Raw genomic sequence first — 51,223 nt, 5'->3', positions numbered from 1 at the left:
TCGAGTCCCTCTCCCTGGGTTGGAAATACTCTGCGGGGAAGGGGAGCTGTGGCTGGGATGCTGACCCGGGACACACCGCAGCCGGGACACACAGCAGGATGCTGACTGGGCACAGACAGCAGGGTTCCGTGCTTCCCCCGGTGTCCTGGAGGTGGGAGGTGCAGTGAAGGCGGTACCCAGGTTACTCGGGTCTCTTGCTTCAGTGGGGTTCCACTCGGAGGGGGGAGCTGAAAATCTCCTGTGTAGCACAGGTTAAACCCCAATCGTTAGTCTGTTTTACGCTTAGGTTAAATGTAGACCCATCAATACACAGCTATTTACAAGATAAATCGATGTGTCTGATCTTATGCAGTTGATGTCCCTTTATCCCTTTACTTTTCCTTAGCTGGCGGGAGGGAGAGGAGGGAGTCCTCCTGTGCCCTGTTCAGGACACCGCCGCCCGCCTTGCCGAGTCCACACCGGTGCAGTTTGCCGCGGAGCTGGGCCTCACTCCCCGCAGCTTCTTTTCGTTCTGTCGAACCTTTCCCTAACTCGTTGCTGAGGTATCCTTGTTCCTGGAGCCACGGAGCCACAAAGGGGAACCCTCCCCCCTTCCCCCACCCCGCCGCCGGTGAGCTGCATCCCGGTGCCGGCCCCGCTCCGGTTACGAAGCCTCTAACACGGAGGAGTGGCTGAGGCCCGTCTCTAATCTCAACAGTGCATCCGTTTTAAGGACAGCTAGCAAACTTCGAGGGGCTTTTACCCACCAAGCTTTACTCAAAACTGTTATTCTAATATAAAAAGCGTTTACGAACTGGCAGTCTCACACTCGGCCCTTCACCCTTTTCTTATCATCCCTGCGAGGTGAATTACACGTTTTTCTTTCTTTTTGAGATTTTGATGATTTTCCAGCCCGAACTACTTGCAAAATCCAAATTGTTTGCACAAAAGCTTTTGTATAGATCAGCTCCCCCTTCCACCAGCGCCAGAACGATTATATTCTTACTAAGTAAACGATCAAGTACATTAAGTAGTCATCAACCCGCCCTTGCCACAAGCAAGCAATTCAGGGAGACTTTGATTAGCAACAAGAAGCCTCCACGCCAAAAGCTGAAGCAGAAAGCAGGGGGTCCTTTACAAAAGTGTGACACATTTATCTTCCTAATGACCGCACCAGAGAGGGAAACTTCAATCCGCTGTCTGTGCATAGAAATGTCCTTTCTGTGACATATTAAGGAGGTGGTTTTGCCTTTGGTTCACAACTGAGCACTTCAGTAAATTGTTATCCGAGTCCTTACTCACGTTCTCCTTCACTTTCTTTCCTACTCACATTCTCCTTCACTTTCTTTCCCTCTGTGTTTTGTTATTTCCATTCTCTCACTTCCTCCCCTCCTTTTCTCCTCAGCCCCCCTCCACATGTTCACCTATTCCCTCCTCTTAATGGCCCTTTCTTCTCGTTTGAAGTGGTCTCTGCGTGAAGCCATTCCTCGGTGTTTGGGAGATTTTCACCTTTGTCTCCGGTCTTTTGTTTGTGGGAAGGGGGATAGAGCCGGAGTGGTGAGAAATATCCTTGTCTGCTTTCTTTCGGGAGAAGGTCCTGGGTTCCTGCCGGGAGCGGGCGAAGCCACCTGTGCTGTGGAAGTTGGAACATTTTCTTGGTACTTACCTCTTGGGTCTCTCCTAAGCACTCTTGGAAAGGGTGTTAGATATGGAGGTGGTCAAAAAGAGGTGGAACTCGGAGTGGGAACCCCTCTTATATAATCTCTCTCCCTCTTTCTATTTTTGGTGAGTGATACCCACTCCTCACTGATATCAGATATTCAGGGATTTTGACTGCCGGTGTCACATTTATCTTTCCCTTAACTGATCGAGGAACACCATTAATAATCCTTGGCGCTCACCTTCCCCTGGCTGTGAAAACCCATTACCTCTGCAAACTGGTGCTCCACTCAAAATTTTATTGTTAAGAGGAGAGACAGGTAGTGTGGAGGAGCTATTGGAAGACAAAAAGGTGCTCCATCTTCCGTCTGATAAAGGTGGCATCGTGGAGATCATCTGGAGGTTCAGTTCGAGAGATGGGTCCCTGCTTAGAAGGAGGGAAACAGGAAGACAAATCTCCCTAAACTGATAGAAGGTAGATTTAGATTAGATATTAAGAAAAAATTCTTCCCTGTGAGGATGGTGAGCCACCGGCACAGGCTGCCCAGAGAAGCTGTGGCTGTCCCACCCCTGGCAGTGTTCAAGGCCAGGTTGGATGGGGCTTTGAACAACCTGATCTAGTGGAAGGTGTCCCTGTCTGTGGCAGGGGATTGGAACTGGATGAGCTTTAGGGTCCCTTCCAACACAAACCAGTCTGGGATTCTGTGATTCTAAGAAGTTGCAACCTCCTTGTCAGAGTGAGGGAAAGTGAAGACATGCTCAGGAATTTGTCCTTTTTTCTCTCTAGCCCTGGCAGATACTACTCAAAAGAAGAGAGGACAGTCCTAGGCTGCTTCCTGCACCTAAAGCTGCAATATTCAGCTTTACCTCTTGGCCTTGCAGGAAGGCAGAAATATGTTTTCCTGCAGGCAACAGCAAAACCCAGTTGTGTAATTCTGGTTTTTCATCCTTAAAGGGGCATCCAAAATCTCCATTCTAGGCCCCATCGGGCATGGTGCTGTAGAAGTCTAAAAAATTTACAACCTAAGCTTTCTTAGGAAAGGCAGAGCATTGTAAATGAAGAGATACTGTATATACAGTTGTAATACATTGACTGTAACCTTTTCAGCATATAAATTCTTTTTATGCTGAGTTGCTCATTCCAGGGAAAGACACCTTTGAAGACATCTCTATTTTCACTCTGTCAAGCAATAATAACAACAGTAAAAATGCCATTGAGGCCCATTTACTGTTCTGTAATCCATCTGGGGACACTTTTCCTGTTATTTTGTTGGGGTTTTTTTCTGGCAAGGGGAAACATTTTATAAAGGACTATGAATCACATTTATCTGGAGTATACTTGTGAGTAAAAAAAAAATGTATTTTCTGTTTCAGGACTCAAACTGAACAGTTCTTTAGTCAAAAAGCAACCAAGGCTGTTGTGATACAACTGAAATTATCTTTCAGGAAAGGCAGGTGCTGCAAAAGTGACATTTGATTTTTCTATCTTGATTAATTGATCCTAAAAGGGAGGAAAGGTAATTGCAGTACGTATGGGAGAGGAATATTTTAAACTATTTCTGTACTGCCAGTATCATTTTGATGCTGAGTTCTGTGATAAATTGGAACTTCTCCAGCAGCTTTAGATAGCTTCTAAAGAGGAAGCTTTATTGAATCAAATATGACAAAGGTTAATTCAGTCAGTTTAGTGTTCTCTCATTTATTTTTATTACGCTTCCTGTAGTGGTTTTTGAATTTTCCGTGTACTGCAGTAGTAGGGGAAGTAATATCACTTTTCAGGTACCTTCCTTTATTTCTCACATACACTGTGTCTGTGCCCTACCTCAGAGCAGGCAGGACTTTGTATTTCATTTCCATGTGAGATAGCTGACTCTTGGGGTCCAAATGTTTCAACCAATTGGTGTGTTGCCTTTGGAACAGTATGATTTGTAGTGTGCTGTTCACTAGCTTCGGTGATGTGGGGTTTCTGTTAACCTTTCACATAGTATGTACCTTTGATGTAGTACCAAGACAAGGTTCTGATTTAGAGATACCATTATCTTGTGGTTGTTAACTGAATGCTTAATTTCCATTTGGTAGCTTAGGAGAACAACTTTTCTCTTTTACCTTCTTTTTGCAGCTTAAAGAGGTTAAAGACTGTAGGACTGCTTTTTTTTGGCTACTGGAATGTGACTTCCATTTCTGTCCGCTCCGTTGGAACACATGTATTTGTCCACTGGTGAAAGAAGAGCAAGTATTGGGCTAGTCATTGTAATTCCTCTGTATAATTCAGCCATGTGAAAGCAATCCTGAGTAGTGGAAATCCTTTCTTATCCTTTTAGCTAGTTTCTCCTAATGCTTATTTACAAAGAGAGAAGCAGACTTATTACTTCATTGAGCATATAGCAAGGTCTTTGTTTCATGTCGAGTATTTAATTAATTAAAAGGGGTCTTGTTGTGATTTTGGGGTTTTTTGGTGGTAAGAAGAATAACAATCAAAATCTGACACTTCTCAGTTCTTTGTCCAAATTTGCCTGACAGTGAAAGACATGGAGTGTTGAGACAATACGATCGCTGAGAGTTCACCTATGTGAAACGATATAATTTAGGGAGGAAGTTTGTGTTACTGCACTCATCAGTTTCAGTCATGTGGTTACATGTTTGCTATCAGCTCAATCAGGATAATTCAGCAGAAGATTAGGACTTGTCTTCCCCTTTAGGATACGTATACACTCCAATGTTAATTGGGATGCTTACCCATTGTAATTTCTTTTTCTCTTTTCTACACATAAATAACTGTAATCTGAATAATAAGGTGTTCCAGCTGAATATCATCCAATGCACCTGAAATTTTTGATGTTATCATCATAGTGCTATCATAGCACTTTAAAAAGAAAGCTTGTCCTGCTTCTTTCTCCTGTGCCTAGTACAGGTGTTGTGACAAGCAGCTTCAGTCTTCAAGGATAGCAGTCATCCATCTTTCACTCACCCTGCAATTCTTTTCCTACTTATTTGTGAAAGAAGCCATATGATTTCCTTTATTTAGATTTTACAATCTAAAATGTAAAGGTTTCATTGATAAGAAATGTTTCCTGGTTGCCAGTTAAGATTTCTCTTCTATGTTTTTATCTCTTCAATATCTCATATAAGTTTCTGGATCAGCCTTCTTTTTCACTGCCTTCTTGGGGCTTATGCCTTTCATTTAATTTTACAGCTGTAATATCTTTGGGTCCTTGGGTTAGCCAAGCTATACAGAATTATTTATTTTACACCTTTTCTCATGAATCAGCCTCTCCAGACCTGCAATCATTTTTTCTTACTTGTATTTTGTATTTTTCTGGTTTTGTTGGCAACTTCTTGGTATTGTGGTGGCCAGCATAATACAGAGTTACTTTGCTGTCTGAGCTTGCAGAGAATTCGACAGGATCTGTTATAGTCTCCAAGTGGTGATATAAGACAAGAATAATAAATCAGGTTGAATTTGCTGCAGTCCAAGGCATATATTGTCCTCTTTCATCTTACTTCTAAAGAAAGGAAGAAATACCATACTTCTATCCTTCTTAGGTGAAATGAGATTCTGTAGGTGCTCAGTATAACCCTAAACCATACAATACTGTAATTCAGGATTCTAATTAATATAACACAACTGGGAATTATTAGGAAGATGAAATTTCAATACCCACATTAGAAATTGTCCAGAATTTCAGGGCAAACCTCTCCTGGCACAAGTACCACAAAACCTTTAATGTCAGTGAGCACAACTTGTAGCTTTTCCAAATGACCCATTTACTTAGTAAAGAATGTGGCACTTATTAAATTTAGCCTGCCAAGGGTGTTGTGGTGTTTAGAGCTTTTACATGTTGGAGAGGAGAATGGGCAAATTCATGAAAGAGAAGGTTACCAAACTCATGCAGGCGGCACCCAGCTTGTGAAGTTCCTGAGCTAAAGTGGCTTGTATTTGTGATAGGATTAGGGGAAAGTGTCTTAATGTGATTGCCTTGTGCTTACATTCCTCCAAAGGCTTTAGACTATATCCACTGTTGGGGACAGGATACTAGGTTAGAGGTATCTAGAAGAAACTTATTTTGATCTGGTATAGTGGTTTTTAGCTTATTTTCTCAGTGTAGTTTATTATACCACACACATGTGAAAAGTGGAAAGACAGGTGGACAGAATGTATACAAAAAATAGATCAGTTAAAAGAATGACTCACATTGAAAAAAATATTTTCTTTTGCTAATATAAACCAGTCCATATTTACTGTGACTCTTTGCTTATATGATGCTCTTGAGTTCACATATGCTCTCTTTAGGCTGTGTGTCAGTGTATTTGTTCAGGTATATATATATATATATTACCCTACTACCCTGTGACTGAAAATGTCTGTTGTTTTGTATATACTAATTATAGTTTCCATCTGCCAGAGGAAGTATATCAGACTGATTCAAGCCTTTTAGGTTCCATTACTTCTTAATAGTTTATGCAATGGACTATTCGGTTTGTGCGAGAGAAGTCTGTATTTGTAGGATCAAAGCTTAGTGGTTCCATTTTTACATATGACTCCTCTGATGCTTGGCTCAAAAGCTGGAAATAGCAAATGGCTAAAAGAGATACCCCAGAGGCTAGAAGTAGGTCACTAATAGTCCATGTTACCAGTGGGCTTTGGAGACTCTGCAGCTTGTATTGCAAATGGTTTGGAAAAGAAAGTTAAATGTCTTGAACAGTATCACCCAAAGGAGATAATACAAACAAAAAACAGCGATAGGTGTTTCTCTGTAAACCCCTGGTGAGAATTAGGCTCAGATTACCAAATGAGAAAAAAAACCCTAGTGCTGAAAGAGTAGGTCTGTGTATCATAACACCTCCTAGCAACTCTCAAATGGATACTTACAGCAGGAAAAAAAGCTGTTAGTCCCAGTGGGAAGCTCTGACCCTGAGATTAAGAGGATGGAAACAGTTGGTTTTCTTTACAACAGACACTTGTCGGTATCAGACATTTGTCATAATTGTCACTCTGGTGTTGTTCACACTGGGATGGATAAGCCCATGTAATTATTACCACAGGGGTTATATTCCAGAAAAAACTAGCACAGCAGAGACATGGCTTCATTACTTATTCCCATTTATACTAGGCTGCTAGTAGAAGAGCAGTCAAAGCATTTAGATCAGGGTAAACAGCTTCTGGGGAAATCTGGCTTCAGTTTTAGCAGTCGGAATCCTGTGGTAACCCAAATTTTGATTGTTATTCTTTAATGAATCTATCTGTTTGTTTGTTTTTTTCCTTATGCTGTTACAATTCATTTCAGAGCTGTTAGTGCACAATGAGATGGATTTAAAAGTCAGAGGTTTGTAAAGGAGTCATATCTTTCTGGGTAAACAGCGAGTGGGAAGAATTTCATAGCTCAAATGGCAAGTTGGGGTTTTTCCTGCCAACCTCCCAAGTGGAAATTGCTGGCTAACAGAGGCAGTAACTAGCAGCAGAAAAAGAGTAGGGTTGTGTCAGCTGCTTATTTATTGTCAATATTTCATTAGAAAACAATTCTTCCTTTACATGGTTAGTAAATGAGGTACCTTTTCAGGTTTAGGTCATGATTTAAATCCAGTCAAGGAGAATATCAGTAAATAAAAGTCATTGCTCTGTAGTACCACTTCAACCATGCTGATGAAATAAGTTGAACAGCACCAATTGTTAATAAATGGATACATACAAACAACTTACTGGCACTAAAAGAATATCTCTGTGTAATTCACAGCCCGAATCAGACCCAAACACTGAATTTTCTCTTCTACTTTTGCTTCTTTATCTCTTTAGGTTGCCTAAAGGGAGGACTACAGGAAAGAAATATCTACTCTTGTTACCTATGCTAAACTTCTTGAGAGAATGGACATATGTTAGTGTTAGCTTGTCCAGCAGTACCCACTTCTGCTGCATCTGGGATTCCCTCAGGTAAATGTCAAACTGAAAATTTGATTTTATGTTTTGTAGCATCCTTATCCTCTATCTTCTAGAAAGAATTTTATTACAGAAAGATTCACTGGCATATTCCTAATAGAAAAGTATTTTCCCTGCCATTAACAGTGTACCACAACTTCGCTTTACAATTCCCTTTAAGATATTTCTTCTGATAATCTTCTTATTGCCTTGTTCATAATCTTACATATGGGGGTTTCTTTTCCTAGGCAATGTGAAAAACTTTATTCCTATGACCTTAAAAATTATTTGGAAAAAAAAAAAAGAAAAGAAAAAGGAAATAGTTTTATGAGACTAAACCAATTAATACAAACTTATGTTACATTTTTGTATTCTGTCTATCTGAATTTCTCCTTCCTAAAAAGGTTCACAGTGGCGATCTCATACATAAATCATCTTATTGCCTTATTGCAGGGCCTTTTTGTACTCCTACTTTCAAGACTTTGTGAATATTCCCTGTGTAGGTGAAAGAAATTTTGTAATCTAGAAGAGGTTGTAATCTAGAAGTGCAGCATCAACCTAGTTTGTGATACAGAACTGAATGATCTGCAACAGCACCTTTAGTTCATGCTACGGTATCCTGACAGTTATTTGTAGAAGGTAGCAGCCTCCAGGCCCTTTGAGTTTTCAGCTCAGTGAGACACAGATGCTGATGTCTTGAAATAGAATGAGATATTTCAGTAAATTGCTCATTAATATCTTGCTAATGGATGAAGCAGAGACTCACAAGATACAACTGATATGCTGATTGGCAGCATTTTGCCTCTTTGAAATGTATAATCTCCATTTGTTTTTCTGTACTTCATTGACATTTCTACCTTCTAATTTGAGAAACCAAAATGAAGTAGCAGGGCATTCTGAAAGTCTTGTTTTTCTCTGAGGTAGTGTACCTCCATGTCTTCCATTACTGTCATCTGACTGTATTGAGATTTTTTTTCAACACCACTTTCTCCTGTTAGAGGGCAGACAACTGAAGCATCAATGAATCAACTGTTTGCATGAGACCACAGAATATAGTGGCACAAGAAATTGCATGTTGCATCCTATCCTTGGATAGTGTCTTCCAAAACAGACCATCTTTTTCTTTTTTGTTACTCCAGTTCTTGTGAGAAGTATAGCTTGTGATAGCAGTTTTCTGCTTGGGTGGAGCAAAGGATCATCCCTTTCACAGAGAGGATGTTTGTTACTTGACCTTTTCCTTGCTACCAGCTTCACCCTGTGTATTATACAGAATGTTGTCTCTTTTCAATTGGGATTCTCTTACCCTTTCTTAATAGAGCTAGATTTTTTTTTCTTATTAATATTACTCATAAGCATGTATATTATACTAATACTTAAAGATGTAATCTCAAGAGGCAAGGGAAGGAGAATGGCTCTTCCTTCTTCCAGGAGAGGGAAAGTTTGCTAATGCCCTGTGAAGGAATGACAGATCATTTCTCTTCCAGGTTACATGTGCTCTAAATCCTCTTCAGCGTTTGTCTCCAGCAATGAGGAGACAGTTGCTACTGTAACAGTACAGAACTTGAGCAAATCCCTTACAAGGACCCTTTATTACTGCTATGAGTAAAAAAAATTACTCTCATAGCTCTTCATCTTATTTTTAGAGAGATTTACACTTCTGAAGGACGTACTTGATTCCCTTACATGCCTTTGGCTAGTTTTCTGTTGACTTTTCCTTTTCTTTTAGTGTGATATAGATGAAGGTGGGAGAAAGCAAGCATCTGTTTCTCTCAGCTGTTGTGTTGGGATTTGTTAACCTGACATTTTGTGTGATGTGCCCAATTCCCTTTCTAGCTGTTTCTAGTAGCCATGGGGATACAGACAGCAAAAATCACACTTTTCACACACTTTTTTTATCTCCTGGAAAAAAAAAAAAAAGAAAAGATGGTGAAAATGATAGACAAATGATTTTGGAAACACATCTCTGTTGTGACCTCAGAGTAAATGCTATGAAATCTTTGGAGAGGAAGTCTGTTTACTGTAGCCTGGTTTGCAAGAATTGCTTTCACATCAAGAGAGCTGTAGTGTCAACTCAGTTATCTTTTTAGGACCTGAGCCATCTTCTACAGTTGTCGTTGGGACTCTTTCTGGTGTTTTTAATCAAGATTTCATCAGGCTCCTCTTCTAGAGCTTTATACAGAAATTACAAAAAGATAGGGATCAATTAGTACCACTAAACAATTACTTTGGAGAGAGAAGGCCAATTTGTTAGGAACTTGATTGACACCATCAATCTATGTGGGTATTGATCTCTTGATAGCTGTCAGTGACTTCTGAACGCTACTGATGGTTTAGGTTGCAATTACTGGCCCACAGTTAAAAAATCTGTATCTTACACCATTTCCTCTTAAGCATCCCTATTTTTTCTATGTACTTCTTTATTTTTAAGAAAGAGTACATACTGGACTGTCCCTTTTTCTATTTTGTATTGTGTGAGGTATTTGTTTGTTTAGGTTTGATTGGGTTTTTTTGTGTGTAAGGATATATAATTGTCCCTCTTGTAACATGGAAATACCATAGAAGTTCACAGGTCTGGAATAGTAAGGGATTATCATATGTAGTCATCAAAACTAACTATTGATGTTGACATGCAAGTTATTTAAGACACCGTGTATTTTACTATTCAGTAAGACCAGGAGGGATATGTCTTCTAATAATTACTTGTGAGTGAGTGAGAGAAGCAAACAAGGGAATGATTGGTTATGTGAGGACAAAGACCGGGGGACAGACACATACACACACACACGCACACATATATATATGTGCATATGTGAGATATATATATGTGTAGATAAATAACTTTTCACTGCATGTCTGCCAGTTGGAACAGATGTCTCAAGCATGCTTGCAGCCTTAATCTAAGTGTGTGTGTACACATACTTCCTTCGTATAAAATATACACACTTGTAGAAGAAAGTATGTACTTGTGTGCAAATTTATGCACATGTATGTATGCACCCACCTGATATGGAGTTAAATGACAAATTGTTTCAGTAGTTGAATTCTTGCTCTTTTAAAATCAGGGAAATTGTGGTGATCTTGGAAAATGTATTGAAGCTTTGAGAAACCTTTAGAGAAAAGCATGGTTCTCCTACCTCTTGGTAAGTGGAACATTTGGAGCTTTTTACTCCGCCTCCCCTACCAGGAGTGCATCTGATACACTTTACAGGGATTTCAAAGTTTAATTTAGCTTAACTCTTGGCTGCAATCAACTGCTGATAAATTTAGTTGGGGGATTAGGGAACCCTGAAGACTAATAGCTCCTTAAAAGGAGGCTGGAGATGAGACAGCAAAACAAAAACATCTGCTAAAGTCTCCCTTAAAATGATGAGAAGACACCACAGAGTCATAGTTTAGAGAATAAATAGGCTGGTTTTGGGTGAGTAAGGATTTTTGTAGATATAGACACTTGGAGAAAGAAAACCAAACATTTAAGTATTTAAGGTAGTTGTTCCCTTTAGAAAGTGAAGGAAAAGATATCTTGATTGGAATCAGTAGCACATAGCAAACACTCTTCTCCTGTAGTTCTAGATAGTTTGCTAGCCTGTAAAAAATAGCTATTGTCTGTTTTGTAGACTGTCATGCTTAGTCTTTGCACTTCTGTGGCAGCATTAATTCCAGCGTAAACTCTTAAGCATGGCTACTGTATCTTCTCAACACTGTCTGTGGATAGTAAAGTAAATGTGTTGACCAGTTCTTCACATACGCAGTCAAAAATGGTGACTCAAACAAAAGCAATACAAGAAAACTCAGTCAGATATTTGTTTGGAGAATAGACTTTTTTAGAAATGTCTAGAACCTCCTTTTCCTAGGCACTTCTTTTTGCTTGTATTAATACTGCATCAAATTTTGTAGATCCAACTGTAACTAGGGCCTTTCATAAGTATTGTACTTATATGTCTCATAGTGAGAAATGGTTCTTGTGCCAAAGGCACTGTGATCTTGCACAGCCTTCTGCTTTATGCTTAACTTTCAAACTATGAATAGTCCTTCTGAAGTCAAATTTGGAACTAAATGAGAATCCAGTAACTATTTCATGCCTTTTTTTTTTCTTCCTTGCCTTCTTCATGCGTTCTTCTGCTATCCCAGTTCATTTTTAGTTTTTCTATTGCCTAAGGGCCTAAGAAAAGACTTAGGTGAGAAAAGGTTAAAAAGAAAAAAGTCTTTGGATAATTATTATTCAAATTAAGATGGAACAATCATTTGATAAAATTTAAATCTGCTTAAAAAGAAATGTCCTTTTACACAGTGTTTAATTATCTTGTGGGTTTAGCAGCTGGATGGCTATTATTTCAGCAAAGAGTTCATTGAGATTTGAAGAAGGATTATACATGAAATTAGAGTGTTTGCTCTTGGCCTTGCTAAATCTGATAGACTTTGATAATATAAGACAATCAGCAGTAGGAACAAGAATATGAACGATATTGCCAAGTCAAGCAAGTGTGGTTTGTATTGACTTTTTGTTTTTTCTGCAACATATGGAATAAAGCACTATTGGAAAGAAAGTGTTCAGAGTAGAAATACAGCTCTGCTCTGATGAATTAAAATATGGATTAAAGAGTGAGAGAAACTAACAATTTTTCTAGTATAAATTTCTAGTGTTCACGAAGTCTTTGTATTGGTACATCATGACGTAGGTGGCTAGTAAGCATTATGTCTGGCATTCAAATATATGTGAACAGCGACTTTTCTGTAACTGAGAGAAAAATTACGCTGAATTTCCAAATGATATCTCTGAAATACCAATTGGACTTACGCAGTTCTGTGGTGAAAGTGTTACCTTCTGTGATTCTTGTTCTCTGAACCAGGTATTTGTAAAACTCTGCAGCCTTTCTGATTGCTCACTAGTTAACAGTCTTAAGAGTCCCATTTCAAGTTGCGTGAATTTTCCTTTTCTTCACTGTGTCAGACATACAGCCAAGCTAAGCTAAGATTATAACCATTTTATTTCTTACATTAAGACTTTTGGTGTCTAAAGGCTGCAGCACTAATACAAATACAGAGACTGAGGATTATGGGAACCAAGCTACTAAGGCAAAAGAAAACCTGAAGAACTATATTTATTGCAAATAAAATTAGTGCAGGTATAGTGCTTTGTGCAGTGCGTAAGTTTAGTTTCTCCAGTCATTTTCATGATAGCCATATTCTCCTCTTGCCCCCACTTCAAGCACTGAATACTTGATGTGTCAGGCAACATTTGAGGAAGGCTGCTCTTAAGGTACTTCAGGCATCAAACTCTCCTGTTTATTTTACAGGAGTCATTAATGCAGATGAGGCTTTCCCTGGGATTACCAGGCCAGTTCATGGGTTTGTCATTCCAAAGCTTCCACACATAACAGACAGTTGACAGAGAGAGCTGACAAAGGAGGAGCAGGCCCAAAGCCAAGTTATTTGCTGCTCTGCCTTGAAGAATTCTTTTCCAACTCAGAGTCAGAGATTTAGAACTAGAAGAATAAAGGGTGAGATAGGGATCAAAAAATGCAGGTGGAGAAGAAAGCAGGTTGAAAAGGAAGATGGGCTCGGGGATGGGTGTGTGTGAAAATGGTGAGGGAAAATTTGTTGTTCAAAAGAAAAGAATTTGCAGATGTATGAGGTGGGTAATATAAGCAAGGCACAGAGGTCGGTTGATGGCTTCTTACTTGCAATCCAGTCCAAGAATATCCATCAATATATTTTGAGTTATTAAAGGCATTGTTTTCAGAAGTCTTGTGTCCTGGTTTAGCAGTAGCAGTCATTTTTTCTACTGGTGCAGTGCTGTGTTTTGACTTTCGACCTGGGAATAATACTGATAAAGCTGATGTTTTCAGTTGTGGGTCAGAATGTTTACCCTGAGCAAGGACTTTGTGAGTCTCATGCTCTGCCAGGGAGGAGGAGAAGCCGGGAGGAAGCAGGGACAGGACACCTGACCCAAACTAGCCAAAGAGGTATTCCATACCACAGCACGTCATGCCCAGGAGGTAGAACTGAGAGTTCCCGGAAGGGCTGGATCATGGCAGGGTGGGGGTGAGGTACCGGTTGGTGAGCGGTTGTATTCTCTTGCTTGTTATTTCCTTTATCATTATTATTATTGGTGGTAGCAGTAGTGATTTGTGTTACACCTTAGTTATTAAACTGTTCTTATCTCAACCCGTGGGAGCTGCATTCTTTTGATTCTCCTCCCCGTCCCTCCAGAAGCGGAGGGAAGAAAGGTGGGGGGGGAAGTGGACTTCGTGGTTCTGATTTACGGCCTGGGCTTAAACCACGACATCTTGTTTTTAGGAGAACTTGTGTTTCCTCCCATTCCTTTTTTTTTTTTAAATTTTTATACAGTGTCTTGGGTTCAGCAGCAGCAATCAGTTTTTCTCCTTCCTAATAGCTGGTGCAGCACTGGTTTTTAACTTTCGGCCTGGGGACAGTACTGATAAAAAACAATGTTTTCAGTTGCTGATCAGAATGTTTGCACTGACCAAGGACTTTGTGAGTCTCATGCTCTGCCAGGGAGGAGGGGAAGCCGGGAGGAAGCAGGGACAGGACACCTGACCCAAACTAGCCAAAGAGGTATTCCATACCACAGCATGTCATGCCAGGGGATGTAACTGGGAGTTACCCGGAAGGGCACGTCCTCTGCTCTGTCGGGCTCATTTTCGATGGGTGGTATTGTATTCTCTTCCCTTGTTATTTCTCTTATCATTATTATTATTGGTGGCAGCAGTAGTGATTTGTGTTATACCTTAGTTACTGGACTGTTCTTATCTCAACCCGTGGGAGTTACATTCTTTCGATTCTCCTCTCCATCCTTTTGGGGCGAGGGGGGTGGAAATAGAAACTGTGTAGCTGACTTGCCGACTGGCTTAAACCACAACATACAGGAAATGTAATTTTGTAGCACTGTACTGTAGGCTGTCTGAAATTTTCACAGTTGCCAAATGCACTTGAGATTTTAATTTAGGTCAAGCAGATTGTCTTGGGTAAGGTGACCAGTAACTGATGGAGACTTTGATTGGCTGAAGATAGCATCTGGTATCTGAACATAGAATAAATAAGGTTACAAGTGGTCACTGGATGTCATCTATGCAATGCTTTGCTCAAAGCTGTGCTGATATAAAAGAAAGGTCAAGCTTATATAGTCAAAGTTTGTAACTCTTCCTCGATGGAGGTCCCATAGCCTTTCTGGGCCCTTGTTCCAGTGCCATGTTGAATTATTTTACTTATGTCCAGTGAGATTTTTCCCTTTTTGCAACTTGTGATCGTCGTTTCATTGTCCACCTAGAAGAAGAGTCTAGCTATGTCTCCTCTTTAATTCCACTTTGTTTGTCCCACACCATAGATACTAGGCCATGTAAAAGGAGAAATAAAGGAGATAAACAATGACAGAAGAGGAAAAAGCAAGGCTGGCCAGCAGTATTGCAAGTATCATGGATCTGCAAGTATAGTTCTGCTTGGCAGCCATGCTGTCTGGCAGTGGAAAAAAAGGCTTATATAATAGAGAGGTCTTTATTCTTCCCAGTCTTTTGCTTGTTCTCTCAACATAGGCACATATTTCATGATGAGTGGAGCTGCAAAGAAAGTTCTCTGGATGCCAAAACTCATGATGTTCTGTTGCACCTGAACAGCAGTAGAAGGCCCAGTTCTCCTCAAATTCTCAAGAGAGGTTTTATTTAGTCCCAGTTAGGTCTGTGGGCTATAATAGCACTTGCTGTACAATGAGGCCTGATATATACATATCTGTTGTGGGTTCTTTTTAAGACCAAGTTTGTATTTAATACTGGTGGCCAACATAATTCTAAGAGAAGAAGCACTGGTGAGGATGATGCTGTACCATCCAAAGAAGTCTTTAGGCAGTACAGTTTACTTTGTTCTGGCATAAACTGTTTGCAGTAGGAGGAGTTATTGGTATAATTCTATTATCAAAGCTTCTTTTTTGCTTTTTAACCTGCACTTCCCTCACTGTTGGTTGATACAGTCAAGAGAGAGAAAAATTGGAGCTGAGAGAAGACAGTGGTAAGAGGTTCTCCTTCTGGCATTGTAAACATCAGGGTAGAAGTAAGTAGTATCAAAAATGGGTCTAATTCAGTACTTTCTCTCTTGTGGAAAGTGATGATTCCACTAAGAGGCTGTAGCAAGAATTGGTCCAGTTAACTGGAAACAAAGAGGGATGTCCTGTCACAAAGGACTAGAAAAGTAGTTGTTTAATGGGGATACCTCCAGTTGAATCCCCTTTTGATTAAATCAGATCAGGTCTTGAAGGTTACTTGTCCATCCTCATGTTAGTGGAATATATTATATATAATATAATATATATATGCTGGCAAATCCACTTGATCTCTCTGTTCACAAACAGGACAGGGAAAGCTGGAAATAGATCCCTGGTAGATCTGAGAGCCAAGATTCAGCCAAACATCTTGGACAAGTTCGGAAGCTTGTTTCTTGTTTGGCTCATTTCCTCCTCCCTTCCCCCATTTCTCTGCAGCAGAGGCAGTGTTGAAGGGTGTGTTCTCTGTCTGGCAGGCTGTTGGAGGAGTCTCTGGCCTCAAATTACACAGCATGAGAACTCTGTGCATAAAATTAGCAGCAGAGTTCTGTGTATTAGACGCCAGGGAAAAATGTCACATTCAGCAGAACTCATAGGCGAGAGGTGGAACAGAAAGAACTGGAACGGGACATCCCTCCCCCTCTACCTTTTACTCTTTTGCAGCAGGCATATCATAACCCTCTGGCTTGAAGCAAAGATTTTTTAGGTAGTAAATAGATGTTATTGTATATCTTAATAATGGGGTGTTTGATCTTTCTTCTCTTTCCCCCTCCCTTTGCTTGCTCTTTTTCCTTTATTCTGGAGATTTCTTACATTTTGCCTTTTCACAAGGAAATCAGTTTTCACTCATGAAGAATTGCTATTGACGTGGAGTGTTCTGCCCATTCCACCTCCCGGTGGTCTGATTCCTGGTGAGAAACCCATTGTAATGGCACTACATTCAGATCGTGCAGCAGCTTATACATGTTGTTTATAGTGAAATCTGGAAAACTAAATAAAGTGCTGGCAAGCAGGGCAAAGGCACTAAAGCAGAGAGAAGCATCTATTCAAGGACTGGATTCTTCAGATACTCTCTCACTAGCAGCTAGCTCATTCAGAAAAACTGTTGCAGAAAAGGACATGGTCTCAGGGTGTGTTTTGGCTCCTTACATCATAAAAGCAGTAAAATCCTTGCCACACTGGTGTTAGAATGCCCTGGAGCATATGCGTCAGAGAGGCTGCATTAGCATCTGTATGTGGAGGTGGATTGCCAGGAGACATTAATGTACACTTGCCTGAATTGTTTGGGGATGTACATGTACACACATACATTCACTGTGTCGTCAGAGTGCTTTCATGAGTCAGAGTTATCAGGCAATGCTCTTTTTATGTATTCCTCTCCATTTATTCTCCATATTGATGTCTGTCCTGTGAGCTGGGCTGGGAAATCAATCTGTGGCTTAAAAAAAAAAAGTATTTACAGCTGGATTAGTTAGCTGATGTATTTTGCAGCACAGCCTCAGATGTGGCATCCTGTGGGGTAGGAAAGAGCAAGAGCATGTGAGGACAGGGAATTTCCTAAGCTGATGCCATCACCGTATACTCATGTCTTGAAATCACAACTTCAGTGTGCCCCATTACCTTTGTTTGGCTCAGATTATTGAAGCAATCCTCAAGCAGGATAATGTATTCCCAGGTTAGATAGCGCCCGAGGGCAGAAAGCTATTCTTCATTTTGTTTCCTCCTTTTCTGTAGTCTGGGCAGGCCCATTTGCTACTGCTGTTTAACGTAAATAATGGTTTAGCAACTGCGTTCTTTTCTAAGGGTTTGGGAATAAGTTCTGCTCTGGGCATTAGAGCATTGCTGGCACATTTTTGAACAGCTACGTTTTCGTGGTTTTTTCACCTTGCTCTGTAGGTGATTTTGAGTGCAGATGGGTTGCTAAGATAATGGTTGTTGGAGTTTCTCACTTTTCACCTGACTTTCCTGAAGAATTATATCTCTATTAATCATTTTCCTCCTCACTGCCCCCCCATGAGAAAAGTATTACTGTCAGCCCCATTTTACGGGTGGCAAAACTGAGACATAAGGAATCACATAGGAAGCCAGTGGCTGAACTGAATGCAGTTAATAGTGAGGTCTCTTATTTAGACCCGGCATCACATAACAAGGCAGCCTTCTGCCTGCTGAGGTATGGGAGAAACAGACTCCAGCCTTCCACACTTGGAATGGACAGACTGGCAGCTGGCTTGAGATCAGGTTGCTCTTTGGTATGGTAATTGGTGGGCTCATTCCACGAGTTCATCTTTCAAGGAATAAAGGCTGAAGTAATGAACGGCCTGTATGTGAGGCAGCAGGTGAGACAAGCTGTAAGTATATGCTGTGAGGAATACTTTGAAAATTACAGCATCTTGATAGTTACTGCCTCTGTATTTGCAACTTGCCTGCCTATCCTAATCTCTAGGCCTCTTACCCCCCAGTTTTATTAGGGAATATTGTCCCAATTTATGAACCATGAGCGAATGAGCCATAAGCTCTGTATAATGAGCAGACTGGGTATGTCTGACAAGAAAATTGTGTTGCTTTTACTATATCAGTGTAGCTTAAGTAGTACAACTCCCCTAGGGTAAAGACAATTAGACCAGTGTAAAAGTGCATATCCAAATATAGCTGAGTCCCAAATGGGAAGGTACCTTTGTACCAGTAATAACTAGGTCCACACTAAGGCACAGATTTATTTCCTTAACTTTAGGAACCTTAAGTGACAAAATTGCGAATATAGTTACTTTATAATTTATGTATATTCCATTGAGACAGATAAAACCTTCAGAGCAGGAGTTGGCCCACTTGAGGTGTGTTTTACTGGCCAGTGGTGCCTTTCTTTCTTCATTATCTGTTCAGAGAACTTCCACTTAACTAAAGGCACTTATCTAAAGTTTCTAAATTAAGTAAAAGGAATTTGGTCCCAGGATTTCAGCAAATGGATGGGGAAATTAAACTATTAGGAACAGTGTAGGATGGTCTGAATATACCACTGCAGATTCTAGCAAATTCCAACCCTATTCTGAGATTTGGGAAAGTTCTGCAAATTTTTTTGTGTTTTTTTTTTTTTTTTTTTTTTTTTTTTGAGTAATTTTGACAGGTCTTTCAAACTTGTGAAACAGGTGAAGTGGGATTTTCTTTGTCTTGAATAGCAGTAACTCCAACAGATTTTTGTCTCTCAAGATGGTTAGAAGACTAAACCATAAAGAGTCTCCTGCCGCAAAGGGTCACTGCTGCTATGCACTTAAAACTAGGTTTTAAGCTTCTGGAGGCATGGTTGTAGGCATAGGTCTCCCAGGAGTTCTTAGATGGAACTATTCTATTTCTTTGTCTGCAATGGCCAGTTACCAGATTTTGACATACGAGTCCACCTCCAGCCCACATCTATCATACACAGTAGCAGTGGCAAGTTCTGCCTTATTTCTTCCCTGTTTGCCTCTTTTATTCTGGAAATTATATGCTATCTGGGTGAAGGAATGTTCTGTTGCTGTTTCTCAGCTTCCATTTTTCTCGCTTAGTCTTGGGCATCGATATACATCTGAGCTCTGCAAGAACAAAAAGTCCCATTGCTCATCAAGGAGAAGTTACTGTTCTGGTAAGATTTCCTCTAACTCTTCCAATCTCAAGTGATCTTACTATATCAGAGAGAAATCTTATCTCTTTTTAAAAGATTTCTAAAGGAAGCAGGTCTATTGTGAAGGAAGAATTGTTTTCCACAGAAAAGAAGATCATAATAGTGCTTGTGATACTGCTCTGCAGAAGAAAAGCTAGTGAGATCTGGCTATGGCATCACAAACTATCAAAACACAGAGTGATACTGTTGAATGTCATTAAACAAACAAAGCTGCTGTTCCTTTAACATTTGGTTCTGTAAAGATGTTTCATTTTGAGTAGCAAGTTATTCTGGAAATGACACCGTCGGTTTCACTGTCAGGAACAGAGGTAGATGCTGACCTTTAAATTTGTTTAGTTCACGACGGATTGTTTAGTTGTGTTGACATCAGCAGGGCATGACCATAGTCCTCTTCTGCAAATGCCTACTAGTTAATTTTCACCCTAAACAACCAGTCACAAAAACTGTGTCCAGATTGATATCAAAGGAAAAGTCCCATGTTGTGTTTATATACTCTGTGCTTTTTTTCCTCCCCGCACAACGTGTAACAGGGAGAGTATCCATGCATTCAGCCAATATGGATTGAGCCATTATCTTGAGGCTTTCTTTGGGAGGGGAGGGATAGGTCTGTTTTCAGCTGTACAGAAAGCATATATTGAAGAAAGAGGATCGCTTTGCTTACCACTGGACCAACTGCCTTCTAAGGATTTTGTAGCACTACCTGCAAAAGCGCACCAGGGATTACAAGGCAGACATGAGTAGCTTATTTTAGGTAACTTTTGTCAAAAAATTTCATGGAGCTGTAATTTATTATTCATGTGCTATTATAATAATGATAATGAGTTTAAACATGGCTGTATTTGAACATAAATATTGTAGAAGTGTCTTAAAGCATTTTGGAAAGCTGATGGTAACCATAAAAGCAAAATCTGTACAAGTATATAATATGAATGGAAAATGGAATATAGTCCCATATCACTTTTCCCAAAACAGTATTATCATTTGCAGCTCAGTCTCAAGCAACCACAAAAGACACTCAACTGCTAATGGTGTATATGCTACGGAAACCAGTATTCCATATATCCTTTGAAAAAAAATAGGTTGAATGAAAGTATCTTGCAAGTGAACTCTGCTGTGTTTCTATTTGATGTTCAGTTTCCTTGCAGTCATTGTTAAAATTATTTTCCTTTACACATTAACCTGTGATGAGACCAGAAACCTTTTAAGAATATTGTTCTTGTTCACTTTTACCTGTCACTAAACAAATCTGTTCTATGGCTGGTGATTGAACATAACTATGCAGCACTTTTCTAACATCAGGTGCATTAGAGAGAAGCCATTATTCTAGAGCGTGCACAGCCAAAACAATACAGCAGCTGCTGCCCTAGTAAACATGGTATGTAGTGCTGTCATCAGAATTGATTCAGCTGAGTATTTTTGCTGTGTTCCTTTGATTTAACTTTTATTAGTGGTTCATGTTACTTTTGTGATTTGGGACTACATTCCCATTTTCTCATTAAAATTGCTTGGTTGCTCTGGCTGTTTGGCTATAGCTGATACTTTCAGATTTCCAAGGCGCTATGTATCCTTGTGCAAGGATTTTCTAACAACATGCGCGTTAGACAGAAGGCCACAATTTCACAGCTCACAGGCATGCACGGCCAAAATAATATAGTAGGTGGTGAACTGCGAAAAGGTACGTAATGGTGTCAACATATGGTCATGATTCAATCATCTGAGGATTTTCTGAGTAGTCTCCTTTAATTAATTCGTTAGTATTTCTTGCACCTGGATGCACTGCTTTCTCTTGCTCATTGAAAAGAACCGGTGCATAGTGCCATAATGAGCATGCCACCCATGGTGTACGGATGGGTTTTCTCAAAACTGAGGACTGACCTTGTCAGCTGATGAAATGGGATACTTTCCTAATGCAGTCATATCTCTTGACATGGGTATTATCATTATTGTATCAATTCTGTAATGGACATTAATTTCATTTGTCTATAATAAAGTAGTTATTTGAGCAGAGAGAGAAAGTGGGTTTGACTAGGCTCAGACCATTTCCTCAGCCCAAATAGACGAACATGGCAAAGCAGTGTTTTAAATCTTAGTCTCTTGTAGCTTTGGTGAGCCCTCTCACCCATCAGTTATCCACTATTCTGAGGCAGGAATTTGTCTTTTTGTCTTGGTTTTGGTTTAGTTCAGAGCAAGAAAATATTGCAGAATCAGAAACTCCCTTAGAATCATAGAATACCAGATGGGAAGGGACCTCAAGGGTCATCTGTCCCAACCTTTCAAGGCAAAGCATGACTTAAATGAAATGCCCCAGCACGCTGCCTAGCCAAACTTTAAATTTTCTAGAAGTGTCTAAGCCTTAGCAGGGTTAGCATTATTCTGGCACATTAGTATTATTACTGGCAATAATCTCTAGTACAGAGTAGTGAAATTGAGGAGCTGCTTTCAATTTGTTTTACTTGGTTTACAGCAAAACAGTTGCTTAGACAATTTGTCTGTGAGGTTGTTTGTCAACTTGTTCTTGAAAAGGCGTATTTCCAGGTAAACAATGAGCAGATGTTTTTGCATCGTGGCATATCCTCTGTCTCTTGAAAGATGTACCTGCACGGTATCTAGGTTATCCTCCAGGAAATTTGAAAAGATTACAATATCCTTTTTATGATTTTCTTGTCAAAACTATGATATGAGTCAAATATAAACAGTTACCTTAAAAGCACCCCTCTGGCCTTTCTCTTTCACTTCTATTAAAGTTTGCCCAGTTCTTGTGCTTTCCACAGTCTTATTTGTGTGTGTCAGGAGGTCCCCTCTGAATTTTCATGCGTTCATATATATTGATCTTGTGATTAAGAGTTCTGGTCAAGGTGATCTGCTCCTTTACCTTCTGAATGTTAGGAGAAAGTGAGAGGATTGCAATTGGAAAACTTGTTTATTGTCTCTCTCAATGCAAAGGAAAGAATAATGAGCCTGACTTTAGGTTACATGAGGACTGGACTGCACATTTAGCAGGCCTAATCAAGAATGTGGAATGCACAGCAGTGTGTGAAGGTCTGGGGAAATACATCCAACACCGCCACTTACAACTCCTCTGTCAAGTCTGCGTGGGCAGCATACAGTAGCAAATCACTCAGAAAATAAAGTTCAGAATTTTGTAGCTTCTCCTTTTCCCTTCTGATCAAAAGACACTATATCCCCTCTCAAGTTCTACGATGGTGCCTTCTGTTATCCATGGGAAAGAGATGGGCGAAGAATTTACTTCATTAAAATGCAGTGAAATGCAGCCTACTCCCAAGGCTGGTGATTACAGTGGTAAATAGAGTTTTATTTTGAAGGATGCTGGTTGACTTTTGCTCCATTCAGATGAGAATTTTTGTGCTAAACAGCAGAAGGTGGTGAAAGAACCAAATATGTATTGAACATGAAAATGAAAGAGAATTGAAGACTGAAATGGAGAGGCAGAGGTACTACACATGACAGCTTTTGACTAAGGCAGATAGGCTATGCTGCAACCTATCTGCAGTGTAAGGAAATGATGGTTAATTGTCACTTTTTCCTTTTATTTTCTTCTTGAAAACTGTGAACTGATGTTATACAAATACTGTATCGCTATCCTTTGTGTACAAGGCAGGGCAGTCAGGATTGTCTTTGGGAGAGCCATTATCCTCTCTTTGTAGCTGCTAAATGTGGATTGTTTCGAGCACATGAAGCTGAAAAGGTGACTGCTCTTTCAAGGACTCATGTCTTACTTGCATTGGTCCTTCAAAGCTCATTGCCTAGTCTCCTTTGCCTGATACTCTGGTACCTATGCGTTTGACAAGGCTGCATTTCCTGACCATGCTTTCTGTTCCCACTTTAAAATTTATTCTTTAGCTCCACCTCCTGGCTCTTGGTCCATGGAAAAGAGGGTTTGCAGGAATCACATAGCCTGAAGAAGGGATCATAGAACTGTAGACTCAACTAGGTTGGAAAAGACCTTTAAGATCATCAACTCCAACCTTTATCGCAGGACTGCCAAGTCCATCACTAAACCAGAAGTATTCATCCCAGTTTAGAAACATTAATGTAGAGGTGACTGGGTACATTTTAGCTGGGGCAAAACAGAATTGGTTGAGCCCACTCATTGGCTTTCCACAGAGGAAAACGTGTTGGTGAAGAAGTGGACAATGGAATATGCAGCTCATAGTTTCTGCTTTTTGTTGGGCTTTTGGTTTCTCAACCGTGGCAGTTTCAATGCATGACAGACATCACAGAACAGTCTTTCTTTATAACTGTTTTTTCTCTTGTACTTCCTCAATCTCGTAGGGGTGGGGAAGTACGTAAGAAATCGTCTGACACTGAAACTTTAATAAAAGATCTCTGAGGCCTTGCAGTGGCCTGATTCACACAGGGAGAATTTCTTTGACTCTGTTCATCCTATTCAACCAAGAACTGCCGCGGAAGTGGAGGAACAGGACTTAGCCATCTGGATTTAAGAAGCTGGAAACCATGTCTCTTCCCCGACAGCTGCGAGAAAAGAGGTAATAATATGTCTCTCCCTCCATCCACTTCCCCACAAACCTCCGTGTAACTGCTACGATCTGTTCATTTAATTTGGATGCAAGCTTCTTCGACAATTCTAAAAGACTTCTTATTATCGTAGCTTCCACACTACTACACTGCTCAGTTTATAAAATAGACATTTCCTTAAGGTGGAATCAACTTTCTTTCTGTGGGGAATATTCACCATGTAGGATAGTAGAGTAGTGGGTCATTGTCCTCTTTACAGCTGTAAACAGTTTCCCTTTTACTGGGGTTTGTGATATGAGGGTTTGTGATATGACTAATTATATCTCTTGATCTCCATAACCACATCCCTCTTCACAGTAAGTAGTAGTATTTATGGTGTTGTGGGTGGTGCCAATTCATGTCATTTTCCTTGTACAGCAAACTACTGCAAGTCTTTGCATCATTACTTCAGCCTTCCAGACAGGCTACATAGTGTGGAATCCCCTGCTTGGGATATTCTCCTAGCAGAATAAACTGAGCCAACCACCGTGTTTTTTGTAATATCAGAATATTTAACATTATGTCAGCTTGGCATTTTTGAGATGATCCTTTTTAAAGTTTCTCTTTCTCTCTACCTCATTTATTATCCTTTTTACTTCTGTGTTAATACAAATACCACTCTAACAACATTGAGTTGTAAGATTGAAACAGAAGTGAATTTGTCTTCTGTTTGTCAAAAATATTGTACCATAGGGAAGGTCCCAGAGGCAAAAGCATCTGCCAAGCCATGCTGTTTTACTGTATGGACAGTATGGACAAGAAACATGAAAGTGTGGTCATATGGCTGCTTTTTAGGTATTCTTGCAGGGATCTGCCTCAAATCCTACTTCAAATCCAGTACTTTCTAGAATTTGCAAAGCTTATTCTAACCTATCATGTGTTCTTTCAAGCATTTTTGACATTTTCAAACAAGTATCTTTGTGCTTGATTCCTGTTATCTGCTGTGACTGGGAAGTCTCCCTGTAAATATTTGCTGGGCTACCCATTCTTTTTTCAAAGCCTCTTTAAGAGTCTGCTTTACTGTGATGTTTGCAGAAAAACTTGACATTTTGATAGCTGGTGCAGGCATCACTGGTTATGATATAGAACAATACTATGTCTTTGTTTCTTTACCTTTTTTCTGTTTGTGCTTATCCTTCCCTTGTTTCTTATGTGTATAAGGCACACTGTATGGATCTTACACACAAAGTGTAAGGTTTTTAGGATTTAGCTTTGTACTGCCAGTTTCTACAGCACCCAGCGCAACAAGCTCTTTTCTCAGAACTGTTTTGTATTTGCTGCAGTGATAATAACAGCATAAATCATGGATATAATGATCTCCGTAGAATAAGAGATACTGCTGCAGAGTTATTATTCTAAGTCTACTGGATGCTGAAGGAATGATTAAGAATGCATCTACAGTTGATCACATTTCTCAGGAAAATCTTACCAGCTCTAATGTTTCTTTTGTAGTCCTGCTACTCCAGCAAGCCTAGGAACAATAGGGATGCTTTTCAGGCTTGATGAATCTTCACAGTAGCCACTGGGCAGGTTGGACAGGGCTTGGAGCAACCTGGTCTAGCGGAAGTTGTCCCTGCCCATGACAGGAGACTGGAATTGGATGATGTTTAAGGTCCATTCCAACCCAAACCGTTCTGTGATTCTGTGACTTATGCTGAAAGTACAGAACCTTGATATCTCAAGATCAGACCTCCAGAGGAAGAGAATGACACTACAGGTTTCTGTCTTTCCGGGTTTGACACTAGACAATGTGATGATGATTAGTTATCTTTGCTCTGTATGGCACAGAGACCTCCAGAGGCTAATGTCAGAATGAGTAACCTAAATATTTTCCTCTTGCTTCATAGTGATTTTGACCAGCTTCCAGATGATGTACCTGTTTCAGCTAACATTGCAGATATTGAAGAGAAGAAGGGCTTTTCTAATTATTACGTAAGAAGGAAGATTTATTCTGTCTCTATATGTCCTCATCTGTGTCTGGTTTGGTTGAGGGAAGCAAAAATGCTATTAATCTGGTGTAGTTGCTTTTTGGCATGAATAGTTATGTGTGGAGAACTTCTCAGTGCTTCTTTTTTCTGGCATGGAGGTTAGTCTATTACAGATTTAGTCTAAAAATTTATTGTCTGGGTGAAATGAGACCGGGATATCCTCTAACATTGCTTGTTTTCTACATTCTTACCTAATTTATGATTAATTTCCTGTTAAGAGTGTTGTACCTTTTGTGAAGATAGAGGGAAAGGAATTCAAAGAGGGTAGAAGGGGAAGGTCTTGTTTTCATTGTCCTACGGTACTAGTAAGTTAGGGTGCTTCCATCTCTGCAGAATGTGGCCTATTAGTAAGTCATGAAAAAGCACACAGGGGGAGAATAGTAGGGAAAAGCACTCGGAGATTTTCTGAAGAGGGGTTTTTGATAAGGCCAGCTCAGTCTGACTTCTGCAGGGTATGCTGCTTTTGCTGGACACATTGCTCATAAAACCTTCCCACTGCAGTATGCATGTTTTATTCTGGAATATAGTGATGCTTGGTTGCTCTGTCCTTATGTTTTCTGAAGGATGTGGCTGCAATGTGACTCAGAGGTCAGTGTATGGAAATCACGGGCTTCTTTAGAGCAAAGCAACTTTGGCAAGAGATAAGAAGATAGTGGTTGGAGGAGGTCAGGCTGTATTTTCTGAAATTGTGTGCTTTGAAGTCAAGATGAAGTATGAATGCTTTCTTCTCTGAAAATCAATTCACTTACATGTCTATCTATTGAGTTAGGTGCCCAAAGCATCCTGATGTAAAATATCTGTATTTACCTCCCTAATATGTTTTGCTTGTCACTGTGGGAAGGTGTGTAAGCATAAAGCATCATCTTGTCATTTCAGGTTTCCTTTTAAGATTATGTAACAGAAAGCAGTCGCAGGGACGTGATCCATGGGAATGCTCACATACACCACACTGTTTGGTGCTAACTTGTTATTTTCTAATACTTAAGTCTGCAGATACTCAACTAACAGCTTGCTTTGCGCTCTGCCCCTGAGACAATATTTCCACTACTGGAGCACTGATCTTATGTTCCTATTGTATGCCTCACTTTAATTTGCTAAGTATTTATAAGTATGAACATTAGCCTGAATCCTCCGTCTCTGTTTCAGCTGTTTGTCATTGAAGTAAAGGTTAAAGGTGGTGGCAGATACCTGATTTTCCGGCGTTATCGTCAGTTCTATGCTCTTCACACCAAACTAGAGGAGAAGTATGGAGCAGAAAGCAAAAATAGCCCTTTTACCTGCACACTCCCCATACTGCCAGGTAAGCTGTCAGCACCAAATCTGTGCATGATTAGCAGCTTTATCAGCCTCAGGCTGTACTAAAGAGGAGCACGTTGTAGACAAATAGTTGTGACAAGGAACAAGTTCCCAGCTGTGGATGCTGGAGAAGTCAAGCTCTATTTACAGTCCCTCCACTTGTAGTAAAATTCATTTATAAACCTAAAATCCTCTAGAAAATACGTATTTTCCTGGAGATCCTACTTTCTACTGATTGCTTCATCTCCCTGCCAGCCTCAGACAACAGGTTTTGGTTGGTTTTCTTTTTTTCTTCAATAACTGTCACAGGTTTTATATTTTCCAGGAAAAGTTTATGTTGGGGCCAAAAAGGAAATTGCTGAGAATAGGATTCCTATCCTAAATGCCTACATGAAGGTAAGACTTCATCTTAAGGTAGAGATTGTACTGAGTGCTGCAGACACTTACCCCCTGAAATCAGCTAAGAGACAGTTTTGTATCTTAGGTATCTGCTTCTCTCTGTATTGCTTTTCCTGAAGACACGGCATCCATACAGCAGGAAAGCTTGCAGTCCTATTCCCCAGATTGTTCAGATTGCAGGATCTGCTGCAGTATGCAGTTTAAAGGCTCACTCCTTGCCTTCACATAGGTACACATCCCTATGACACTCCCCTTTGCCCAAACAAACAAGACCCACCGAAAACAAAAAACCAAAGCGAAACCCAAGTACGTATGAGGAAATGGTGAATCTCCACATATTGTGTGAATGCGGAGTTGGTATGCGCACCTAAGGAACTCGGAGAGTGGTTTGGGCTGCTGGGTGTACCTGCTCTACAGTGAAGACACAGCCAGTAACATTGTGGAGAAAAATTCTTTGTGTGCAGGTTAACAGAAGACCTGACTTTAAATCAGTAAATGTCTTCAGCACTGGCCAAGACTTCCAGTACTTGCCTTCTTTCCACAGTCATTCATGTTCTGAAGGAAACATAAGAGCAATTTACTCCTTCTGCAGTAAATCAGGCACAAAAAGAGTGAAGCAATAGATTGGCCAACTCCAGGAGTAAACAGGAGAAACTGTCAGCAGTTCAGCCACATCCTCCTGCATGAGAAGGGAGAGGAGGGAGATTTCTGGCAGTAATTAATATCCTTCATGATCCTGTAGGTCAGAAGCATATTTGTTACGTGTAAGTGAATAGAGGATTGGTCTCCCCCACTGTTACACTCTGCTTCCTACTTGCTCTTGGCACAGAACCTACTCTGCCTACCCGTTTGGGTGTTGATGGATGAAGAGGTACGGCTGTTCTTCTACCACTCAACCTTTGATAGTGAACAGGTGCCTCACAGACTGAGGCGGCTTCGCCCACGGACACGCCGAATGTAAGTGATTGACATGTTTTTTCAGAATTGCTTGATGTAAGAGATGCTGCCCCGTTTTGGGGGGGACGAGAGAGATGAGAGTCACCACTGCGTTTCTCATGAAGTTCTAATACGGGGATCTTTGTGCTGGAGTGAACACAGGGTATTTCTTGTTTTCAGTAACCTCAAATGTGTAAAGTCAATGCAGTACTTTGCAGTAAAGGAAAATTCCAAAATGAGCGTGTAGCTTGCTTGTAAAAAAATGCTGCTCAGCTCTATCTGTTGCTAATTCTTTACTGGTAATATCTATTATAATGTACAGAATATACAGGCCAAGCTTATGGACATGGCTTGCACCACTGTAGTCAATGTGAATTTTGACACTGAGTTCAGTGAGATCTGGTTCAGACACTAAATGAAACTGAATGCTTATTTTTTCCTGTCCTTTGTCTAAACAGGGGCCTGTCCTACATAGCAGCATTGACACCCCTTTGGAGAACTGCTAAGTAGACATCATTACCCTTCAGTCAAATTAGTTTTCCTTTCAACATAGCAAAGTTGACCAGCTTCCTTTACACTTGAACAGTGCAAAAACTGCATGAGTGTATGCATTCCTGGATGTTTGCATGATTGCAGAGATTGAACTAAATGCCATAAATGCTAGAAACAGGGATGCCTATAAGGCAGAGTAGGGGGGCTGAGCAGTGCTGTAGAAGAGAGGTCCAGGATACTGACTGTATTGAAAATTCCATCTGTTCTCAGCAGCAGACATCATCAGATTGCTGCTGCTCTGCACTGAAACTGAGAGAACTAGGGCAATGTTATTGCATCCATATTTATTTACTTCAGCGCCGCACACAGATTCTCATACAGTTTCTTCAGTGATGGAAGGCTTGCCTGCCTCTTAAATAATGAAAATGCAGACACTGCACTACTGACCGTGTAGTATTTTTGATGACTAGAAAGACATATTTACCTCCCTGTTGTCTCCTTTCTTTGCAGTAAAAGCATTTCACCTCAAGTGCCTGTTTTTGATCGCATGGCAGCTCCACGGGCTGAGGTGAGTGCTCTGCACAATCTACCATTGGATGGGAGATTAAACTCTGTTTTACTTTGGTATCTCATCGATCAAGTTCCCTTTTCTAATTAAAGCCTGGGGAAAGAATGGAAAGTGAAAGCGACACAGGAAAGCAATTGATTTTAACAACAGGGGATGAAACAAAGCACGGAAAGAAGTGTTCTGTTCCTCCTTGCCTGAGTAATAAGAAGGTCCATAGTGAAGTTAGAACGACAAGAGGTTCAAAACTGAGAGACATATACAGCTTGCTGCCAAGTGGTTCACATGGAAATACTGATACCTATAAATTGAATTTAAAACAAGCATAAGCTTCAGTCTCATTGACTTCAGATTGTGTTTAAAAGCTTTGCAGGTGAAGAATCTTAGTATTTTCTGTAACAGAAGTGTTCTACTGAAAAGTGCTATACCCTTGTCTTTGGCTGCGTATTATCGTGGTATTAAGCATGTGGAACTGCTTTGTAACCAGTACTTGTCTGAGCATATTTTTTCTTCTTCGAACATGTGCCTTTGTCATGTAAGATTAAAAAAAACCCCATGCAAGTGGTTTGAGAGTTGTTGGGTTTGTTTTTTTTGTCATACACTGAGTATGGCAGGTCTGGGATCAGTCATATCTCTTGGGTTTTATCTGTTAATTTGCTAATATTGAATATGCCTACCAAAACTTTTCAATAGATGGAAAAAGGCTTTTGAAAGCACTGTTAAGTAGACATATGAACTCCTAGCACAACAGTAGCCATTGTCTTTTTTTATTAAAACTCTTGGCATTAACAAGCCCAAAAGAACCATCTCAACACAGACTAAAGAACACCTTGTCATTTTTGCTCCTTTAAGAGCATATAAATGCCTACTGTGTTCTCTAAGGACAGTGGGGGAGATACGCATTTTTCGTGACCTGGCGTTACTCAAGAACAGCTTCTTAGGCTGGTAGCACATGCTTACCTCCTTTTTCTAATTTTTTCCCTAGAGGGGGCATCTAAATGCTATGTTAACTGAAAGCCAGTTTCCCAGCCTCCCCCAAATCTCTCAGTTCAGCATACAGGCCTGAAAGCTGGATGTAAAACCAACATGTAGTTACTCTTAAATGAGGACACAACACCACAACGCTTCTGCAATTTTTTTTTTGGTGATATTTGGCAGCATCTGAAAGCTGTAAAACTGCAACCAGAAATAAGATATATGTTTCTAATTCTCAGGATTTCAAGCTTTCAAGCTCTCAGTTGTCTTCAGCACTGTTGACTTGCTCCTTTGTCAGTTGTCTTCAGTTATGTTGATTTAAGTGCTTTTAAGTGTTTTCAAATTCTTTATATTTATTTCTCTGGTGCTCAGTGTCCTGCCACTTTAAGAATCCGAGCATGTAGCTCTCTCAGAGCCATGTTTATCCTTGTGCTTTCATTACTTCTTCAAAGCATTTTTGTGTGTGCTGAGTAGAAGAAATTGTGAGAACTGCAGGCTACAGTCATATTGCAGTCTTATGTATATATGACCTTACCTCAGAAATTCATCTGTGATGACAAAGTGCATACTATCGTGCTGCTTTATGATCTCACCTCAAGAACACAACAGAAAGAATGATTCATTTTTGTAATTCTGTGAATTAATAATTCCAGTGTTATTACTTTCCATAGGCACTGTTTGATTTTTCTGGAACCAGTAAACTGGAACTCAGCTTCAAGAAGGGAGACTTGATCTATCTACTCAGCAGAGTAAACAAAGACTGGTTGGAGGTGAGACTGCAGTAGCGGCATTGAATTATCAGCATACCTTGAAATAGATGAGTAGAAAGGGCTCGGCTAGTCCTTGGGTCCTGCCTGCTCCTTTCAAGGAGAAACTGTATCGTAATCAGGTCTTACTGTTAAGAACGAATCCTTGACTCCAAATTTGAAATTGTTTCCTTCCTTGGTTGTATTTAGCTTACAAATTTTCTGCCCTCTAGGCTTCAGTTTTTATTTGCGTTTGCTTCTGCTGGAATGTTTTTAAATTCTTTGGAAGTGATTAGAACACAAAAAGGCCACAGAAAGGAGATGGAAACTCCGTTTCAGTGATTAATTGGTTTCTTGCCTGAGGGTGAGTTGCGGTATACTTCATACCACGATGCACATCAGTCTGATTACAGAGAACTTGGGCAATGCAACAGTCTTTCGAAAAAGGATGATGAGAACATACTGTGTGTTTGCCGATATGATATCTCTGCTTGCTTGAATACCACAGCCTTCCTTGGTAACCATCTGATTTCAATTTTTTACAGACTGTTTCACTCCCCTACCTTCTATTTGACTGAACAATTGTAGAATCTTTCTGTAGGGATGCCATCAGGTCATTTCCATAGCCTTTCTCTTTTTTTTTTTTTCCTTGATTATAGTAGGAAAAGGTCTTACTGTTGTTTCCATGGAAATCAATGAGATTCTAGAATTTATTGTATGTGGCCAGAATGTCATGGTTTTCTTTGTTCTAACACTACCTATCATTCCAGGGAACAGCTGGTGATGCCACTGGGATTTTCCCCCGTGCTTTTGTGAAGATCATAAAAGATTTACCACAGCTGGAAGACACAGTCAATAAAGTTCGCTGTTATTACCATGATGAGACTACAAGCACTATTAGGTAATAAAAAGATAGTTTTCCAGTTTACTGCTGAAGAAATTGCATCAATTCTCTTTTCATGGTATGTAATGAGTAGATTTGGTCTTGTTACAGGGATATCTCTGTGGAAGAAGATCTGAGCAGTATTCCATCATTCAGAGATCTCATGGAATTGATAAGGTACAATGCAAGAAGTTAGTTGTATATATAATATCATTTAAACATCTGTCAAGTTTCTTCCAATCCTAGATTTCCCACATGCTGCTTACTCAATGCCATGTTTTGGGTGGGAAATACTTTTCAAGTGTCCTAAAGAAGTTGTACTTCAACCTGGCACAGGGCTGTCTGTGCAGACACTAGTCTGCCTTGGGGTTGTAAGTATTTATGGAATGCCACACGCTTCTAACTCAATTATGCTGGGTAGAAGTTTACATTTCTTGTCCTAATATCAGAGCCATACCCCCATACAAGAAACTTTTGTCTAATATACTTCTTCAGGATGCAGGCAACCACCTCTAACACCTGATGAACTAGGTTAAACTAGGTCAATCTAGTGTTGAACGTCAAAACATTAGAACATCAAATATTAGTAATGGAATACCTGCACTAATATTCCTCCATTCCGTAACTTGTTCTCCCCAACCACAAGCAGGCAAAAGTGGTTAATAACTATAGTCAACTCTTAAGTATAGGGATTTTATTGAACTCACAGATTAATTGCACCATGCACATGGTGTTACTGGAAATGGTTCTTGGTTCTGTCAGATTTCTTAGTTTAAACACCACACAGCATGAATGAGGCTGTATGAATGATTTCTAGTACTAGCTGTACCAAGAATGCCAAGATACCCAAGGCTCTGTGTGGCTTTTAGCAGAATGAATTAGGTTGTCAGTATATTGTTTATTATGTAGATTTCCCAGGCATTCCTTAATTTCTGGGGATCAATCAATTTCTTTTCTACCAGGCAGGAGTTTGACCGAGATGACATTGTTTTGAATTACCGGGACCTTGATGGTGATCTGATTCGGTTGCTCTCCGATCAGGATATTGAACTCATGGTGTCTCAGAGCAGGAACAGGCCATCTGAGAAGCATTTTTTCCCTTGGAAGTTGCACATCACTCACAAAGATGACCTGAGTGTTTACAACACTAGTCCAGAAATGGGTGCTACTCAAATAGTAACAGAAACATAAGTGCTGTATAGAGATGTTCCAGCAGGTAGCTGTACAGTCCTTCTGTAATCCCTCTCTGCAGACAGTTTCCTTTAACAAGCCTTTGAAGTGATCTTGAAAAGAGCTATTTTTAGTAATATATTACCTTTCAATGTAAAATCTGTACTTAGTTAGCTTCTTCAGCTTTTTACGACTCCTCTGTAACAGAGACATCTACATAAAGACCAGAGAAAGTGAGGAACGGAAACATAAAATCACTGGCCATATTCACACAGCACCTGAGCGTTAGGCTGCAATAGAAGTTTAGTGTCCTGAGCCCCAAGATCTGCTCTGATCTCTGTTCTCACTCATAGAGCTGATGATTTGTCCAGAATGTCTTAATAACCTCTTTTTCTAGCCTGCCATAACTTTCTCTTCACTTGCTGGTATGAAGATTTGTGTGTCAGTGCTTAGGAATGGGTAATTATTCCTGTCACGTGGAAGCCTGAATGGGCATTCAGGGTTAGTTCTGGAAGCATCAAGAAAACTTCATATTTCAGTGAAGAAATTGCAGCCCACCTTTGCTTTCTTCTTTCCATTGACCAGTATTCTGAGTTCTGTGAATCAAACCTAGTACACCTGTGGTGTTCCTCTTTTAGACCTTTTGGTAATTGTACAGACTACTTATTTCTGCATTCTGAGGAAATCTGTGGGATGCCTGCTCAAATAACAAGTTATTCTCTCCTGTCTTCTGCTTTCTGACACCTCATTGCCAAATAGAACCAACAAGAAATTACTGTATCAGATTCTTCAACAAATAAAGTTACCTATCAGATTATTCTAGCAGTTGCTATTAAAACCGGTTTATTTTAGGGGGGAGTAATGAAATAATTTACTATTTTTTTTCCTTGAAAATGAGGTAATTCTGAAGAAGAGTTTGAAAGTTGCCAATTCATCTTTCTTTAAGGAGGAGTTCATTATTAAAACTATAGATATATATCTATATATTTCTTTAATGGTCATGTAATTAAAATATTAAAATATTTTCTTCTTGAACAAATTTAGTACTGCTCGTAAGAATTCCAAGTTACGTATGCTTTACATAAATGTTTGATACACAAAACACTGTATTTTAAAACCACCATGCAGTTCTGGTGTTGAAAAGACACCACCAAATATAAATATAATCAGTAAAAGATTAGTTAAAAGAGTTTTCAAACACCATGCTTTGGATTCGACTGTTAGCTTATGTGGCATTAAGCTACAATTCCTCATTAAAAAAATCTTTGGCCTTCACCTGCTGCTCAAATTTGTACAGATGGAAGCAAAGATCAACAAGTATCTGAAGGTACTGAGAAACAGGTAACTAATGATGCATGGATACTGCATGCATCAACCTGCCCCTCCCAGAACTGGCAAAATAGTGTTTTCTCTTCTTAGATGTTACCTGTAATGCTACCAGGTAACATCTTCAACAACAACAAAAGTATTTAAGGTGACTTATCCTTTAAACCTGTCTTTTCTTCCTGATGTATATGCATAAACTTATTTATATATATAAGCTTCAATAGTCTATTATTTGTAGCCCTGCATTTATGCATGTAAGTGTATTGGAAATAAAGGAAAGGGTTTATATTTAAAGATAAGCATATAATTTGTTATACCGGGTACCATAAATCATTTCTTACTTGACACTTCATTAAGTGCATAGTTCTAGCAGTATAACAGTCCTGTACTGGCTTCTATAATAAAATGCACTCTCCAAAGAGCTGTAAGATGCACTATAGGCCACATCTGCTTTCCAGGTAGAAAAGTTCTACCTGAAGAATCCATGCATGTTAAATTTCAGAGTCAGATAACACATGTTCAGAAGAGACACAGGTTAATGTCTTCCTTCTTTCCAATGATGGAAAGTTTTATTTGATGTTATTTTACTAAAATGTCACAAAGTGTAAATTCCCACTTGAAAGGCATTGTAGCAGTGCTGTTTCGAAGGAGATGAAGCCATATGCAATGATGTTAGTCCTGTTACATCTTGTGATACAGAAGAGAATAATGCATTGTAAGTTTGTAACCTAATTGGCATGCATGGGCTGCAAAGCTGCTGGTGTGCAGGATTACTGGGGTTCAACAGAGCCAGTAACATCTGAAGTCTTCCACTGACAGCTAGATCCTGTGATGTAACCTGCAACTCAGCAAGTCTGTTTGAAGATGGAGGAGCTGTTTGAGCAAGGAAGGAAAGAAGGGAAAATGTCCGGTGGGAAGCAAAGAAACCTCTTTTCTAAGGGTGAGGGGAGGTCATACATAGACTTACTGGCCTGTGAAAATCAGAGCAGGAGAATTCCTTTCTGCCTTTATACTGCCATGCAAAGTAAATTCTGCCCATCGTGTGAAGTCGCATTTTCCACTCCTTGTCTGCAGTTTTTATATGCATACCTCCTGATAGTCCCAATGACATATAATTTCCTCAGCTACTCTCATAAAGCTGGATTTAAAACTATGTGGCTGCCTTGGATGTTGGACAACTTCAGATCAACTCTTCTCACCAGTTTTCTTTTTCTTCGTCTATATACTATTATACTTATCATTTGCTATTAATTGTTGTTGAAATAGGTAAAACATACTTAAAATAATATTGCTCAAATTAAAGGTTTACAGAGGTAAAGGTAGGTCTCCCCACACACACTATATATGTACAGGTAAATGTAAAGTTCAGAGTTATCTCTGCCTTGAAGATTGTCTGGCCTAGAGTAAAGCAAGAAACAGCACCAGAGCAAAAAGCAGAGAAATCTTTCTTGGTCTTTCTCACTTCTGCTTCAGCCAGTCCTCTTTTTTATCTGGAACTGCATAGTCCCATGATGTGGTAACTGTTAACACACAGATGGGCAATGACAAGCTTCCTTCCCCTCCCTTCCCAGTTAAGCAGCTCCATCTAAGTAAGTGCTTTGGGGGCTATAAAATAGGAAGTACGGACTTCCTATTTCACAGGCAATTACACAGGCTTTCCTTGAAAGGGTGTGGTCTGCTTCTTTAAAAGTGACGTTTGAGGTGCACAGAAGAGGTAACAGCTATTTTGAAGACCTCCTTCCCAAGAAAAGCCTGTGGTCGGTGTACACCTTCTGCCTCCAGCTGTGGTTTTCCTGGTTTCTGCATCAGAGGATTCTGATGCTGTGGGGGGAGGCTGGACAGGCAGAGTCACCCACCACGTTGAGGAATCACCTCCCTCACAGAGAGCTCTGGATCCAGGTAAGGGAACTGTTTCCTCCCTGGGGAAAGCAAAATGGCACAGCACAGAGTCTGGTGTCATACAAGGGCTTGTGAGTCATTACAGGGTTTCCTAGCTGTAATGAGTGTTTAAGGGCTCAGCCAGCTGTCCTGGTGTAAGGAAGAGGCATTCGGGAACCTGAAAGTCAATGGGAATTTAAAAGGAGCTTTTCCAATGCTCCCCTAAAGTATAAAAGGGTTTCAGCTCTGTAGCATACTTGAGTAGGTGGGTTTATTACACTTTAGAGAGAGCAGTGAGAGATGGCCAAAAGGACTCGAAATTCCAGTATCAAACATGGTCTTCGAGCCACTCAGTCTACTCTGGTATTACTTCTACAAATCGCAACTTGTTTGGGGAGCAACTGAAACATTAGCATGTTGAAGAGAAATCTGAAAGTGAATGAATATGGAAACTCGACCCTTATACTTCCCAAGAGCTATCTGGTTGGGAATCAGACTATTAAGGAAAGGTAAAAAAACAGAACAACATTTCTGTTCATTGGGAAGGCTTTAGGCATGAAGAGCAGGAGGATGAGTCAATTTGAAGGCTGAGTTCTCTTCAGAATTGTTTCTTGTTGCTACTCAGCTAAAAGAATCCCTGCACTTCCTTGAAAATGTGCATTTACTTCTTCGTTCTTTGCTCATACTGCAAGCTCATGTCATAGGAAAAGATGCATTTTGTCCTACAATAAATACTTGGTAGAAGTTCCTCCTAAATGTCACTCCAACATGAAGCCTAAAAAAGTTCCCTAATTCAGTTTTACTTCTGTTTGTGTGAAATGAAAACAAGAAGCTCCACAGTGAGCAGAGCAAGACAGTAACCAGCGGGCAATGAAAATGATTATGTTCTGAATTAGGATCAAGCTTGTACACAAAGGACAGTATGAACATGAAAGAGATTTTCATCCTTCTCCTGAATCTGTATTTGGTCTTCAGTGTCCAAGACACTAGAGGTGAGTTTCAAACTTATATTTTGTTTTATCCACCCATTATTGCCTTTCTTTTTGTATCTGTCTCCTTCTTTCAGCTTATGCTTTTCCTCAGTTTCTGCTTGCTTTTCTGCTTCCTTCTACCACCATCTTCTATGCTGTAGAGAAGACATCTTGATCAAAACCAGGGGGTAGCTGGTGCACGTGCAGACAAGTCACCACAACGTATATTGGTGGTATGGATACGTGAAATACTGGACAAATAAATGAGATGAACAAGCTGACTGGTAATGAGTAAATAGGAAGGAAGAATAGACCCTGATAGTGAAAACATAGGAAAATGAAGGGCTGTATGATTCAGATGATGGTGTACAGGGGTAGAGACAAGTGGACAGATACAAGACAAGGATTGGGATGCAGGTGGGCTACCGACAGCAGCACCCAGACGACCTGATTTTCTTCTTGTGGAATTTCTGACAGATAAGGAGACCATATATCATACCCATTGCTTGTGTTCCTGAGTTTAATGTCTTTCCTCTTTTGACACAATGAGAGATACTTCTCCTTTTCTCCTTTTCTCTTTCTCTTTCTCCTTTTCTCTTTCTCTTTCTCCTTTTCTCTTTCTTTCGTTCTTTCATTATTTTGTTTTCTTTCACTCTTTATTTTTCTTTCTTTCTCTTGTTTTTTCTCTTGTTCTTCTTTCTCCTTCCCCCTCCCCTCCCCTCTCTTTCCTTCCCCTTCCTTCCCTTTTTTGCCTGTAAAAAGCCCCTCAATCAAGCTGATAGTAGTTCTCAAGAAAAATTATTTGCGAGAGCACACCCGTGTGCATGTTGACATCTCCGTCATCCAGAGATCATATCCCAATAGCGCAGCACGGATACCACCTTCAGAGAAAATGTCACTATTTACATTTGAAATCACTGCATCTTTTTTTCCTGAATCCTTTCTCAGAGACCATCCCTATGAAGAGCCTAAGCTGCTACAATGACTACAACTCACAGGTGACCTGCACCTGGATGGAGCATTCAGAGGCTCATGCCCTTGTTGGTATGACGCTTTACCAAAGGGATATTATAATGTAAGTACCTGGAATGTACTGTGCTGGATAAAAGTCCAAAGGGGAATTGGTTACAACTTGGAATCCTGCGGACCAGCAGTCAGGTTTTCAGAAAGCGCGGCCACCTCTCTCTCACTGGGTTAAAGTAAAAATTGTGCCTTCTTATGAGTCCTCTTCTAGGAAGGGAGGACTGAACAGGGTGTGCTGGTGAAGTTAATCTAATAACCTTTACTGTTACTTTCCCATAATTTTGTTGCGGGATCATAGATATGAAGTAAGGTGGGGCATATAGGTTACTATTAGTGGGGTGGAGAAGATGGTGTCAGAACAAGTATAAGCCTGAGTGTTGCTTATAAACCTAAAAGGGAGGAGACATTCCCTCTGTTGTTTTGCCCATTTAGGAACATCACTGAGAGTATGGTTTTGATCACTTCTGAGAAACATGTATAGACTGTGTGTCTGTGAGACAAGACTGGTAAGATCAGCTGTGGTATCGCTTTTCCTCCCAGAGATACTGATACGTTTATGACAGTATCTCTCTGTTACATCTGTTTCCTTATAAAAAGGGAAACATGTCAGCAGACTGTATCAGTTGTGAGGATAAGAAAGGACAGAGAGGGAGGAATAGTCATGGGAGAAAGGAAGACAAAGAAGGAAAGCTGAGAAGAAAATATATTAGAGTCTGGGGATACAGGAAAGGAAGGAAAGAGAAGGAACTCTTGATTTTATTGTAAAGAAGAAAGAATTAATAGATCTGAAAGTATCTGAGATCAGTGGAAGGTCTTTGGAACAGGGCCTTGAAGCTAATGCTTCTACAAAAAGATGATATAAAATTGGACCCTTGGAAGATTTTATGGAACATTATTACATGATGGAGTGTGTGGCTCATGCAGGAAACATGACTGAAGTGAACTAATCAGACAAGCAGGTATTAAGAGTGGACAGTCGCACAGCTGAAATCAAAATGGCCAATGGTTAAACAAGGACAGCTCACAGATGAAGAATAGTTGACTAAATTCCAAACCATAACGTGATGCTGATGAATAGATAGAGATATCTTCAGGACTTCACAACCCATGAGCTGATCCTTGTTTAAGGGTATGCACATGTAGGGTCAGTCCCTCCCATACTTCAGGAATATATCTCTGGTTTCCTTGCTAATACCCAAGTTTTAAAAATAGCAATAGCTCTGAATAACGTTTGCTGACATATAGAATCATAGAATCATAGAATAGTTAGGGTTGGAAAAGACCTTAAGATCATCAAGTTCCAAACCCCCTGCCATGGGCAGGGACACCTCCCACTAAACCATGCCACCCAGGGCCTCATCCAACCTGGCCTGGATAGGAGACTCTATCCTATCCTGGAAGATAATATTTGGCTTTAGATACCCACAACTTAATGTTTCTCATCTGAACTGGAACAATATAATACACTGGGCATGAAGCCATCAGCACAAACACAATTCCGGAGGGCACAAAAGAAGCCACACATCTCTCCAGCAGCTCGGGCTGCTGCAAGCACACAAAGCTTATCCTCTCCTGTCTATTTTAAAATATTGCTTCTAATTTTCATGATGCTCCTTGGCCTGGAGAAGGGCTATCTAAAAGAATGATTAACATTCTGGCTGGGATCCTTAATGAATAAGTAAGGTCCCTTGGCAGAACAGAACTACTGAAGATACAGAAGTACTTTCTGGCTGCAGAAAGTTTTCTAAGTGCCTTTCTGGGACTGCAAAATGAACGTCTTCAAGAAGATAAGGATCATCAGAAGCTTCACTGTGTTCCATCCCGCTAAAAGGTGCATTTCCATGATATTATTTTTTGTTTCCTCACACAAAACCTATGAGATTATGTGGAGTTAGGCTAAAAAAATAACAAAAATAGACTGGTACCAGAAGATAACATTCTGCTGCACAACCTTCAAATTGGAAGGCATTTGACAAAAATGCTGGTGTTAAGCAAAACAGGACTAATAGATACAGTGAGAAGAGGATATGAGTAAATTATAACAGAATGGAATGGAATTGGTTTCTGGCATTTAATTTAGCATTAACTATAGGTCTCTGAATTAGATCTTTATAGATCACTTTTTCTATACACAGGAACAGCAAGGAGATGTTCTGCAAACGCCAGAGAGAAAATGACTTACATGAAGCTCCAGACTCCTTTGTGCACTGGGTTTGTTGTAACACTACAAACAATTTTGGAATAGGAATGTATGATATTTACAGCTTCAAATCTAGCAAGACGCTTCAAGCAGAACTTAATGTTGATCTTTTCCAAAATGGTAAGCATTAAAGACCAAATTCTCATTTTTCCAATGAACATTAGGGATCATTGCGTTTCAGTCAGAAAGTGAATTCCACTTCCATTGTGAAAACTGCTGAAGAGTTCCACATTGAGAGGATGGGGTGGGGAAGGGAGAGGGCAAGATTAGGGGAGCATCTTGAGCTGGAGGGGGCAACTCAAGCAAGAACTACTTGGTGTGGCAGGGATAAAATATTCTGGAAATAGAGAAGCTTACCCAGGTGTTTTCTTCTCCTCTTCATGTCCTTGTCCTCACTATCTCCTCTCATGGGTTGTACCTTCACCAGTTCAGACCCTTCCACCTCAAAACCTCTCGGTCAGCTTGATGACATCAGGAGACTTCTTGCTGACATGGAAAGCCGCTGATGGAAGCCAAGGGCTGGGCAGCGCACTGGAGTATGAAGTCACCTACAAGAGGGACTGGGAGTCCTGGGAGGTAAGAGCAGAGGAGCCGGGCTGTCCTGGTTTGGGCAGTTGAGAGCCTGTGGTAGAAGTTGTGCAAATGAACGGCCTTTCCATTCTCAGGCACTATGAGGAGATGCCACAAAGGTAGTTTCAGGTCAGGCAGAAGGGGCTATCTTTCTGTTTGCAAGAGACTTACCCAGTGAAACACCATTTGTCCTGAACTGAGTGCAAAGATCTGTTCTTCAATGACAAAAATGCACTGCACTTGGGGTTTGATTTGAAATTAATTTTGCCCTGAAGCCCTCCCAAATGGAATTAAATCACAGTCCAATAGGAGCTTGTGGGTTCATGTGAGAAAATGGCAAAATGCATTTGAAGTTGCTTCCCTTTTCAGAAGGATATGTTTTGGTCTTTAGTTTTTAAGAGTCCTTATTCTTTGCCCTATCGTTTCCCTTGATGTGCATATGTTTCTGTTCTGTACCTGTCAGTGTGATCTTCAGTTTTTAAGTGAAGTATCTTGGTCAGATTGCCACAGAATTCTGCACTGAGCAGTTGTCAGTTATGAACTTGTGTAGCTGGTGCAGAATACAATTTGGGCTCTGCATGATCAGGGTACTGCCTGTGTCATGCTGGCAGCATGCATGCTGAAGCCCCTCTAGTATGGGAGCAGGGAGCATTGCATGGCAGCATGTGCATGGACCATCACGTGTGGCACTGCTTGGAGATGCAGCGTGGCAGTTTTTCCCTGTCTTCTCTCCACTCTTCCATTCCCCAGCTCTCCAATAGCCTCCCTCCCCACTCTCCATCCTTTCCCCCAACAACAGAAAGCTGCCTCGCTCTTGCTGTCCAACACCACACGCTGCCATCTCAGCCACAAGGACCTTGTCCCAGGGAGCAGCTACGCTGCCCGTGTGCGAGCCAGACCAGGGCGAGACAGCGGCTTCTCTGGGCAGTACAGCGAGTGGAGCACGAAGGTGTCATGGGAGACCCCTGAAGGTAACATGGGATGGAGTGAGGCCATGCAGGGATGGAAGCATTGGTTGAGAAGCCAGATCTTCCCTGTTCCTTACTTTGCTTTCATCTTTTCTGAAGGTGACATTCAGCCCAGGAACCTTCGCTGCCACTTCAATGGTGCAGATACTCTGACCTGTAGCTGGGAAGTGAAGAAAGTGATCACTACCTCTGTCCTCCTTGGCTTGTTCTTTAGGGCCACTCCGACATCAGTGTATGTGCTTGGCCCATGACAGCATGTCTGTGTCTCTCCCATGGACTTTCTGCTCTACCCCATTCCCCCAGTCTCAGCACAACCTCTTTTTCTCCCCTCAGAGAAGAGGAATGCTCTCCTGTGCACGAGAAGGCTTTGCCTCATGTTCCATATGTGGTCCAAAGCTGTGAGATCCCTGTTAGCAACTACAGCAGTCAGAGCCAGTACCACGTGTCTGTCCAGGTCAAGACAGAGGAGAAGCTGTTTGAAGCCCACAAGAACAGTGAGTTGCTGTATTGTTTCTTTAATTTGCTGGTTGTTTCTTGGAGACATGCCTCTCTGGGCGAGTGTGGCTGAGAACACTGGTGATGGGGAGAAGTGGGTGTGAAGACGAAAACACTGGGACTGATGAAGAAAGGAACTGGACTGTGGAAGCACTGGACTCCTCTGCTGAATGAGGTTTGCTAGGTGGATCATCTCTGTCTGGATGTATCTGAAGGTACTTAGTGCTCTTTTCACAGACTAAAGCTGGGAATGCTCCTGCAGTGGGAGAAAATAGCAGGCAGTAGCTGCTCCAGAGAGCTGGAAATCTCTGTAAAGGTGGTGGACCAGCACAGATGTTTCAAATATTACTTTACTGCTTTTCTGTACACAGCGAGTGCTGTCAGTATTAATGGATATGGATTTTCTGCTATTTAGTGGCCTATTGGTTTATGTATTTGACTAGAAAATGAAGATGCAGGGAATTAAGAAGTGTTAAAAAGCTGAGACCTCCTACACTGTATGAAACAAAATTGTTTTCAGTCTCTGGAAATTGCTCACAGTGGTGAAAGGGAGTGGAGGACCAATATATTGATAAATTCCCTGATACATTCTGTGTGTTCCAGTTAAGGTGCTGCCACCTGCAAATGTATCAGTTACAGTGACAGAGGACAAAGAGTATGAACTGAGGTGGATAAAACACACTTTGAGATACGACTTCATAAAACAGAGATACCAAGTTGAGTACTGGGAAAACAACCAATATAAAAAGGTAAGTCTTAGAAAGTGCAGGAGTCCTGGATTTCTCTTTACTGGACAAACAGGAAAGGCAGTTTCTCTCACCTTCACCATTTGTGCTTCTTCTTTCTTCCCAGACTCTCCAGAAGTTAAATATCAACAATGATGAACCTCCCTTCATCTTCACCCTGCAGATGTTGTCATCATCTACAGAATATAGGGGGAAAATGCGTGCAAGGGTGAATACACCTCTGGATTACGAGGGGCCTTGGAGTGAATGGAGTGAGGAGTTCACCTGGAAGACTGAGCATGGTACTTCTCATGCAGGCTGCTTCAATAAGGTTTTGTGGGCTGTAAATGGCTGAAATACCTCTATAGAAACCCACATTCTCTGAGTGGTGGTAAAGTTAGGTCCAGACATGAGCTATCTGGGGCTGCTTAACAAAGTGGCTGTTCTGTCTGCATCCTTGCAGTACAGCCACAGTGTAAATGAAGGAGCTGAGTAGGAATGACCTTTTAAGCTTCTTTCCTACTTCTCTTGTACAAGGTGAGTACAGTTTTCCAAATGGAGAATCACGCAAAGATCCTGTCCAAAAGATCATCCTTGTTTTCTGATTCAAGCAGTCCATTCTGCTATCAGTGATTGAAGAGCCCAAGACTGAAAGAAGACGGAATATAAGCCATCAAGTCTTTTATACTGTAGAGTGACCCTAAGATTGCATAAAACACACAAGAGACCCTACTGGAGATGAAATCTTTACTTATTTTTGCTGTTTCTGGACTTGGAGGCAGAATGTCCACACCAGAGTGAAAACCTGTAATGGGAAGCAGCCACTTTGCAGGTGGATACCTATTTCTCTTTTCTCTGTTTCAGTTTTGCCACCAGTGGTTCTTCCAGTGATGCTCCCAGCTCTCATCATCACTTTGCTAATAGCTGCTTATTGCAGCTGTAAGTTTTTCCTCAGGTAAGCTTGTGTTGTGACTAGGAGGTTTAGCAGTGTGTTGACCATGTGGGTGGCATGAAGGCTGAGGTGCTTCTTGTCCCCCATGAGAGAGATGTGCCTTGGTGTGCAACGGGCAGCCTTGTGCATGTCTGTGCAAGAGTGAGAGCTGGGTGATGGCATGAGGTTGCTGGCAGTGTCTTGCTGTGCAGAGCAGCTTGGTGTATGGGGTGCAATCTATTAAGGTTGAATGTTGAGAAGCGAATCTGGAAAACTTTGCGTTGTTGCAGGAAGAAGAAAATGTGGGAGGAGAAGATTCCAAACCCCAGCAAGAGTCTCCTGATCCAGAGCTATCTGAGGGTAAGAAGGACCTGTACCTTGAAGGGTTCATTATTTCTCTATTTCAGGACTTCAAATATTCTTAAGAACTCTTACTGTCTCCAGAATGAACAGGTATCTTCTTTAGTCTATGTCTTATTGTTAGAGAAGTTCTGGTCATATTCAACGTAACTGTGTTCTTGTCAAACACAACACAAAGAAGTCTACTGCTAGACAAAGAAGTCTAGCTTCAAGGCAGCAGGAACCATCAAACTCATAAGACCTTTGGTAGATGATCAAGAGGGGTCCTGCTGTAACATCCACTAGGTCCTTCAGAACTCTAGGATGAATCCCATCAAACCAATGGACTTATGAACATTCAGCTGATACAGCCAGTCCCTTAGAATTCCAGTGTCCACAAGCAGAAAGTCACTGTTCCCACACTCACGGTCCTCTGACTCAGAGGACTGTACAGCCAAAGGTCTATTGATATTATTAAAGACTGAGGCAAAATAATCCATTGAATGCCTCTGCTTTTTCGTCATCCCTATTCGTCAGGTAACCATCATCAACAGGTATTGGTCTAATGTTTTCTTTAGATCTCCTTTTGTTAGTAACGTACTTAAAAAAGCCTGTCTTGTTGTCTGATATAACACTGGCAAGCTGCAGCTCTTGGAGCTTTGGCCTTTCATGCCTTCTCCCCGCACACATGAACCACAGCTGTGTAATCTTCCTGTGAAGTCTGACCTTGCTTCCAGAGATCATACAATTTCTTTTTCCTCTTGATCTCCAGAAGGAATTCCCTGTTCAGAGAAGCTGATTGTCTGGCCCACTTGCTTGACTTATGAGACACTGGCATTGCCTATTACTGTGCTTTTAAAAGGTTGATTCTATAAACTGGCTAGCACTTGTGGCTCACAAGCCCTCAAAAGTAGATTCCTAGAGAAGACTTTAAAGTAGCTCTCCAAATAGCTTAGATTTTGCTGTCTTGAAATCCAGGGTAGCAACTTGCTGTCCTTTTTCTTATTACTCTGAAAATTTTAAACTCAATCATTCATGATCCCTGTGGCCAAGACAGCCACCTACCATCACATCTCCTACTAGTCCTTCTTTGTTCACATATAACAAGACTGGGAGGGCATCTTTCCTTTTTGACTCACTGAGTACTTGTAGTTTGGTCACTGGTAAGGCAATACAGGTTTGAAGTAAGCGTCTTCTGGAAAACAGAACACACCTTCTGGTCATATTAATGGAGCTGTATCCCTATTGCCAAATGCTGTAGGCTCTCCTTTTTGTTTTCTTTGTCCATGTTTCTTGATTCTATTGCCAGTGAGATACTGCTCTTTTGCCATATCTGCTTTTTTGTTTTCAGAAAGTGCATTTAGGACACAGGCCAACAAGCAGCCAGCTGGACTTCAACAAATGCAGTCTTTCAGAGAAGATGGAGCAGGCTAGCTTCCTTCAAGTTGTGGACAGGTAAATGAACAGCACATTACAGTGACACTGTGGGTGAGAGTCTTGAAGAGCTCCCTAAGTCGTGGCAGGATATAATCAAATGTTCTGTCACTAGAAACCCTACTCAAGTTGCTTTTGGGCAGGGGATACAATTTTTTGCTATCTGGGTTAGTCTGCTTTTCCAAGAAAGATTTTTTCCTAACCCTATGTGTAGCTATGTGTCTTTTCAACTAAACTTGTTTTACATTTGATGTTTACCACAATAATATCTCTCTTTTAACTTTCCCACATTTAGGCAGATGAAGACTTCGACAGAGTCCCCTGAAGAGCAGGCTAAAAAGACAGATATTTCCCCTGTGGCACTGGACCTACAAAACTCATACCATGCTTTAAATGAGCCAGAGCATGCCCCAGTTGTCTGCTCAAGTCAGGCTGTTCATCATTCCTTTCCTGTTTCAAGGAGAAATAGTGCTGATGCAGGTATTGCTTCCCAGGCAGCAATCCGTTGCTTGGCTTTCAATGGTCCATACTTGTACTGCCCTTTGGTGGCCTCCCAGCCTGATATGCATCAGACCCTGGAAAAGGACCCAGTGGGACTTCGTGAGAAATCAGTTTCCCTTCAGTATGTGACCCTACCAAAGGAAGACTATCCACAGTCTTCACAGAGGCAAAACCAGCCAGGAGCAGGTCCTCCACAGCCCTTCCTGCTCCCAGATCAGAAGGAAATGATGCAGCACCCCAGTGATGAGGAAGAAGTCTCACCGGCCCCATCAGCCTGTGGGGAAGGCACAAATGTAAGAAGAGAACAGAAATCTCCAAAGGCTGTTGGCTGTATGACATCTCCTCAGCAGTGCCCCTTGGAGTACATCACCACAGAGAGCCTGTCACTGCCATCAGCCAGCGGCTCCACTCATCCACCACTTGTCACTGCTGGGGAGCTGCCTTTTGACTCAAAGGAGCCCCAGCACCCCAGTGACTGCTCTGGCCATGAGTCTTCTCCTGCGAAAACTGATGTCATGGCCCCATTTTCAGGTCAAGCACCAACCTCTTCTCCTGAATTGCACCTAGATACATTTGGAGACTATCTTGCTGTCCCTGTAGATGTCCATGGACATCTAGAACCCACAAAGATTTGTTTGCCTGTCCTACAGAAGGGAAATGATCTTCCCAAAAAGCAACCTTTATCAGAGGGTAACTTGGTGGTGTTAAACCCTGACAGCACTGAGCCAGTTTTCCTTTGCCAGGTTGGTGACTATTGCTTCCACAGCTTAAAACCCAGTGGGAAGACGGATGTTAGTCAGGAAGACCACCAAGTCAAGAAACTTTCTGAAGGCAAGATGACACCTGAGAAGTCTGTATCTGATGATGAATCCATCACTGGCAAGGAAAAGGCTGTATCAAAAATGCAGGCTATTCAGCTTTTCAAAAACCTGAAATCAGATGATTACTTTTCCTGGCAGCAATCTTTGGGGATCACAGAAACCCGTTAAGTGGGAAAATATTAATGAATACCAAAGATACAGGTAACTGAAAGAAGTTCCAATTACCTGATGGAAATGAACCCCCAAACCTAGGAATAAATAAATACCAGCTCCCTCTTTGAGCTTCCAGTGCAATGTCTTGAAAGGCCTGAAGTAGCTCAATATCCTTCTCAATGACCTTCACAGATTTGGCATGGAAGACAATCCAAATATTGCCCTTTGGTATTTTTGCAAACTTTCTGATTTATCCACAAAGAGCAGTTTATCCTTCTCATGATCCTGTGACAGATCACAGTAATCTTGCAATGGTACCAGACTGCCTGAGGCAAAACTTGGAGGCAGGAAATGCAGACTTAGCAGCATAAAACGTTATCAGAAGAAGACAGGCTTGGAAACCTTGGAAGGAAACTTATATTCTTAAGAGCAATTTTGTTGAACTTCTGTGTGTGTGTAAAATAGATCTTAGAGTCACCAAGGAGCTTTCGTATCTCTGCCTTTCCACTACCAGCATGAAATGGGTATTGTCTAAGGTGAAAAAACCCCAGATAGCAATAGAAGGGTAAATAAAAAATGAGAAAAAATTGTTGAAGTCCAGGACACCTTTCTCAATGTTAGAGTATGGAATATTCTAAGGGTAAGAAGAGAACAGTACTGGGATACATAAAGTAGGCTGTAGAGAATCATGAGGGAAACGATACATTACTGAAAGAAAACCCAAGGGCCCACAGGGTGCAGTGAGAGGAAGGGAAGGGGGCAGATTAACAGAAAATGACAGGTAAGAAATGTTGTGAAGGTACACAAGTCTCTGTCTGCTGGGGTTTCTCTATTTCTAAGTGTTAAAGTACTGTATTTTCCTTTAAGTTCATTGGCTGTTTATGCATGAATTATGCATTACTCTATGTAGATTCTTCTTTTTTCTTTTTCTGAGAAACAAGCTCTATTGAGAAAGAGGAGTCATCTTTTCCCTCCAAGTTCTGCTGTAAAGAAAGTGGTGCAGAGTGAGAGCATTTGTTCCAAGCTGCCACTATGTGATAAGTAAAAGGCTCTGGTTTCATACCTGAAGGTGGGCTTGCATTCAAAAAAATCATGTTTCTTTTTTCAATAATAATATATGTACTTATAAAAAATATTATTTCTTCCTATAAATGTTCCCTTCCATATGTTAAAAGCATCGCAGTTACGATAGCATTACTATTCGCTCAACTGATTTGGCCTCAAAAAGTTCTGTAGGTTCAGCTATGTCACCTGTGAGGTAGGATGTTTCCTCCTGATTTTGCCATATTATTTCACAGAGATAATGAGAAGGAGCTTTGTGTTTGTGCCAGCTGATTCCTCCTGCTGGGGTAATGGGACAGGGCTGATTCAGAATTGCAGTAAAATGCACTGGGTTTTTTTTTCAGAATTTAAATCTTTATCAGTACCATTCCAAATCTGAAAGGTGAGCAAATTCAGCTTGGTGTTCTTTACAACAAAAGGCAGGCAGTTGCAGTCTCTGATAGAGAACACTGATGAACACTTCAAGGGATTTTCAATTTAGTCCTTTACTAATCAGTGGATTTTTTTGTTAGTCTCTTCCTTGGCCTTTTGTGAGTAGCACAAACAGTTTCTTCCAGGCTGCATGACTGTGCTCTATCTAGGCAGGTACTAAAAGGAGATATTCAAATTCATATGCAAATTTGATATCTGGATTAATATTTTTTATATGCATCACTTTGTTAGACCCTGAATTGCTGTGGTTTTATTAATCAGGAATAATACCTTGTGGAAGAACTTTTATTCAGCTCAGTGGCTTTCGGATGAAGCCCATTTGCATTGTGATCAGTACTCACGCACTCAGTGAACAGCTGTCCATCCCTCCTGTCTTCTGCACTTCACTGGGCGTTTGAAGAAGCTGCTTTTTGGAGACAGTATTTACACATACAAGAATACTTGTATCATATCATGATATCATATCATGACCCCACAGAGCAGATATTATGATCTGAAGACCATCTCAGGAGCGTGGAACTTCCAGAGTAACATGCTGTTGACAGGACAGGGGAGCTAAACAGTGGTTTTCTATTGCAACTATAATGATTGTTTTAGGCAGAATGAGTTTCTGCTCTAGGGACTCATTGTTCTATATCCACCAAAGCATCATTTAATAAAATATGTAATGAACATTGGAAGCAGGGGTCATATCCCAGAGCTCTGCAGTGCCAAAGGAATCCACTTTTTACTGGGTTATAGAATCAAAGCTCCTACAAATCCACAGTTCTCTTCTGCATGAGGTCCAGCTGCAGTGGGGGTGGTAAAAAGCATTGTACAATCCTGTAGCCTGGTGATTCAAGACTTAGGAGCTGTTGTGAGTGCCAGGTCTTCAACTTCCTGATCACTACCTTGAGCCACAAAGTTACTGTGCAAAAAGAGTTTGCTGCTGTCTTCTCCAGGGCTAGATTCTGATATGCAGGAGAGGAATCACCATTCTGATGATTCAGGAGTCAATTATGACATGCTCCTCTCTGCAGGGCTTCCCACTAAGTAGTTCCAGCTCCTCAGCCTGTGTATCAGAGTGATGATTCACTGATGTTTGCTATATAGTCAAGAAAGGCGAGGTAAGCATCTCAGTACTGTAAATCACATTTTACAACTCTCTGTTTACGTTCAAAATACAGTTATGAGATCATTGCAAACCTTTCCTTATGGTATGCTCAAACACCAAAGACATTACCTATGTTTTAACAGCAGGCATTTTTCAATTCATTGTTCTAAGTAATCAGTTTATTATTCCCTTATCATAATCTTCCTCAACCAGAAATGTATTACCTGAATTTGCATGAGATTAGGGAAGAAAGTATATCGTGACCTTATATAGTTCCAGTTAAGATCCTGGCTGAATTGTCATTCTGTTTCTGCTGGCTTGGGGGTTGTCTTTTATGTAAGGAAGGAAAATGGGACTGAATGGTTTGCTGAGAAAGGAAGCCTGCGGTGGAAAGCTCTCCAAAACCTCAGGGAACAATAGCTGGAGAATTTCTGAGAACCCTGCATCTCTGCATGGTAATGAAAAGCAAACTGAACCTATCCTGCCAGTCGCAGTGTAGTTTTCTTGTTCATTCAGTCAAACACATTTGTACAAACAATCTTACTCCCATACAGCTCCAATGAATGATCTCTGCCTCTTCTCCTCACTCCGTGCATGTTCTCTCTGCTCTCACTGCAGAGCTGAAATTTCCATGAAAAGAAACCCTGCATGCCATGTTCTGTACGTGGGGAATATGTAGCACAATGACTTCATGCCTTTTTTGGCCCCTTTTAAGTCCTTCCAAGTGGCTGCCAGGATTCCATATGCTCCAGCCTTGATCCTAACAACTCCTATATTACACGATGGATGTTTCACCATGGTGTTAGGTGGGTGGACTCAGACTTCTCTGCAAACCTGCTCAACATGAGCCACCTTTGGGGCAAAATCTTTGTATGCTCATTGTGTCCTTTCCAGTTTGCTGGTAGAGAAGCATATGGTAGTCCTTGTTCTTGGAGGCTAATTTGTTTGCCTAAAAAAAGTAGATGTAAAGCTATCTGAAACAATTATATGGCTTTTTCTATTCCCTTTTGAAAAAATATTGCAGCTCCCTGTCCACAGCACGCAGACACATTGCAAACTTT

At 40.8% G+C, this 51,223-nt stretch overlaps 2 protein-coding genes across 2 annotated transcripts; both read left to right on the top strand.

Moving 5' to 3' along the window:
* Window positions 1–23,637: 23,637 nt before the first annotated feature.
* On the top strand, window positions 23,638–33,261 carry NCF4 (neutrophil cytosolic factor 4; the record flags this gene model as incomplete). The annotated part of the gene is made up of 10 exons (XM_080635748.1): window positions 23,638–23,762; window positions 25,638–25,722; window positions 26,925–27,078; window positions 27,400–27,470; window positions 28,303–28,430; window positions 29,412–29,469; window positions 31,113–31,211; window positions 31,958–32,088; window positions 32,182–32,247; window positions 33,033–33,261. Exons 1-10 carry the CDS (start codon window positions 23,731–23,733, stop codon window positions 33,259–33,261), a joined length of 1,053 nt encoding a protein of 350 aa, XP_080491874.1. The 5' UTR covers window positions 23,638–23,730.
* A 3,055-nt stretch (window positions 33,262–36,316) lies between these two features.
* CSF2RB (colony stimulating factor 2 receptor subunit beta) lies at window positions 36,317–49,602 on the top strand. Its single transcript, XM_080639665.1, has 13 exons — window positions 36,317–36,465; window positions 37,274–37,436; window positions 38,364–38,490; window positions 40,574–40,758; window positions 41,066–41,214; window positions 42,008–42,408; window positions 42,510–42,670; window positions 43,275–43,420; window positions 43,524–43,698; window positions 44,261–44,351; window positions 44,618–44,687; window positions 46,018–46,121; window positions 46,396–49,602. The coding sequence occupies exons 2-13, from the start codon at window positions 37,367–37,369 to the stop codon at window positions 47,588–47,590; spliced, it is 2,874 nt and encodes a 957-aa protein (XP_080495791.1). The 5' UTR covers window positions 36,317–36,465; window positions 37,274–37,366; the 3' UTR covers window positions 47,591–49,602.
* Window positions 49,603–51,223: the final 1,621 nt, after the last annotated feature.

The sequence above is a fragment of the Psittacula echo genome (genome assembly GCF_963264785.1).
Source record: "Psittacula echo genome assembly, chromosome: 1".
Taxonomy (NCBI): domain Eukaryota; kingdom Metazoa; phylum Chordata; class Aves; order Psittaciformes; family Psittacidae; genus Psittacula; species Psittacula echo.
The sequence above is the reverse complement of the archived record's forward strand: the minus strand, read 5'-3'. Positions and strand labels throughout refer to the sequence as shown.

Bases quoted from the DNA above. Each gene is read 5' to 3' on its own strand.
- CSF2RB (XM_080639665.1), top strand. From the start codon at position 37,367: ATGAACATGAAAGAGATTTTCATCCTTCTCCTGAATCTGTATTTGGTC. The intron at 38,491-40,573 runs GTAAGTACCTGG...TTCTATACACAG, and splicing joins TACCAAAGGGATATTATAAT to GAACAGCAAGGAGATGTTCT. The intron at 42,671-43,274 runs GTGAGTTGCTGT...TGTGTGTTCCAG, and splicing joins GTTTGAAGCCCACAAGAACA to TTAAGGTGCTGCCACCTGCA.